This window comes from Microplitis mediator, chromosome 5 (assembly GCF_029852145.1).
Source record: "Microplitis mediator isolate UGA2020A chromosome 5, iyMicMedi2.1, whole genome shotgun sequence".
Lineage (NCBI taxonomy): Eukaryota > Metazoa > Arthropoda > Insecta > Hymenoptera > Braconidae > Microplitis > Microplitis mediator.
Window position 1 is genome coordinate 18,300,356 of NC_079973.1, and position 72,089 is coordinate 18,372,444.

Consider the following 72,089-nt stretch of genomic DNA (forward strand, 5'->3'; position numbering starts at 1 on the left):
TAAAAACAAATTTTGTTTTTAATTCTCTCGACAACGGTTTTTCTTGAACGAATAAACCGATTTTGATGGTTGAGGTGGTATTCGACGCGGCTTATTTAGAGCTGATTAAATTTTGGAATCAATCCATTAAGCACATTACAAGTTATCCAAAAAAAAACATGTTTTAATAAATTTTATTTTTGGAATATCTTCGAACACACTCTATCGATCAATTTCAATTTTTCACAGCTTTTAGATAATGACAAGCCGCGTCGAATGCAACCTTGACGATCGAAATCGGTTCATCCGTTCGAAAGATACAGATATTTACATACGTACGTACATACATACATATACTAGGACATCATCTTGAAATTAGTCAGAATAGCTTCTTAGAACCTCAAAACGTCAAGGTCTCTCTTAGAAATTCGATTTTCGAAATTCGGATCGAAACTAATAACTCACCGATTTTTTTTAAATTTCCAATTTTCTTAGCGGGAAGTTAAAAAATTTATAGGTCCTGATAATTTTGACAATTGTTAAAAGATAATATGTATTATTTTATAACAGAAGGTTATATTTAAACAACATATATTTATTTATCGAACTACTAATGATTTAAGAATAACGAATTATACTGAGGAGCTATAGATGTCAACAAATGTAGATTAATACCATTATGAAATGCGTGTTCTAAGCCCTTCTCTTTTTATTTCTCGATAAATAACAACAAAAATTAAATACGTAACTTAAATTGATCATACTTATTTATGGGATTAATTTTGTTTACTCCTTATGAAATCTTTAGATTGTTATTATTAGCAGTAATATTTCAAAGTTCGTAATTAACGAAAACATTGCGATAAGCTTAAAAAAAATTAATTTAAATGATTTCTAAAAAATTTTCAATTTTTATGTATTCTCACAGTAACTATGTACTTTTATGTCAAATTATAAATTTTTAATACTTTCAATAATTTTCACAGATTCTTCATTAGCTATCTAATAATTGATTATTATAAAAATTTAAATATAAATATAGTTAGAAAAAAAATGATATTAATCTTTCAAGAGCTGAATGAAAAAAGTAGCCTATGTCATAATAGGAACTAAAAATTGTTTTCAACAAAAGGTCATGTAATCTACATGCCTTTACCCCAAATAGACTATAGATTAAACTTTTAATAGATATGTGTAGTCAATATGTTTACTTCATATTAAAGAATTCTTCGGTTGCCCACTAAAAAATAAAGAAAAAACTTACTCCCACCATTTGACGTAGGCGCTGAGATCTCTACGTATATGTTTTAGCATACTGACCAAATTTTACAAGGAAAGGAAAATATCATTGCTCTCAGTTAGGCCGACGAATTCGTCGACACAGCATAAGTACGATTGCTCAGTTTTAACTTATTGTATATTTAACATATATTTTTATAATAACTTATATAATAAATATAAAACATAATAAACTGTATTAGTTGAAGACTGATTTAGAACTATTTAAAAATAAATAAATATAGCTGAAAGGTTGTTGATAATATAAAGTTAAAAATAATTATCATTCAAATTTTTTGATAATACTCTGATTATGTTCTCAATACGAATTAGTTCAACATTATTGATTATAATTATTGCAATAATGTTTAATTTAGTGGTATCATCGCCATTGAATAGGAGTAGTGGAAAAATCAGAGTGTGTTCATCAGCATTAAGTAATACTCTTAAGCTAGTATGTAGTGATGGATATAATGAACCTTCATCAAACGAATCCAGATCTAATTCTCCAACCGGTGGTGGCATTGTTGAAGAATGCTGTCATAAAGCTTGTAGTTTAGAAACTCTTCGACAATACTGTCAATAATTTTGCATAATTATTTTGGAGCATTAATTAGAACAATGGTATGTAATATTTCTTTTATCATAATAATATATTTTTTAGACATCCTTATTTAATTGGCGTAGAAAAATCGGTTTTGGATACTGAATATGAAGTGGGCATTTAAAATTTTCTTTCAACATATTGACAATAAATGTTTAAAAATCTAAATGCCCACCTCAATCGCTCATTTTATTTTTAATCATTACTATTATTTTACAATATTTATTTATTTTTTTTTTTTAGTATGAATTTTTATTCAACTTATGAATTGCCAATTTGATTTTCTTATTTATTTTTCAGTTTAATATTTTTTTATTAACATTTTTTTTAAATACCTCGCGTTTTTGTATCAGATGTCGCTCTTTTTTTTAATTCCAATTATTACGCTAGTGCTGCTGCCAGTAGTTGATGGAGAGATAAAATGAAAAAAATAATAACAACAGTAAAAATAAAAATGGCAGCTAAATTTTTCGTGTATAATCAGTTTCATAATTTTAATTAATTACAATTAAAATAAAAGGTTTTAGATAGTGATTTTCATTCATAAGGGTTCTTGTGATAAAAATTACAAAGATAATAAAAAAAAAGTTAGGCCGATTATTGCGTCTGGCGTGAGTTATCGTGTTTACGAAGTTTCATTCGTAACAATTGACAGCACTGGTTTTTTGAGTTAAAATAATTTATTGTAAACTAATAAAATAATGAATTGACTTGATACTAGGTACAAATTGTTCCTTAATAAATTCTCTATATGCTACTATACCATTTGACCTATTTTGGTGTAATTAAAAGAGTGTAGAAATATTTGTGTGTGAGAAAAATAGTCGGGAAAAAAAAGCCATTCATAAAGAATTTTCAGCGCTTTCGCACTTGAGGTGTGCAATATTAAAGACAAATATTTCTCTAATAAGTTCTTATACAGTGTTAAAATATAATGAAAACATTTGATATGTTTGGGAGACTTTAATACCCACTTTTGAAAGGTATCCAAAACTGCTATAAATAATTAAAACAAAGAATACGTATTTTTTTATGTAACTATCACATTCTTAATAGTTCTACGGTTTCATTAATCAATAATTTATTGCATGTTATGATGTTTTACTATATGTAAAAATTTCTTAAACTTATCAATTTCCTCAATGTCTATCACTGGTGATTCTACCCTATCCTTAAGTTCTTTTTTATTTTAAATTTTAAATTATGAGTTTATTGAGCAATACATTTTTTTTCATAAAAAAAATTTTACTATTTTAAAATCAAGTTGTTGAATAAATCATCACTTATTCGTGTTAATTTTTATACAATAATTTAAAAATTTAACTCAAAAATTATCTAAATTAATTGTTTTTCAGATTTATTTTCAATCATTGCAACTCAGTCATCTTTTTAATAAAATCTACTACGGCGATGTATGGAAATATTATTTTTCATGCGTGATGTCAAAAATATAAATAATCGTCGACATTGTAAATAATACTTAAAATAATATTGCTCATAAAAAAAAGAAATGAGTGTTCAACAATTCTTCATTTTAATTTGTAAATGAGCAATATATATATTATGATTAGGAAATTAAAATAACAATATTAAATTTTTTAAATACAAAAAATAATAACTATTTATGTTTTTAGTAATAATAATATTTATAATATGGAAATATTATAAGAACCTGAGTATTAAAAATATACTAAAATTTGCTAGGGAAAAAATTTTATTTATGTTGACTATTTCTCAGTGATATTTTAGTATTTTCTATAGTATTTATAGTTAAATAAAAACTATTATCTTGCTCTTATAGAGAATTATTAATAAATCAATTAGATAGTTGTATAATAAATGTGTATATAAAAATACATTAAAATAAGTTACAAAGTTACAACAACGAATGTCCGCGTAAAATACAAAACTTTTTTTTTATGTATATTAAAGCCATGTAAAATAGTTTTTTTAATAATTGTAATTTTTTTATGTACAATATATTCAAGTACCCTATGTATTTAAGGTCTTGATATATTTTTATGTTCAAGAAAAATCAGAATAATAATTTCGACATTTCTGTTATCTATAATATTATTTTTAGTTTATTGGAAATATTCTCAGTGTAATCAATTATTTTATTTTATAATTTTTTTCATTGTAGCCAATATTACTAAAAATTTTTAATGAACAATAAAAAACAAAAATCTTTTCTATTATAGAATAGCTTTTTCTTATCCCATTATCTTTACTTTAATTTTTTTTATTAAATTAGAATAATAACTTTTTTGTGATGAAATTAATAGTGTAACATAATTTATTTTTAAATGTGATTATAAAGTAGAATGAATATATTTTTAGTAAACCTGTTTTCGTCCATGAACTTGATGGTAAAGTTCCGCTATCTATAAATTAAATACTATAAAGTTCATGGGTGGAGGCAAAAAACGTGGTTCCTATTGATGATAAAGTTACTTCTTCACTCGGTATATCAAACTAAGGGGAAATAATTATCAGTCATTACTTTTTCTAAAGATCATTCAACTCATATATTTTAAATTTATTTGGATTTTGACTCTATCAAGTTTAACTTCATTTAAGTTTTATTCAACTTCCATTTCACAAGACTTATTTTTTTTTTTTTTTTTTTTTTTGCTAGTTATAAATTTTTCTCACTAAATAAATTTATATTTAAAAATCATTATTATTTACTATGATTTAAACATTTTTTTTCTACGCATTGTCGATTACCGATCTCGAATTTTAAAAAATCTCAACAATTTTTATGGTAAAAAGAAAGCCAGTAAAAATAAGATACGAATCAGGCTTGCCTTCGTTAGGCAAGCCTAGTTCAGGCCAAACTGATTTTTCGGCAAGCCTCACCAAAATTTTTAGTCGGGAAATCTTAATTTGTGTTACAATAGATTTGATTATATAATTTATATTTTTTCTATGTGCAAAAAATAAAATTAGATATACATACGTAAATACTAGCTTGCTCTTAAAAATTATTCATAATTCACCGTTTATAATTTTAAAAATCTGAAAACCGACCAACCCTGCGGGCCAGCCCCAAAACTTCTCGCTGTTTTCGAGCTCAGAGAGTTCGAAAATGTTATTACTTGTAAATTTTTGAGCTCTTCAAGCTCAAAAATCTATTAGGCCGATAAAACACACTTTCACTTAAAAAAAATAATTTTTTTCTGACGATATTTTTGGACCGAATCAACCGATTTTAAAGTTCTTGGTGGCAATCGAAAAGACTCACTAAGACTTAAAACTGAATACACTTTGAGGTGAATCAGGCAAGTGGTTTATAAGTTATACGCAAAAAACCTAAAAAAAAAAAATGTGCAATTTTTATTTTTCGTATAACTTGCAAACTACATGATCGATCGACTCCAAAACCTATTTAATTTTAAGTCTTGGCGAGCCTTTTCGATTGCCACCAAGAACGTTCAAATTGGTTGATTCGTTCCAAAGATATCGTCGGATAGAAAAAGTTTACACACACACACAAATACACACGCGCGCGCGGACGCGGACGTCCATCCGGAAATAGTCAGAATAACTTCCTATGACCTCAAAATGTTGACATCTGATGAAAACTAGATTTTCGAAAATCGGACCGAAACCAGTAATTTCCTTTTTTTGAAAATTTACAATTTTCATAGAGGGAAGTTAAAAAATATATTATATATAGTTTATTTAATAATTTAATAAATTTATGAATAAATCTTGCAGTCACTAAAAAATTGTTATAGAATACTGAAAATTATTTCAGATTTATCAAAATTAAAGAAATTATCTATGTGATGTCTATTACTGCAAACCGTTGGTTAATAAATATCCTCTTTAGAATTTACTTAGTTGCGAGTATTCAAAGCCCAATAACTTCTTACTCATTAGGATTACGATAAAACTATTTCGAAGCTTTTTTGTAGAGAATTAAATTTTCAATAAGAATAAGTTCATCAAAATAGAAAAAAAAATTTTTTTCGTAGTTTTGAGTTAAGAAAACGAAAAAATATTTTTTCAAATGCTATTTTTATGGAAAAACATATGCATATTCGCTCATATATTTTAATTTGTATACGTCATAGAAGTCATTTAAAAAAAAAAAAATTGAAACATTATTTTAACATTAAAAACATTTCTTAATTACTTTATTATCTTGTAACCTATAGATTTTATCAACTTCAAGCATAGGATCTGTCTTGTAGAGAATTTAATGTCCTACAAAATTTCTAATTACTTTTCCTCTATAACTCTAACTGTTTACTCGCTAAATATAAAAAATACTTTTTTTTTCTTTCTTTTTTTTTTTTTAATGACGTCTATGACGTACACACATTAAATTATATGAGTTACACTAAAATTGTGGTAAGCACTTTCAAAGTACATCTAATTACCTACAAATTGCCCTTATGTAGGTGATAATGGCATAAAATGCCGCGAAGTTATAATGGATAAATACAAAAAAACCTAAATTCTCTCTGTATTTTAAATAGAAAAACTTTGAAATAAAAAATAAAGTACTTAATACACTAAAAAAAATCGGGAGTGAATTCACTCGGAGTCTCGGAGTTTTTAAAAAAAATCACTCTGCATACGGAGTAAATAGGGAGTTTGCCTTTTCAGCGGAGTGATTTCAGAATGGTCTGGACTTTATTATTAAAATCCGCATTCACTCCGAAAAAAAAATTGTCGTTCCAAACTAACCACCCAACTATGTATTCATACACATATATATATATATATATATATATATATATATATATATATATATATATATATATATACATTAGACTGGGCCAAAAAAATCGACTATTTTTTTTTTTTTTTTCGATACTGTGAAAATATTATTCCTGATGACAAAAAAAAATTATTGTGCAAGTTTGAGCCCTTAATATTGATATTAAAAGGTGAATCGTTACGACTATTAGTTTTTTGACAGAAATTTCATTTTTTACCCAAAACTCGTTAATCATCCATCTGAAAAATTTGAGCAATGTATATTCTTAAAGGAAATTGAATTCTCTACAAAAAATCTTTCTTAGTAAATTTACGTAAAACGAGCCGTTTCCTTCTAACCGTGCCTTAAACATTGATTTGTTTTTTAAATTCTTTGTTTCTATTTTGGATTTTTGTCACTACTGGAAACTATAACATTTTTTTTCAAATCTAAATACATATTCTTGAAGGAAATTTAATGCTCTACAAAAAAGGTCTCTTAACATTTTTTGCTAAATTCACTCTTCGAAAGTTATTCAGGTTATTAAAGTCGTTTTGACTTAACTTTAACCTTGAAAAAATTTTTTAAAAATTCAAAAAATCATAACTTTGAAACAGTTGCATATTAAGGGCTCAAATTTTCAGAGAATTTTTTTTTTGAATATATAGAACGACTCCACAAAGTTTGAACCAAATCGACGAGGATCGCCCCGTAAAAAAAACTTTATTTGGTGGAATGACCCATACATACATACACACACATATATATATATATATATATATATATATATATATATATATATATATATATATATATATATATATATAGACCTAAGTTGCTCCGACCGATAGTTTATGAGTTACAGTAATTCCCTCGCAGATTTGAATCATGGTGGAAACACGATGGATCCACGGTGTTTCCACCGTGATTCAAATCTACGAGGGTTTTTATAATTGAAAATGTAAATGAATTTAAATATGATAATTTTCCATTTTTTTTTTACATTTTTTACATTTTCAATTATAAAAATTACTGTAACTCATAAACTATCGGTCAGAGCAACTTAGGTCTAAGGACCTTTTTTAAAGAGGATGAAATTTTCTTCAAATATATGTTTCCTTTATTTCTCTATACTTAGCGGTTCGTCCTAAGAAATGAAAAAATCACGATTTTCGTCAAAAAATTCAGTTCGATAGCTCTTACTGGTGAACCAGCGTGAGCTACATTAAAAAGTCCAAGAGAAATTTTAAAGAGCATGGAGTCTCTTACAATATTCAGCAATTCGTTTCTCAATATCATGAAAAGCAGCTCAGCATTAGAAATTTGAAAAAAAAAAAATTTTTTTTACATGCATTTTAAATGGGAAAAACTCAAATTGAAATAGTAAATACTTAGCATTGGCATTAAGAGCTCATATTTGATGAGAATTTTTTTTTTTTCGATGTAGATTGAGATTTTGCTTGAGCCCTTAGAAAAATAAAACTTTTGCGGAAATGAATCACCCTAATATATATATTTATATAGACTCTTAAACTAATGGTATTTTTAGAAAATACTCAACGAAATCCAACATATTGTCTAATCATATTAAAAAAAAAAACCGTTCATAAAGCACCCTCAGCGCTTTCGCGCTTGAGGTGTGCAATAGATTTTTATATATAAAATTTACCCAAGAAGTCGATTGTTTATAAATAAATTATTTATTGGTCAAGACAGTTACACAATTATTAGTCTGCAGGAAAGCTAACAATTTATGCAGTAATAAAATTCAATAAATGAAAAATTTTCTGTACAGAAAACTTGATTAATTTGGATCTAAAAACGCTTGTAAAAAAAATATTCATTTACTTTAAATAAATTTAAAAAAAAAATAAAATTTAAAGCAACGTAAAAGTCCGGCAAAGATTGTACGGCGTTAAACAATGTTAATCTTATGTAATAAATATTTAATGATAAAAGAAAATAAATATATACGCGCAATAATAATTCCGAGTAGCCCTCATAAAAATAAAAAAACATATTTCTATATTTGGGAATAAACTGTTAACTTGATATACGAGGAAAATGATTAAAGTTTGTATAAATACTGTATTTATATAAACTTAAGTAATAATATTTACGTTACCTGATTAGAGATTTTGCTTGATTGCTCCATTTTTGGACTTTTAATACTTTTTTTAATTAATGAAAAAGTATAAAATAAAATTTCCATTGTATGAATATGATTTAAATTTTCTTTGTACGCATTTGAAAAATTCATTATGTCATGCGTCTATTACGAATTACTTTGTGTAAATTTTTGACGTGTCCAAAACATGCCCTAAAGTGGCAAAAAAGGATACCACTATCCAATCTATTGTTTTTCGATTGAAGTGAATTTGAATTCTTAACCACCATTATTTTGTGGTATTTAAAAATTAAGCTCCATAACAGTCTCATATCTTTAACTTATAAATAGTAATCATCTTTATAATAATAAGAGAGTCAAAGAAAACTTTGTCCAAGTTATGTCTATACGATAAAATTAAGTAACGTAATTAAATTTAGTGTCATTGCAATGATCCATGGAAAGGTCATGACTTAAATTTTATGCTTTTTCATAGTTTCCATTGTTTTCAAGCCACACGGACAGAATTTTATGGTAAAAAGTATCATCGAGTTATAATACAATTTCTAAACTGATGAATTCGATAGTAGTAAATATCATTTAAATTATTAAATAAACAATCTGAATTGTAGTATCTTCCAACTACATGGTAAAATCTACAATTATTTATGATAATCAGAAATTATAACTTTTATCTTAACTATAGTTATGACTATTATCAACTTTGTAATTCATAATAACGTGATGGGGTCGGGATAGTTTTGCCAAAAAACTACCCTGATAGCCACACCTTACTCAGTAAGCTCTGCAGTGAAACATTTTCGGCTAACTTAACAAGAAAGTTTCTGGCAAGCTTGGCCTGGATAATACTTTCCTTTAAGTTGGCTTCAGAATACGGCAGCAGCTTGAATGTAACTTGACAAAAAAACTTGCCGTCAATTTGAAGTGAAACTTTCAATCAACTCAACGTCATTGTCTGACAGGTCTGACAGTAATACTTGTAGTCAAATTGAATAAAAAGTTACAGACAAGTTACTGTCAACTTAAAAGTAACTGCTTGCTCTCCAACACCCCTAATAGCCACTTTAGCTTGAAATTGACGGTAATTTGATGTTGAAATTACCTGAAATTTGCTGCCCGAATTTACCGTCAATTTGACAGTAAAAGTTGAAAAGAAAAATTTGCCGTTCAATTTTTGCTCAATTTAAAGGTAACTTTTTACGAAAAAAAAACTCGGTAATGTTCGTTCTTACCATTTCAGAAGGTAAGCATACTTATACATAAAATTGTCTACAATTATACAGTAAAAAAATACTATACAATTTTTCAAGTGAAATTAACAATAAATTGATATAAAAATTTGCCTGAAAATTGACGAAAAATTTTTTCTAGTTAACTTTTGAAGTGAATTTGCATTCTAATTCGGGTGGTAAATTTACGTCTAATTGTTTAGCAAGTTATATGCAAATTTTCGTCAAAAACAGAAAAGTCCGAAGTTGACGGATATTTGAAGAAAAATTCAAGGAAATTTTTGTAAGTAAACTTTTGCTAAAGCAAACTGTGCTATTAGGGACTTTCCTTTAAGTTACCTTTAGAATACGGCAGTAGCTTGTAGTTAACTTACGGTTAGGGTGGCTATCAGGATAGTAACTTAGTGCTGGGTAATCTCGGTTATCTCGTTACATACCCTGTTAGCCACTATAACCGCAAGTTAACTTTAAGGCTGGGCCGCACCTAAAGAAGTCCAGAATTTAAGAATTCTAATTACTCTTTGAATATTTATGGGACTCGGATGATGAAAATCTTCCGAGGAAGTTCGTCTTCGGCTTTTAGTCGGAAGCTAAGAAAATTGCTGTTATGATATTTATTTAATAAATAAATAGAATTCTTAAATTCAGGATTTCGTTAGGTGCGGCCCAGCCTTAAGTTACGGCCGTATTCTGAGGTCAACTTAAAAGCACATGTTAGAGAGCAAACAGTTGCGGTTAAGTTAAAGTTAAGTTGATTGAAAGTTTCACTTCAAATTGACGGCAAGTTTTTCTGTCAAATTACATTCAGATGACGACAATCATTGCATCAACTTGCACGCAACTATTATCCACCCAAGGTTTGCCAGCAACTTGTCGTTAATTAACTTAAGTTAGCCGACAATGTTTCACTGCAGAACTTGCTGAGCAAGGTGTGGCTATCAGGGTATCAGCCCTGACAGCAAGACTTTCTGATCAGAAAGCTGGTGTCAATTAGTTGCCATCAAATTGATGACAACTTGTCGACTACTTCAACCGTTGTAACTGTTGACTACAAGTTGTTAGCAACTTTCCCGGAAACTTGGCGACTATCTACTGCCACAACCTGTCGCCGATTTTCTGGAAAAAATAAAGGCAACTGTCCGTCAACTAATGGAATGTCATTTTTTGCGACCAACTTTCTTAGCAAGTTGGCGATTAGTTGCCTTCAACGTATAGAAATCACAATTTTTCAGCCAACTTGGTGACAAGTTGCTGCAGTAGGCTGTCGCTAGCTTGGCTATCAGGGTGCATAGTCAAAACTCTGAAATATTTTTGAATATTTTTATCACTACATCAAACATTCCTTCGAAATTTTTTCACAACAACTGATGAATTAATAATTTAATCAAGAACAATAAATGAATTAGCAACTAAATTTTTAACACTTTATTGACTTAAACTCAAATTTCAATGTTCACTAGAAAGTTATTTTAGCGTCACTAGTAAATAAAATTGTAATTTTATTTTAGTACCGAATAATTTTTTACCATCATCAGGTAAAAATTTTTTTATTTAATTCAAAATTTCCTTTTATTTAAACTTTTAATAATTTTCTTAATTTATAAATATCATTTTATTTTACCTAATTTAGAAATAAATATATCGTTTATCAAAAAAATCTTTATAAATTTTTTAAAAAATATAAATTTTACTAATAAATGAATTTAAACAATTAGTAACAAGAAAAAAGTGATTAAAAGTTCTAGTGTGATTAATAATAATGGATAAAGTATGTTAAAAATTATTTGTTCAACATGTTTTATATAATAAATTGTTAAATAATAATTATATGTGATAAATATCATTAAATTAAAACGCATGCGCAACTATTAAGTGTAAAAATCCACGCAAACGTCAAGGAAGTAAAGAGTGTCTCCCTGTTCTCAGTAGAGAACGAGAATAATTCTCAACATACATAAATATATCATATAGTATATTCGTGTTCTTGTTTCTTTCCTGTAAATTGTAATAATTTTATTACCTACCTATTGGTTTGTTATTTATTAACAAGTTTTTATATCACTGATTAAAATAACTCATAAATAACAACAAATAAATATACGTGTTGTATTTACTTAAAAATATAATAAAAGTTTTTTTAAGTATATTAAGATGCTTGAATAATAATATTTAAGTATAAGTAAAGTATCCATTCATTCAACTTTTATACGTAAAAAGTATAAGAACTAAAAAAATAAATTAAATAAATTCAAAATATATAATAATTAAAACATAATTGATATTTATTATTAAAGTGCTTCATATAAATTTAATAATAACAATTTATATAAATTATTATATATTTTTTTAACACAATCAATAACGTTGCATTTAAAGAGTTTTCATCTGTTCTTATACAGAAACATTATCCTGACTATTATTTTTTTTACTATACTTATTATTATTAATAATAATAAATAAATACAAAGAATAATTCATTTTAAAAATAAAATTAGATTACTAAATTATTTGAATAAAATAAAAAATATTTTTCAAATCTTTATGGTGAGTTTATATAATTTATTTTAAGGTTATTTACGTGGTTTATTTTTAATTAACACATTTAAAATAATATATTTTTAGTAACAAATGAATTTTACATAATTATAAATAAAATATAATGGAGAATCCAATAAATCAAGAAGATACGGTTACAAATATTAAAGAACCAGTAAAAGCTGAAGAACCAGCAGCATCTAATTCTGGTGAAAGAAGTGACGGAACGAATTCACCACCACCGAATTGCAGTATATGCCTTGGAAAATTAATAAATACATCATTTACTGATAGTTGCTTGCATCAATTTTGTTTTACATGTTTATTGCAATGGTCAAGAATAAAAACAGAATGCCCATTATGTAAACAAACATTTAAATCGATAATACACAATGTTAGATCTGAGGAGGATTATGATCAGTATCATGTACCAAGAGAAGCAACTTTGTCATCAACACAAGCCACTGCTTCTATTGGAGTTACTTTGGCTTTAACGAATGCTGCTTCTATGAATGCTGCTTTTCAACGTTTTGCGTACAGGTAACCCACACCATTAACAAAATTTTTTTTTTATTAGTTAACATGAATGTGAATGTAACAGACATCAGACAAATTTAAAATTTCCAAAAATAGAGTAAATAATTAAAAAAATAACATTTATAAAAAAGGAACTTATTAATTTTTTCATTTATTAAATGCGCATTTTTAAAAAATTTTATTTTATTAATTACTTAGTCTATTTATTAATAATTATAAATTTGTCTGATGTCTGCTACATTCACACTCATTATTTAATATTTAAGGCCATTCTCAGACAGTGCAGTGTCCTCCCCTTCCTTTTTTAAAAATATTGGTGACTTAAAAAAATATTGAATAAAATACAATATATATCCAGTCCTTAGATTCTTTAAAAATTCTATTATTAATTATAGTTTTAGATAAAAATAATTAGTCATTATTCTAAAGAAAAAAGTAAATGACTTGAATACATTCGTATTTTTAAATACTAAAACTTAAAAAAATATTAAAATCAACATTTGGAAAAATAATGAAAATTTTTATTATTTTCTCTGGGAGATTTTTGAGTTTTTTTTATTTCCATTGATGTCCCGTAACACAATTAGTTTATTAATAAAAATATAAATGAAATAACTGGCAATTTGATACCTTGCACTTGAATAATTTTATTTAAGACCATTCTCAGACAGTGCCTCCCACTTTTTTAAAATATAAATGACTATCTATTGCAACGATCGTTTAACTGCGTTCGCCTTTCTTGAAATTAATGCTTTATTTTTTTTTTAATTAATTAATAAAACTTTAATACTGTCATGACAGTTCGTCATTGAATATTTTCAAAAAGTGGAGGGCACTGTCTAAGAATGCCCTTAAAGTTTCATGGGGTCCAGAGGATCCCAAGCAATTTTAAATTCGAAATTTCTATATCTAATTCTTGGAATTTTAATTTCAATAAAGAACGACAATGACACCAAATCGACGTTTTGGACGCCATGATCCTAGACTTCATCTCAATACATTTAATCAAATGCGTCAATCATCAGTAGCATCATCTCAATTGCCAACTGTAACACCACAAGAACGACGACAACGTCGTAATATCTATAGAACTGGAGAATGGTCTGATCCAGTACCAGATGTTTATTCACGTTTCCGTCAATGTAGTGCTGAATATTACAGGTAATATTTTTATTATTAATTATAAATATTATTGTAATTATTATATTTCAACTAATTAATTTTTTTTCATATTTATTAGGAGATATCCTCAAGAAATAAATCGTTTAATACCATGGATAAATCGTGATTTACAAACAATATTTAATTCTGATGAACCTCACATTGCTTATGTATTGAGAGTTATTACAGATTTATTAACACGATACGATATGCGGAGTCCTGAATTTCGTAATTCGATACGAACTTTTTTTGGTTTAGAGACAGAACATTTTATTCATGAACTTATGAATTACGCTAGTACTGATTTGAGTATGGCTGCCTATGATGACACTATTACTTATTACAATAGTTTCCCTCCTCATGGTTTGTTATTAATTAATACTATAAAAAAAAAAATTATGGTAACTATGCATTTTTCGAGGGCCGATGAAAAAAATTTTTTTTTTCTAATTAAATTGCTTATTTTATTGAAATTGATAAAAAATACAACACTGCAAAATCTAAATTTTTATTTATTGAAGGCTGAGTATTTAAAAATTTTCACAACTCACTAAAAAAATTTGGATTTTTTTAGTATTTTTAAAGAATTTATTAAATTGAATTTAGAAAACTACGACACAATTTTTATAGACTAAAAAAATTAGAGCCTCACTTGTATTTTTATCAAAATTATTTATCTACATACATTTTTATTTGATAGTATTATATTAAAAATCATTATTAATACAGGTCTAGCGAGCACGACGTACTGGCATCATGTACAATCACAAACGTCAAGTAGTACCAGTAGTACAATATCTGATGATTCTGATATACGAGTTGTCGATCATGTTGAACCTAGTGGTTTAGAAGTTCCATCAGTGGGACCTCATCTTATAAGTATGCCAGGTAATTCAACAATCATCTATTATATTTATACGACTCCATGACTAATATCTATATGTCTTATTTATTTATTAAAATAAGTTTGAGACAAAACAAAATTAATTTCGTCTTTTATAACATCTTGAAAATGTCTCTGCGCCACTTGAATGATTTAAAAAAAAAAAAAAAAAAGAAATGGTCTAGAATATTTAAATTATAAAATAGAATACGAATGAACTAGTATTTTGCGCTTTATTCAATTAATTTAAGTGCGGGTAAAATAATTCAATTAAACATAGAAATAGTATGACCCTTTATTCCAAACAGTTTTCTTTCCACAATAAAATTTTTAATTTCGAATGATATGACTCGAGTTAATTATGCTAATTACGGCAGACGATCTATATCCAGTATTCTCCATGTTCACAATCGGTTTCCACCCACGATTCGTACGGACTCGCTCATGCATGTGAATAGTAGTAAACATAGATTTCTAGCCATTGGTTTTCGTTAGATATCTCATGAAAGATGCAGATTAGAGGATAAAACCATAGGAACAATTTTGTAGGAAATTAAATTCTTGACAAAAAAGGTCATATTCATTTTTTTAATAAAATGTGTATTTATGAAGATATTTTAAAAAAACTTTTTTAGATCTTATCAATTAAGCATTTTAAGGATTACGAATGTTAAAAATAACGTTTCTTCTTAAATATAGACAACTTCGTAACTCGTGACATATTAATCATTAATGCTTGTTGTAGTTTCTATATACTTAAAAACATGTTGTTTTCAAAATTTGTAATCTTTAAAACGCTCAATTCATCAGATCTAAAAAAAGTTTTTTAAAAATATCTTCATAAATACACATTTTATAAAAAAAATGAACATGACCTTTTTTGTTAAGAATTTAATTTCCTACAAAATTGTTCATATGATTTTTTCCTTTAATCTGCAAATTTCATGGGATACTTAAAAAAAAACCGCGGTTGTATCGAAAAATGAACTTTGATCGTCCTGCGGCACGTGTTCTTTTTACTTAAAAAGAAAAAACCAAATTCCCCACGTATTTTCTCACTAAAAAGAAACTTTTTATGGGGCGCCTGAGGAAATTTAATTTTTAACGACCACCCTAATAAACACATTTAGATGCGTGAGTAATTTTGATCACGGTTAACAAATTGTAACGTAAAAGTATTAGTTTATATGGTACAATTTTACATGCTGACCGTAATTATCTAAATAAAGTAAATAACATAACTGGAGAACAAGTGATATAGCATCTTGTGTCTGTGATAACAATGGCTCGGGAGGAAGACCTAGTGATAAACCATCTGGTACCATTATTGAACCATCATCTAAGTTCGTTGCTATTACATCCATCTTTAAATAATAAAATATAATTTTTTAAATAATTTCTCTACCCTCTATAGGCATCTAAAGCCGTAGGGGCTTCTAGTGATGTGTGATTCAGAGTCGATTGTTAACTGCTTATAATTTTATTCTTTCTATCTCTTTCTACGATTGCCTGTGTCCATTGCTGTTGGCGTTACTGCATTTAAATAAGAGTGGTACAAACATGAACTAAGTTAACGTAATAAAAAAACAAAAAAAAACTACAAATCGTTTCATGTTAGCAAAAAAAAAGAAATAATGAAATAAAGAAAAAAGTGTTTTATGCACTTTTTATAACTGTTTGCTTTTTATTTTTATGGGCAGAGCTAAAGTCAAGATGTCGAAAGAAATGACGAATTTAACAGCTTGCTTATTTGGTTTTACCGACATTTAAATTTATTATTATCTTAGCTTATATTAATTAATTAATTTATTTATTATTATTAATTAGGTCCTAGTACTGTTAGTCAAGCATTCCAACTTCAAACACCCGGAGGTCATCCATTTATTCTTACGATAACATCGAGTTCATCCGAATCTGAGTGTGAAATCGTAGGATATGTAAAACCACGTTCCGAAAGAACACCAGAAATAATAGAACTCGTGTCTTCGGGTGAAGAAGAAGTAGTAGCGGCTTCTAGTAATGCAATACCTGAAATAGAATCGTAAGTATTTATTTTATAATGAACATTATTAAAATTGTTGGAAATTTAGGTATGGTAACCATGAATGAAAAACAGATCAATTTATTAAGGTCATTCTCAGACGTGTTCAATACACGCTCTAGGATATGTCTTCACTCTTAAGAGATCGTTCTGGTTTAGGCGGTCAAAAAAAGGCTATTTTTATTAATTTGTTTAGAAAAGAATTGTTTTAAATAGTTATAAAAAGTTCGTTTTTGTTGACTAATACACTCTTAAAGTACATAGAAAAATTGTATTTTTTAATTTTTTCACTCTTCTAATACCTTGAAATGGCGGATTAAGGTAACTCCGTAAAAAAAAAGTAGTACGCTGGCGGCGGTGATATTTCGATAATGGCTTATCTAAAATGAAAGAATAAAAATTATTTACATTCAGTAGATGTATAGCTCTCGTCTGAAGTACGGATATTGATATTTATTGATAAATAAAAAATGGCGGACATTTAAAACAAAATTTCAAAAAATGCTGTTTTTTTTTTCACTGTTTTTGGGTCAATAAAAATAGTTAAAATCAAAATTTAAATTCAACCGTGCACGTCTACTGAATGTAAGTAATTTTTATTTTTTCATTTTATATGATCCATTATCTTAATATCATTGCCGCCAGCGAACTACTCTTTTTTTTTACGGAGTTACCTTCATCCGTCATTTCAAGTCAACCTAAATAAACTTTTTATAAATATTTATAACAATTCCTTTCTAAACAAAGTAATGAAAATAGCTTCTTTTTACCGTCTAAACCAAAATGATCCCTTAAGAGATTTAGCTTAGACTAACTTATTTTTTTAATATTATTTAACACTGAGGTCTAACAACCTCTCCTCTTTTTCTATAACAAAGATGTCTAAGTTCACAATGTATCGACACTGCCATTCTAATAGGACGTATCCCACAAAATTTGACATTTTCACTTTTTTTGAAAAATGGAATCATTGTAACAATGTGCAGCTTATGTAAAAATTTTAGAGGTCAAATTGTTTATTTAGTATTTTTAAATAAATATTCTAATATGTCGTATCCCACATTCGTATAGGTTCAGTCACGCTTAACAATTTCAATTTTAAGTTAATTTTAAGCAAGCAATTAACGACATTAATAAGAAAGTAATTATGCCTAATTTTTGACTCTTTTTACGGCATACAATTCAAAATTATTTATTCACTACAAATGCCTGTATTTTATGAAAAACATGAAAATAAATTTATAGGTTATACCAATGTAAACATATTACTAATAATTTTGTTTTGCCGACCATGAAACGTTTTTATCGTCTCCTGAAAAATTTCTCAAATGTGGGATAAGGCATATTAGAATGGCAGTATCGATATGTATATATGAGTGCAATATGAAAAAAATCATATTGCCTTGCATTTAATTGGAACATGGGCCTCAATCTCTCGTCAAGACAAGTATTCAAGGTCATCAAATTTGAGCCATACTAGTTATCTTTTTCTCGAGTAAACATACACCTATTTTGAACTCAACATAAATAATATATACTACGACTTAAATGTTACGTTATTCGAAATAATATTTCCAACAGAATATTTATAAAAAGAAATATTTAAAAAATCGAGTGACAATAGAGCACCCTCAGCGCTTTCGCGCTTGAGGTGTGCAATAAAAAATCTATTAGAATGAAAATTAAATTTTGTATAGAGAATTCAACAAAAATAATAATTTATATTTTTTAGACCAAGTTCTTCATCTTTATCGCCAGTAAATAATCAACCGAGTACATCTGAATCAAGTAGAAGATTAACTAAAACTAAAAAATCAAAAACAACAAATACACGACAACTTGATCGATTAACATTATCATCAAGTAACAGTGATAGCGAAATTGATGATAGCCAAATTAAAAAACGAAGTAGCCGACGTAATACGAAGCATTCAACTAAAATAATTAAACGAAGTACTCGTAAATCAACCTCGATTAAAGATGACAGTGCAAGTAAAAAACGTAATAAACATAATTACAGTTCATCAGATAGCCACAGTCACCGAGAAGCTAAATGTCGTCGTACATCATTAAGTAATTCACGAAAAATTACAAGAGCTAAAATATATTCAAGTAATTCCGACGATAATGATAATGATGATGGTGATAAATCTAGTTCCCGTAGTGACGATGAATTCAAATCAATTGATAAAAATGATGATAATAAAATAACGTGTCGTGTTAGAGTACGTAAAGATTTGATAAATGACATTAAGAAAAAACATAAAAGAAGAACAAAACGAAGTAGCAGTACCAGTAGTACTACCACCAGTAGTAGTTCTAGTGAAAGTGATAGCAGTGAAAGTAGTTCAAGTACTACATCAACAAGTTTAACTAGTTCTAATAGTTATAAATATAAAATAAATAAATTACGTAAAAAAAAACGATCAAAAGATAATAAACATTTGTCAAAACATAAAATAAATAAAACCGTGGCGGATGATTTGAATGTTAGACATAAAAAATCACGATCAAGAAGCAAAAGTAAAAGTAGAAGTCGAAGTAGAAGCAGAAGTCGAAGCGAAAGCAGAAGCAGAAGTAGAAGTAGAAGTAAAAGTAGAAATAGATCACGTGAAACACCAAGTGATAATAATACTAAAGAACGTTATTCAATAAACGAAAAGTATAGAGAACGTAAAGCTGCTAAAATAGCCAACAAAAGATTAAAAAATAAACAATTATATGCGATGACTGATTCACAGAATGACGAAGAATCTTACAGATCTAATAGCCAATGCAGTACTCTATCAGATAGACATAAAACAACTAAATCAAATGATAAAAAACATTTAAAATCTGATTCAAATTCAAAAAATAAATTGCATAAGACAAAATCACATAAAAAAGGCAGCAAAGGAGTAAGAAAACAAAAAAGATTAAAGACCCGGGATGAAGGTGAAAAACGTGTAAGAAGAAGAATCACTTCATCCTCATCATCCTCATCGTTGTCCTCATCTTCATAAAATACTTATTGTAATTGTGCATATATATAAGTGTTTTTTTTTTCCTTTCATTACTTTGTTCGTAACAAATTTTTTACAATTAAATTTTTTAATTATTATTGCATAATGGTACAAACGAAATTTATAATATAACATTGAGTTGTTATATTACTGCAATTGTATAATTATGTTTTGTAATATAATAATTGAAAATGACTTCTCATTCATTATTAATATAAAGAAAATATTTCAGGTAACGAATAATTAATAATTTGTGATTATTATTTATAATTTATATTATATATGAGATTGTTTTAATAATTTTTAAGTACTACACACACTGACCTATTCCAATTTATAACATTTTTATTTAAATATTTTACATATCGATAAGACTTTGAGTTTCAGTGGTCGCCGATTGACTTTCTGGTGATCGCAATTTTTTTTTAATCACATGAATTTTTTTATTTGATAGACAAATAATATAGCAGTGATTTGGATATGTTATTGATATTTTATTAAAAGAATCATTTGTTGTTTGTGTTTTCGGATCTATTTTGTCTGTTAAAGTTACAAGTCCAGTTATAATATTAGCAGCTCTTTCATCGTTTTCTAATTCACCGCCAGACTGTAAAAACAATAATGATGTAAATTTATTTAATTTTTTTTTATCATTATTTATATATTGTAAAAAACATTTCTTATTTATTTATAATTACCGCAAGTACTGCTCCGTCTTGAGTAAGAACTAAATATCCTATTTGATCTGGTATACGTTCCATTAGCAACATTTTTTTTTTTTTTTAGTTTTTAGCTAATTTTACTTATTTTATATTTTTTCTCTGCAATGTAGTAAACAATAACTATTATTTAAATATTTGTTAGCAGCAAAAATAAATGTAAAGTATTTTTAAATATTTTGTAAATAAATTACTAACAAGTAATGGAAAAATAATAATTAAAATCTGTCAGTTATTTATTTCGGTATATTTATTTATTCTTTTTTTTTCTTTATAAAATATTTTTCCTTTTAGCTGTCACTTGATAAAGTGAGGCGGACATTCTAATAAATAATTTTCATGATTCATGAAAAATATTCTTATTCGTTTCATAGAAACTGACCATGAGCTTCAATGTGTGGCGGGTAAATTTAAATTTCCAATGTGAAATGTGTTAATTCCCAAGTATTAGCACACACTTGACATCTACAAGATATCAGTTTTGATGCTGTTTTTTGACCTATCGATAAAGCAACAAATTTTTTCAAAGCGATCAGAAGTTCATGTCACCGAAAAAAATATCTGCGTAAAAGACTGGTCCCAAGTGACGACAAAAAGTAAATTACAAATAGTGGTAAAATAAGTCATGTAAACGATTTTTTAATTAAAATGTCTTTTTTTGGGCGGAAAAAAGAACGTAAATTTCCTATGACTCCTAGAATCAACATCTATATGTCTTATTTATATTAAAAAAGCTTGGGTTTGAGACAAAAAAAAATTTATCTTGTCCTTTTAAAAGAAACCCTCATAACATCTTAAAGTTGTCTCTGTGCTACTTGAGTTGTTGTGAGAAATGAAACTTTCCAAAGAGCACAGAGACAACTTTAAGGTGTCATAAAAAATGAGAGTGAATGTAGCAGACATGAGACAATTTATGAATTTTACATAAATAAATTAATTAAATTTAAAAAAATGCGCGTGCTAATTTGTCATTGATCTGAGTATGCACATTTTTTAATTATTATTCTACTCACATTTTATTTAAAAATTTAAAAAATTCTCACTTATCAGTCACATTCACACTCTTTCATAAAGATGTCTTTCAAAAAGTCAAGACAATTTTTTTTTTTGTCTCAAAGCAACGTTTGTTTATATAAATAAGACATTCAGATGTTGGTCCTAGGAGTCATAGGAAATTTGTGTTTTTTTTTTCACTCTTAAAAAAGTTATCTCAATTAAAAAATCTTTTAAATGACTTATTTTACCATTATTTGTAATTTACTTTTTTATCGTCACTTGTGTCAAGTCTTTCAAGCAGATACTTTTCGGTGACATTAATTTTTTATCGCTTTGTCAACATTTTGTTGCCTTATCGATAAGTTAAAAAAATAAAACAGCCTCAAAACTTCTATCTTATAGATGTCACAAAGCCAAGTGTGTTATTTGGTTTGAAAATTGTTTTTTTTTTTTTTTTTTTTTTTCTGGGTAAATAATGACAAACAAATTTATTTATTACAAGATCGTTTTAAAAAAAATTTATTTCTTATTAAATATAAAATGTAATTAAAGAAGAAATAAAAATTCGTGAGCGATATAAAGTATTTATTTCAAAATTAATTAATAACGGAAATCATAATTACAAAAAATTCATACGTGAGATCTCCTATAATCATTACTAATAATAATAATAATAATAATTATTATTATTATTATTATTACTATATATTTATATATATATATATATAAGTATAAAATCAAAATAATGACTAAGTGAACAAATATTAACGATAATAAATTTATAAATAAACAAATACGATTAAAGTGAAATATTATACATTAAAATTTTTTAGTTTAAATCTACTACGTCAACAAAGTGCAAATGCAATCTTTTTATAAATTTTTTTTTATTCATTTAATTTGATAATTAGTGAATTCATTTTATTTATCGTCTATACCCATACGCCATGTGGATTTTTACTAGTTGGCACTGCATTCTCCAGTTGCCTTGGTGGTCCTATAAGTTTACGTGTACAAATAGGTTTTTGAGTTCCTAAAACAAACAATAATTATTTTTAGTTACATTTCTATTTACATAAAAAAAAACTTGGTATCTATATTAGGGTGGTCCGTTTGGAACGACTATTTTTTTTTTTTTTTTCATTCCCACTTAAAAATATTGTTGTAAACATTGAAAAAAAATTCCCTGAAAGTTTCAACTCTTAATTTTAATTTTAAGTTCATTACATTTGATTTTTAATTTTTCCCATTTGAAATATATCGGAAAGTTAAATTTTTTTTTTTGAATTTTCCATAGCTCAGCCACATTTCAAGTTATTAGGTCGCCGTATAGGCATTTTGTAAGTAATTTAATACTCTTCAAAAGTCTCCTAAGTAATTTTACTGAGATTCTAATTGTTTTTTCTGTATTGGTTCTGAAAATCATTTTTTTAATAATAATTTGGGTTTTTAGTTGATATTGACTAAGTAACGAAATTTACAGTAAAAAATGCAGATGATTTTTTAGGAAATTTGATTTTCTACAAAAAAGGTCCTCCTATTTTAAGTGGCTTAAGTTTTTCGTTCAATCGATATAGAGATTTTATTAATTTTGTAAATAAAATATTTGTCAAAAATTTTTTTGAAGATTATCAAATTTAATTCTTCGTATTTTCATTAATGGGTTGAGTTAATCATAAAAGAAATTTTTTTTCAATGTCTACAACAATATTTTGAAGTGGTAGTGAATAAAAAAAAATAGCCGTTCTAAACGGACCACCCTAGCATTGTACATATCGCTTTCAGATAAATTTCTTCAGCAAGTCAAGATGTCAAAATGATTTTACATCTGAATTTATGTGTTTTATTCATATTTTTGTCTAGATTTTCTGTAATTGTTATTCGGTTCCAAAGTTTTGAATTGTCAACATGCACAAGATGACATAGATCATTGATTCAAAATGAATTGATTCTTGTCAAACATCAAGACTTGAGTCATATGTGTAAAGTGGTATAATAGGTGATAATTTTGTTCCGAGTACGCCAACAGAATTATCAGTAAGACTGCTTTGGTGTACTCTGCCTTAGACTATCATTCTATTAATACAAGCAGAGTCACTACGATGTAGTGAACTTTGCTACATTCACTCGATAACAATCCAAGACGCATAGTAACTTGTCCCTATGCATCTACTTATATGCTTTGAAATTGTAATAATATTCAGTGAGTGATCAACTGACTGATGATTAATCAATATCAATTATTTAAAGTTAGTATTACACTTAGACCTTTAAGACACCATTGTCCATCTTACAGTAATAAATAAATTATATTATTATTTAAAAAATAGAATAAATAATTTATATAAATTTGAAAACACGACAAGTTATTGACACTATTTTTCAATCAGTACTCAAATAGCACAAAGACAACTGCAAGATGTCTTTTAAAAGGACAAGCAAAATTTTATTTTGTCTCAAAGCCAAGTTTTTCTATACAAACAACACGTACAGATATTGGTCCTAGGAGTCATAAAAAATTTGTGTTTTTTCCCGTCTTAAAAAAGTCAGTTCAATTTAGAAATCGTTTAGAACTTATTTGGCAATTTTTTGTAGTTTATTTTTTGTCATCACTTGTGTCAAGTTTTTTAAGCAGATATTTTTCCGGTGACATAAATTTCAGATTGATTTGTCAAAATTTTGGTGTTTTATCGATATGTCAAAAAATGGCCCCAATTGCTATCATATAAATGTCACAAAGTCAAGTGTGTTACTTGGATAGATATAAGATTTAAGTCAACGTTATAATTTTTATACTATTGCTCTGATTTTTCCTCAATCCACCGTAAAACCGAACGACTGTGTAAATTAACATAGATGTTATAGTTGTTGAAATTCCAAAACTTTGAAATTGTGCAGAGCCTAAATTTCTATATTCACCAAAAATTTCTAAAAATAATAATAATATTAAAAAATAAAACCTTCTAATAAATTTTTGATTTGTTCCTCTTGACATGCGACAGTCAAACTCTGTAAATTAGCTTCTTTCATTTCAGACACTAATCTTTCAACTTGCAATTTTTTATCTACAATTGCTGATTCAATATTCGTAACTTCTTGTTTCAGTAAATCAGCCGAATGATTTGTATGGTCTGTTAAACGTTTAGCTTGTTCAAGTTCACTTTGCAATCTTTCAACATCATTAACTATTTTTCTTTCTATAACTGTACGTTCTTCAGTTTCACGATTTATGTTATGTTGTTCTAATGTTAGTTCTTCCATTAACAATCTATTAATAAAATATCATTATTAATTAAGCAGTAAATATAATAAAATATAAAATAAATTCAAAGTAACTTCATACCTTATTTTATTTTTACACTGTAGTAACTCGGTTTCACAATTTGCAAGCTTCGATCGAAGTAACGTTATCTCTGACTTTAATGTTTTTTCTTGTTGTCTTACGATTTCACTTTCTTCTTCAGTGTGCATTAATTCATTTAACTAAAAATAATTAATTTATTCAATTAATTATAAATAAAAATTTAGGATTAATTATAAAAAATTTATTTACCTGTTCTTCCAAAATACGCCCAGCTGATTCAATACGATTTATTTCTTGTGATATAAAATCCATTTGATTGTAATGCTCTCTATTTTTACTCTCCCAATACAAAATTTCAGCATTTAACTATTTAAATAAAATATTTATAATTATTAAAAAATACAAATCTATAATTTTATTTTAAAACCCGTGTAAGAAAAATTGTATTTAAAAAAAATTTCTAAAACCTTCAACGTTGAAAATTTATGAGTTTAAGACAGAGTTTAATTTTTAGTAAAACTTTAAAAAATTATTGAATGAAAATGTTTTATTTAGAACTTAATGTGAATTTACTGTGATTTTTGTATGAAAAATTTTTAACTTTTAAGTGAAATTTTTTATCAAAAAATTTTCGCAACAATTTTTACTCGTTTATAAAAATGACAAAAAATTTAATATAAAAATCGAAATCAATAATTGTTGAAATTTTTCAGAATTAGCAAAAATTAAAAAAAAAAAAGTAATTTATGTATAAATAGAATACCCTTAAATCAACTTCTAAACCGGTTTTTGAATTTTTTTTACACGAGTAATATAATTTATATTAATAAAATATATGTTATATATTTAAATACTTTGGTGAGATCAACTTGTTGTGAATTAAGAGTATCGCGTTGGTTATTGACTAGTTTTATGAGTTCAGCATAACGATGAGTATAAGCCACAGCTACCATATTTTGCGGTTGACTTAGTTTCGGCCTACCGGATTGCATTAATCCCTTAGTATCTTGCATCTCCTTAAAAATAAAAAATATCACAATAATTATTAAATACAAAATAAATATATATTTTATAAATAAGTATTTATTTTACCTGGCTACGTTTTGATTTAATCGAACTAGTAGCCGAAGATTGTTCTTCTTTGGAAAGACTGAAATTTTCACTAGTCGAACTTTCTTGAGACTGTGATTTTACGCTATTAGTCACTATTGGTGGTGGTGGATCACGATAAGGGGGTAATGTCCTCAATGGCGATGAATCAGGACCTGGAGGATCACGATATGGGGGTACTTCTCGAGTTTTTTTATGCGTTAAACTTATAAATCCTAAATAAAAAATAAGTAAACAACAAAAAAAAAATAATAAATAAAATAAAATAAATTAATCAAAATTAATAATTATTATTGGTAAACCTTCACTACTCGAAGCTCTAGTAGGTGACTCATTACTTTTATACGCAGCTTTTCTCGACTGTACTTTTGTTTGCATTGTTGGTTGTACAACAGCAATATTTTCCAGTTGTACCTGCTACAAAATACAATTATAATTACATACAATTTTTTAAATCATATGACAAATTAAAAAATAGTTAATTAACCTCAGAATTATCAGATGCTGTTCCATGTAATCCACTAAACGTAAGGGATTTTCGTATATCCCGATTCCTCTTGAGCACTTCCGGTGATTCATGAGACTCAGACGTTGAGTGTCCATTATTGTTATTATTACTATTATTACTATTATTATTATTATTTTTACTATTATTACTATTGCTATTATTGTTATTAATATTATTATTATTACTACTATCGTGACTTCTATTATTAACGAATTGATCAACTGCTGAATTTAATACTCCATTAGCGCGTGTATTATGGGCAGTTCGATTCAATCCACTTTGTTGAGTTTTATTGCTTTCGGAATTTGATCGACGAAGAATTAATTGAACATCTGGTGCATATTCCCCCCATTTCATCAATATCTAAATAAATTTGATAAATAATCATTATTTAACTATTATTTTATTAATGTACCTGAAGATCGGAGCGTTTTTTGCGGAACGAAAATAAAAAAACGAAATGAAAAGTAACAAATCTAGTGGGTCTAGATTCCTGAAATGTTTCACATGGGTGCTAGTATGTTAGCCGAAAATTGCAGCCACCCCCAATTGCCCCTAAGTAAACTTAAAGCAGTAGAATTTCATAAATTTTTTCATTTTCCTTGCACGAAAAACGTTTCGATCTTCAGGTACATTTTTATTTAATAATCTTACAAAAATAAAAGACCCAATTATTGATAGAATATTAATTAATAATTAAATATATAACCTTAAGAAATGAATTTTTAATTTATAGTACAAAAAAAAGTTATATATATTAATATTAATAAGCATAATTAAATTATAATATCTAACATACTTTTTACATTGTTAATAATTGGAACTGTTATTTCAAAGAGTAATTATTTTCACAAATTAATTTACACTTAAAGTACTATAAATAAATGAAATTGTTATTAAACATTAAAAATAATAATAACCGTAAGAGGATTTTCGAATGGTGCCAAAAAACGTTCATTATTACGCCAACGTTCAACCAGAGTAAATCTTCCAGACTGCGCTGTGGCATGAGCAAGTGCATAAACTACATCCTGTAAAATAAATAAACACCATTTAATAAAAATCATTTAATTGAAACAGTGAAACATTATTAGTTAGTGTAAACGTCATAAAGTAACAGATAAATTACCCGATAAAGATCGATGATAATAGTCGTTAAATTTTGATATTATTATCCAACAAATGATAGATTTTTAAAATAACTATTAAAAAGTATATATATTCTTAACTAAATTATTATTATTAATATTTATTTATTTGGCTATCAAGTCTAAGCTTCTTGCAGCCATCCATATAAAATAGAAATATAATTTTATAGCATAATACAAGATAGTATAAAATTATCATTCATTACAATATCATAAAATTAGCCAGTAATATTTAAAAAATGTTCAAAGCACGAGACACGGAACTCTTTAAATATCAATTTGTTTGTACAATTAGCTGGAAGGTAGTTCAATACCCTTATTGCACATACAATAAACGATTTATCATATTTAGCACTACGACAATTTGGTAATGCAAATAAATCTTGTCGTATATCACCATTAACTAAATAATTATTCTAATCAATTATATATTTTACTTAAAAAGCAAAATATCAGTAGTTACTCTCATTGATTTGTTATTAAGACAATAATTCAACGGATTCAAAATTGGTGTAAATAAATACTTAATAAAAATAAAATAAAAAACAAAACAAACCTGGCACGTAGTTGTCTCAGTGACACCACAAACAATCCGCTGAATTCCTTCAACCCAAACTTTCAACTCCATATTATTATTTCATCTATACCTTACAGACTGCATTATATTATATATTTATTATTTTATTATCCAATAAATATATTTAATAAAATAAATCACAATCACTGTTCATCGACAAGTTTATCATAAAAACTCATCATCATATTTTATTTATATTTATATTATTAATAATTTATCCAGTTATATCCCATACCAATCCCTATAATATTAATCACAATGAGTAATGATTTAAAAAAATATATATAGTAATAATACTTATGATGACAACAATTAAATCCACACCCTATTTTTGAGGTAAACAGAAAAAAAAATCAATCAACTACACACTCGTTTATTAATTACTAGTGTTGTGTAGTAAAATGTAGTAAAATTCGTAGTATTTGTAGTAAAAGGACTGGCAATATTAAAAAACAAATTGTAAACATTTATATCTATACTGTTGAATTAAAATATATATATTCTTAATATTTATATCTCACTTTTCAGTCATAAATTAAGTAGAAATTTATATATAGAGTAAGAGAGATAAAAAATTGTTTTTTAATGAGACCTGAGACCATCAAACTATAGAATGTAATTTATTTGTTCATCAGCGCTATTGTGGCAATCTCATAAACTATCATAAATACATATGTATATACTTATATATATTTAGTAAATTTAATGACAATTTGTATGAGTGTGAGTGTAGCAGACATTAGACAAATTAAAAATTATTAATAAATAGAGTAAATAATTAATAAAATAAAATTTAAAAAATTTTGAAATCGATAAATGCATTTTTTATAAATATTTTTTTAAAATTATTTACTAAATTTATTTATAATTTTAAATTTGTCTGATGACTGCTACATTCACATGAGTGTGGGGTGCCATACTTTCATCCTAAAAACATTTCTGGCCATGTACTGGATCTATTATACGACAACTTTAACAAAATGCTTGATCCTAATGACGGAGATTTAAGAAAGTTGACTTAAACAATGGATCTACCAAAATTAACAAAATTAGAATCAATAATTGTAAACGTATCAAAATCAATAGCAGTGAAAATACAAAACGGCTGTAATAGAAATATTACCGAAATGTCTTCCGGCGAAACTTACAACAGTACACTTGTTGTCATTAATGCCTGGTCCCCCAGACTATAGAATCTTAGCCATGCAGGGGGCCAGGCATTAATGACAACGATTGTACAGTTTTATTAACAACGGCGATTCTGAACATGTTACCAAATTAGTCAACAAACCGGACAATTGTTGAATCGGTCTATTGATTAATTTGGTAACATGTTCAGAATCGCCGTTGTTAAAACTGTACGGTTGTAAGTTTCGCCGGAAGATATTTCGGTAATATTTCTATTACAGCCGTTTTGTATTTTCACTGCTATTGATTTTGATACGTTTACAATTATTGATTCTAATTTTGTTAATTTTGGTAGATCCATTGTTTAAGTCAACTTTCTTAAATCTCCGCCATTAGGATCAAGCATTGTGTTAAAGTTGTCGTTTAATAGATCCAGTACATGTCCAGAAATGTTTTCAGGATGAAAGTATGGCACCCTGAGTGTGAAAGTAGCAGACATTAGACAATTTATAAATTTTAAACAAATAAAGAATGAAATTTTAAAAAATGCGGGTACGAGTTTTGCATTTATCTATATATGCATTTTTTAATTTTTACTCTTCTTACATTTTATTTTAAAATTAAAAAAATTGACAACTGTCTGCTACATTCACACTCATCAATTTGAATTTGTAGCTAACTTCATACATGTAACATTACCAACCTATAGGGCGTTGTTACTCCTTTCTGAGACTATCTGTCAATTATTGTTGTTATTATTATTATTATTATTATTATTATTATTATTATTATTTCAATTGTGATTATTGTTATCTGCACTTAGTATATATATGTGTGCATATTGTATATGATCATACATGTTATAACAAACGACAAACAGTGAACAGTGAATTTATTATCTTTTGGCATTGACATATGCCGATGATCACAGTATATGTGTTGGAATATTCATAAATAATTAACAAGTACATAAGTACGTGCTTTATCTATTTTTCTTTATTTTTATTTAAATTCAATAGTTATAGTCCTTGGATTATGTCTATTAAATATACAACCCGGGTAGCAGTCATTAGTTCATTACGACCGCGTAAAAAATAAAGATTATTAGGTAAGTTTTCATATAATTATTATTTATATTTATTTTTTTAATCAAACAATTACAAGTTTTATAATTATTTTTATTAAGTTGATTTATAATAATTAAAGGTATTGTTTAAAATATATATGCACATGTTTATATATATATATATATATATATATATATATATATATATGTAGAATAATATCCTTAAATTCATCATAAATTAACTATTCAATAGTTAATTTAGGATGACATATTGTTATATTTAATAGATAAAACTAATATTAATATTTAAGCTGATTATTTATCAATTCATTTCTATGTAATTAATCTTATAAATTTTTATTTAATATGATATACAGGATGACGTGAGTAGAATGATAGCGTGTTTATGTGAATATGTTGGATAAGCGGCGGCTTCATGGCCACGTGTCGCCGCCAGGTTACTTACTCTTCGTGGTTGCCTTGCTTTTAATGGGATTTTTATCATTTTGGATGTTGATAATTGGAAGTCCTGAGTCAACGTTGTTAACTGGTGAAGTGACAGTTCCTGGATACGTTTTACTGGTTCCTGATAATGTTTCAACAATATCTGTACCATATACATTAAACGATCTGCCGTCCAGCGATGAATCGACGCTGATTGATATTAAAAATTTTAAATTTATCTTAAATCATGATCCGTGTAATAAAACACAGCCGTTGCTGTTGATGCTGATACATTCAGCACCTGGTAATTTTGCTAAACGCAATGTTGTGCGTAATACTTGGGGTAAACAAACACCTGAAGTCGTAGTGTTGTTTCTTGTTGGATCAACACTTGATCATCAGGGAGATCTTTATAAGGAAAATAACAAGTATCAAGATATTATACAAGGAAATTTTATTGATGCATACAGAAATATGACTTACAAACATGTCATGGCTTTAAAATGGGCTACTTATTATTGTCCAAGTAATTATTATTTTAATTATTTATTATTATTATTTTTTTCTTTTTTTTTTTTTTTTTTTTTTATTACATATAATGACAGATTCAATTATTATATAAGTTGTTATTTCTATAGTTTTTTTTAGTCTTTTGTTTAAGATTCAATTGTTTAATCATTTCCGTAATTATTATTGATAAAAAATATTGTTTTAAAATCATACGTTCAAAATTAAAATTATATTTTTTTAAGGCCAATCTCAGACAGTGCTCCCCACTTTTTAAAAATTTTCAATGACTTTCAATTATCATAAGTGTATAAAAATTTTATCAATTGATTAAAAAAAAATTAAAACCTTCATGGAAAAAAGGACAACGTAGTAGTAATTTCGCTGAGGTATAGAGTTTTAAAAAAATTAATTACAATTGACATCAACTGGGAGTTAAACGAAATTTGTTAAGTAAATTTTATTAAAGTTTTCATGTCAGTTTTATAATAAGAATTTTCAAATTTAGTAGGCCAAAATTAATTCAATAAATTTTGTTTAACTACTAATTGATAACAGTTGTAAGTAATTTTTTTTTAATTCTATATCTCTGCGAAATTGTCTTTTTTTCAATTAAGGTTTTAACTTTTTTTTTTTTTTTAATTAATAAAATTTTAATACGGTTTTGACAGTTGAAAGTCATTGAAAATTTTTAAAAAGTGGGGGACACTGCCTGAGAATACCCTTAACGTTAAATAATTATATTGTTCATTAATATTATAATATTAATAAATTAATATTTGTTTTTTTTTACAGGTGCTAAATATATATTGAAATTAGACGATGATGTTTTTGTACATACACCCGCGATGATAGACTTTTTAAAACACGGTCTTTCACCATGGGGTGCAAGACGTTTGATACTGTGTGATCCATTGTCGACGGGTACTGTAAAAAGGTCATGGCGTTCTAAATGGCGCGTATCACCACAAGAATATCCTGGTAGACGGTATCCAGCTTATTGTGCAGGTTGGGCTATTTTATATTCACCTGATAGTGTATTTCTATTGTATAAAGAAGCTCAAAAAGAACCATATTTTTGGATTGATGATGTCCATATTACGGGAACAGTTGCTAGAAAAGTTAATTTAACTCATAGTTCATTACATTCATTAGTATTAAAGAATGGAGATATGGAAGAGTTATTGAGTAATCCAAATATACATCGTGAATTTTTATTTGGACCGCCCAATTTAGCTGAAAACCATATTAAGGCATTACACCATTTGAGTCATTCAAATAAAATTTTGCAATTATAATAATTGATAATTTATTATTATTATTATTATTATCATAAAAATTAATTTAATAGACAAAAAAACACAAATACAATATTTACAGGAAACCTCGAGTATACGACAGGAAAATTTTTTTTTCCTCCTTTTAAGTATACCAAAGTTGGAAATATTTTTTTAAGTAAAACTTTAAAACTTAAAATTTTTTTATTGGCTATTTAATTATTTTTAATAAAAAAACAAAAAATACACAAAATTATTGGTGCCATTAAACTCAATATCCGGAGACATGATTATGAAATCCTTGAGTAAATATTTTTAAATAAAATATCCTGATTAAAAATTTTTTATACCTAAAATTATTAAATATTTTGGAGCCATAATTATAAAGACTTTGTATTAATTTTATAAATTATTTTTTTAATCATAAAGATAAGCATTCCATATATTGTATAATGATAATTTTATTAATTATTTTTTTTTTCAACAATATGTTTGCGGGCATATTTTTAACAAGGATTCTATAGTCATGTTACTATATTTTCTGCCCAGTGAGTATAATAACTGGGTACTAAATATGAAATAAATGAACTAAAACATTTTTTAATTTAATTGCAACAATTGTTTTTTTGAATTTTGGTTTAAATATTTTAAATCTTAGATAAGTTTAAAGAGAAATAAATATAAATAAATAATAATGAAATAAAATGATTAGTAAAACTTGAAAATTGTCAAATAAACATATCAGCGAAATATTGATTCATTATTAATAAATAATAACTTAAAAAATATTTCAAAGTGAAAGTTATAATTGACAATGATCAAGTTTAACTATTTCATATTTAGATAAAACAATTTAGTAAATAGAATTATATTAAATGATACAAATTTAAGTATCATTAATTGCCAAAATAACAGACATTAGAACCAAAAATGTGTAAAGAAAAATATAAGAAAAAAACAAGAAAACACAAAAATTGTAAATATTTTATGAAGATGAGAAGGATAATATTTAAAAAATGGTCGAGCATTTGAATTTAAAAAATTAAAATTAACTAAAATAATAAAATTAATGAAATTTTATGGATATTAATTATTATGAATTATAATTGTGATGTTATGTAATTATTCAACAATTACATATATTTACAATGACAATTCTAGTCTAATTATATCCTATTTATTGCTCAATTTAATCAATATCTAAAAGGCACTATTATTTTAACTTTAGTCAAATAATTTTTTTTCTAAACTGATTTTTTAAATTTTATTTAAACGTGTAATTATTATTTTAGTGTTTAATTAGTCAATACTGTTAATTAATTATAATATACAATATTAATTTGTATTCCCAGTGAGTTTTCATTGAAATTTAAATATTTTCTTTTTTTTTTTTTTACTTTTTAATTTGAAAATAATAAATATTCATTAATGTGATAAAATGTGTGTACTTAATATGGTTGAAATAATTGCAATTAATCTTAAAATAGTAAAAATTAATACATGGAACAAAAGATAAGAAATTGCTATAATTATAAAATTTAGTTTTTGCTAAAAAAAAAAAAAAAAAAAATTAATGTCATCGTTAATTAACTTAAAGATTAAATATATTTTTATTTCAAATAATTTTATCAATTCAATTAGTTGAAAATTGTTAAAATCGTTGATAAATTTGAAATTTATGTTTATTAAATTCTATTATACCCGTGTAAAAAACATAAAGTTTCTAAAATTCTCTCTGAGAAACTTTACAATTAACAACAATTTGCAGCTTGGATTAAAATTTTTATGGATTAATTAAAAGTTCAAAACTGGAAACTAAATAAAATTTAATTTCTATTTTTTTTTAAACATAATTAAAATTTGTTTTAGTATAATTCAATTTAATATAAGCCTAATAATCAAACTATTATTGGGCCATACATTGTGATTAGAACATTCATACACTAAGAATTGAATCATTACACTGTTGGTTTTAAAATCAATTTTTTGTAAAAAGTTTGAAAAAAAGTTGGATGAAAATGTGCAAAAACGAACTTATTGTTAATAAAGTCCCGAAAAATTTCTAAACTGTTCAAAAAAAATAAATTAAGAAATAGTTCAAATGTTTTGTTTACGAAAAAGTAAAAAATTATAAATATAAGTTTCAAATAAGAAAAAGTCGTCTAGCGTTTCCAGTTTTTAAATTTTTACAATTTCTAAATTATTTCAAATTCGAAAGTTCTTTACATAAAACATTTTTGTAATTTTTGTTTACACGGATTTATTAATAATTTTTTTAAATAGATATATCATACATGAATTTAAAATTTCATCGAAAACTCTTTAGAATTAACTTAAGCACAAATGGAAAATTTTATTTGCACAATAACAAATCTGTTTAATTAATTAAGATAAATACATATATATTTTAAAATATTCATTACGATGCATTTATATTATGGTTCTGACGTTAGTAGACAATTAAAAATTTTTGATTTTTTTTTTTCAACAAATCAATGAAAAAAACTAAAAAATGCGGTAATGGTCTAGAAGTGGGGCTCCACCTATTTTTCAAAGTTCCAAGTGCTTACACCTTAAATATCTATAATTAAACTTTTTCCACGTGTTCAGCTACACGGCGGATTAAATTTTCTGTATGTGTTTTTGTCTCTAACACAAGATATCTATCCGAACCTTGTAACTAAGGTGTGCAAAATTGATAAAAAAATGACACAAATTATGCTAATTCCAAAATAAATTTAATAAATTTCTAATAAATACAAATAATTAATTTTATTAATACCGTAAGATGGACGGTGGCGATAGAAAGGTCTAACTAAGAGTTACAAATATTTTTTGAGCTCTTGTATAGTGAAAATTGGCATATTTCTGTTATTTCAATACACTAACGATGTACAACAGCTCACAGAGCACTTTGTTGCAAGCAGTTTGGACGGTATCCGCCTTCCTTTGCTAGTATAATGTCTGGCTGAAGCCCGCAACACAGTTTTACGCCGGCTCGTACTGGTAAGAGATGTAGTCTAAGGCAAGAGTGTGTTAACATAGCCTTACTGACGAGTCCGTTAACGTACTTAGGACGAAACTACAGAAATTATGGCAAATAGGCATATATCTTAAGTTTTGGTGGTTGACTTAAGAGTCAATACATAGAATAATAAGAAAAATATGTCAAATGGTGCAGTGTAGCACGGAACAGAAAAATTTCAAACTAAATCTGTAAATCAAGCTAATTTTATACCTTTGGTATACACGTACAATTTATTAATGCTTAAATAACACCTAAATAAGCAAGTACATCTTCAATCCGCCGACAAACGCTAGAGATTGAAATTGGTTTCAAAGCGATTTGTCTATATTTGGTCTTTTGCTTGATATAAACAGGTGGAGCCCCGATTATAGACCATTACCAAAAATGCATATGTAGAAGATGAAAAAAACTATAGGTGCAATTTTGTGAAATATCTTTTTTCATAACTTATTATGTTCAAAAAAATCCAAAAATTATTAGACGTCGGCTAACTCCAGAATCAAATTAATATTTATTAGTTAAAAAATTAATGAGTGTGACTGTAGCAGATATGAGACAATCTATAAATTTTAAATAAATAAATAAAAATAATGAAATTGAAAAAAATGCGCTTTCTGATTTTTCAATTATTTAAGTACACAATCCTTAATTTTCTTTCTATTTACATTTTATTTATTTATTCAAAAATTTGAACAATTGCCAACTGTCAGCTACATTCGCACTCATAAAAATTACTGTTTTATGTAATTAAATGTTAATTCACTACCTCACTCTTTAGTTGAGTCGATTTAAACGTTTGCATTTTATTTTTTTACTCATATGAGTACATATAAAATTTCCGCAAGAACAATTAAAATAAAATAATTTATTGTGTAATAAAGATGAATAAATTTCAATTTTATTGAGGTACTTATGTAATTATTGTAATTATTTAATTTAAATTATTAATAAAAATAATATTATTTTATATACATAATTTGGCTTGTCACACTAAGAATAAAAATAACGTTTTGTAACACCGTATTTTTATCTCATTACCGGAAGTTATGCACTTAAAAATTTTCAATTTCATATATTTTTAATTTAAGAATTAAATATTTTAGTAAAAATTATTTTCTTAACTGAAAAGTATTGAATTGAATTCAATATGTGTTTTTTTTTTTTTTTCGAAAGTGCATTAATAAATTTTAAGTTTTTTTTTTTTTATTAAGAATATTATTCTTCACATTATATATTTAATAATAAAATAATTTTCATTAATAAGGTAAGAGGCCCAGTAGCCGATCAGGGAACCAGTACCCGATCACTCATTTATTTGTATATCTATGTTTAGTAAAATTTAGTAAATATAGATATACAAATACACGGAGTGATCGGGTACTAGGTTTTTTACCTTATACACGAAAAAATATTGCCTATAAAAAACGTTATTTTTTTTTCTCAGTGCAGGTGTTAAAAATTTCAAGCTATTAATTCATTTGTTTAGCAATTATTTAATTAAATAATTATTGATTAAAATGTGCATAATACACTGTAAAAAATCCGGAGTGAATTCGGATTGAAATTAATTCCGAATTCACTCCGGATTCACTCCGCCACTCGGAGTTCCGGAGTTTTAAAAAAAATCACTCCGCATGCGAATTGGGAGTTTTATTTTAGCGGAGTGATCTCGGAGTGACGCGGATTTTATTTCACTCCCAATTCACTCCGGTCCGGAGTTTTAATACTTAAATAAATTTATATATTAAACTGCTAAACAATGTGTGTGTATGTGTTTGCCAGTGTGTGTTTGCGTGCATGTGTGTGTTTGGATGTGTGCAGGTGTTTGTGTGCGTGTGTGCAAATTTGTGCGTGTGTACAAATTTGTGCGTGTGTGCAAATGTGTTCGTGTGTACAAATGTGTACGTGTGTGCAAATATGTGCGTGTGTGCAAATATGTGCGTGTGTGCAAATATGTGCGTGTGTGCAAATGTGTGATCGAATGTGTGCGTGTGTGCAAATGTGTGCGTATCTGCAAATGTGTGCGTGTGTCCAAATTTGTGCGTGTGTGCAAATGTGTTCGTGTGTACAAATGTGTACGTGTGTGCAAATGTGTGCGTGTGTGTGTGATCGAATGTGTGCGTGTGTGCAAATGTGTGCGTACGTGTGTGTGCGAGTGCGCGAGTGTGCCTAAATATGTATGTGCGTATGTGTGTGCATATCAGCTGATCAATAATGTAATACGCGAATTTTTACTTCGATTTTATTATGTGGAGTTATATTTTATTAAGAATATTTTCAAAACTCCGCTCCGGAGTGAATTTCACTCCGAGGGGAGTGAATAATTGAAAATTCATTCACTCCGCATTCACTCCGGATTTAATCCGCATTCACTCCGCGAATTTTTTACAGTGTATAATATGAAGATTTCATAAATTTGCTTGAATTGCAGTGTGGTACTAATTATACTAATATTGATGTACTGATTTGTAAACACGCATCACTGGTTAATCGATTGGTTGATTGATTAATTTATTGTTTTATTAATTAGATAATAGATTGGATAATTGCACATGCATGATTGTTTTTTTTTTTTTTTTTTTTTTTAATAATTAAAAATAATAATTCAATAAAATAATTATATTAGAAGTGATATCTGAATTATAAATTTTTTTATAATATTGAAAATAAATTAATTTATTTTACAAAAAAAAATGATAATTTATTTATGAGAATTCAATAAGTTTTAAATTTATAGAAAACTTGCCAATTAATGTATCATAAACACGTGTAATGATAATATTTACATTAACATGTGCCAATGTGTGTCTTAAATTTAATTTAAAGAAAATAATAATGAAAAATAAAAATTAAAGAATTGTAAATCTCTTAAATTTGTGCATTGGAAAATATATGAAAGCAGCCAAAATTATAAATAAATATTATTAAATTTATTTATTAAGAAAAAAATTTGTCAGTTTAAAATTCGCAATTTCAATTGTTATATCAAATAATTTTAATTTATTAAATATCGTTTTTAATTTTAAAAATTGTATAATATTAATTATTTTTCATTCATTATGAATAAAATCATTAAATCAGCATGTATTAAAAATTTTCTGTTATAAATGCAAACGAAATAAAAAAAAAAGTGTGTGTGTCAGCTCCGACGCACGATTGGAGTTTACTCCTTCAGATCGACTGTCTAAATAGGCAGAGAATTAAAGGCTTACTAGTCTAAGAAAAAGATTAATACCATATCAAATGGTAAATAAACGAATCAATGAAAATACCTAAATAATGTATTTTTATTCTATATTTTAGTCTAGTCGAGAAGTTGAGTTCCTGCGAAAAATAGTTACAGGTCTCCTAAAAATATAGTTGATGGCTTAAACGATCTGGAATGGCGTCTAGAAGAAGACGTTTTTTGGATTTTTTTTAGAAAAATAAAATTACAATTGTTATGAACAAAAAACCGTGAAAAAAACTAGCCATCCAGCTTTTTGGCAAAATCTCAAAAAGTATAAGCGTTAGCTCAAATATTAGAAAAGTTTCTGAAAGAGCAGAAAATTTTAGTAAAAAAGTTCTCGACTCCCCTAATTGTAGTTCCAATATTTATAATTTTAATTTAACGTTGAAAATTAGCTTTTGCGTGGCAGTTTTGGCATGCGCGCGCCGCCACTCTAGTGAGCGCAGTTTTTAAATAATTTTTTTTTGCAATTAAATATCAATTGAAAAATTTGAAAACATTCTGGAGTCATCTAGACACTTCAAAGAATATGATTTCGCGGTAATAAAAAATGCATCACCATTTTTCAAAAAGTTATTCAATTGTTAATCAACATTTTTTTTACGGGTTTGTGTTGTCATAAAAGGCGGCATAAAAGTTTAAATAATTAATCTATAAATTTTTTGTTTCTTGGAGCCCTTTTTATAAACATACTCAACAAGATGGCAGTATGAAAGTTTATACAATATTTTGATTTCATTAATTATTAATTTTTGAACTACCAAAAAAATTAAAAATTAAAAAAATGTATGTTAAATAATTTTTTTTTTAATTTTAAGCTATTACTGATTTCATATTCTTGTTAGGCATTATATGATTACTTTTCAAATTTTTTCTTGCCATTTGTTTATAAATTTTTTATAAACAAATGGATTAATTAAATATTTTTGAAAAATTTTTTTTCACCATATTGTTAGCGTAAGGAAATAATGATTTAAAAAAAAAAAAAATTTCTTAAAAACAATATCTTATTGTTTATAATCGTTTTTTTCATCAAGGAATCGTTTTTTTTTTTAAATCATAATTTTCATTTCTAAATATAATGGCAAAAAAAAAATCTTTTTTGTCAACAATTTATTCATTTGTTTGTTTAACAATTTTTTGCACGCCTCGAAAGCGAAGCGGTGAGGTTGTGCTTTATAACGGACCTGTCAAGGTCACTTGACTTTTCCTCATTAAACTATATATATCATTTTTATGTCACACTCACACGTTTTTTTTATTTTAATTTTTTTCTAGAACATAAAAAAATTACAAAAACAGCAACTTGCAACAATATGGCAAACAAAAATTTTTCAATTTTTTAAAAAACATCTGGACTTTGAAGTACGTCAAAGTCCAAGCACTGACTCAATTTGTCAACAAACAAATTGCTGTAACTCTGCAACTATTGCAGATACAGTTTTCCACCTTCGAGTCGTTTTTATACAGTATGAGTTAAGCTTTCTCATAAATTTTAAACCTAACGTTTATCTGTTATAGTTCTCTTACAATACGCATTTATTTATACAAATTATAAATGCATTTTTAAGAAAAATTGTTTTTTTTTTTAATTATTATTTTGTAACGGGGTAAAAATTTAAATTTACAACTTTAAATCAACCTGATTTCCCGCGGTTGATTAATTACCCATAGTACCCCGTATGCGTTACTATTTCATCGACTTGTCGCCGGGCGCGCTAATTTAAGGGGCTCGTCCCCAAGACCCAATAAGGAAATAAGTTGGAGTGGTGGATTTTCCGATAAGGGCCGAAGGATCGCGAACTTAGATTTGATAAGGGAGTGCACGAAGGGAAGACAGACACAGTCGGACGGGTCGGACGGACCGGCAGAACAGTCGGACGGGTGACCGCACGGGAACTATTGCGAAGGATTACGAGGTGGACAGTAACGAGCGACGGGAAAACGGAATCGGCGGGAAGGCTGAAAGGAATAAAGGACGCCACGATTATTTTGGAAAGAAAATTATGCAGAGGTAAACAAATTGTCGGCAAGTGGTCACAATTTATTAATTAATTAATTAAGAAATAATAATTAAGTTAATTCGTGGGTAGTCGCCATTTCCGGTTGATTATATTAAAATATAAATTCTCGGCAAGAAGGCCAGAATTCAAAATAAATTTACACGCGGTCTGTCTGATAAATTATCGGCAAGAAGGCCAGAATTTCTTAAACATTAATTATAAATTAAAAAGTTTCATTTCTCGGCAGGAGGGCCAGAAATTATAAATAATAATTCTTGTCATTAAGAAAGTGTATATAGTAAATTAATCAATTTATTTAATAAGAAAAATATAAAAATACAAAATTTAAAATATTGAAAATTGAAAGAAAAGTAAAAGTGCTGTGAAAATAGTGATAACGATGAAACTATAATAAATTAAAATTAATATAAATGGAAGTCAGTTCTTGGTATGAAATTTGGGTATTAACGTGAAGACTAGTTGTAATTGAATTAGAGAGAGATAGCGTCAGTCGTTGGCGTCAGTTTTTCAGCGTCACAAAATTCTTTACTCAAAAACTGATGTTTGAAAAACTGAAAGTATATAAAATTGTCGTGTTAATAAAAGTGTCGTTATTAAAATGTAAAAGGATAAAATTGTAGAGTCAGTAAATTCATAAATTGAAATTTCGTATCTAAATTTAGTCCAGTGGACAATTAAATAAATTTGAGATTAATTAAAAGTGTGTGTGAACTCGTCGGTAAAATAATGATTTGTAAACGCGTGTGTGTGAGTGTGAATAAAGTCCTGGGGACTCGAGTATTAAAACGTGTGTGTGTGTGTGTGTGTGTGTGTGTGTGTGTGTGTGTGTGTGCGTAAAATTTAATTATTCCAGGGGAATAATCTTTTAAAATAATAGATCCAAGGGATCTGGCAAGTTGCCAATTGGTTTTATTCGATCCAGGGGATCAGGCCGGTGGCCAAATTAATCGTAAAAGTCCAGGGGACTTAATCTTATTTTATATGATCCAGGGGATCAGGCCGGTGGCCAATTCCCCATAAAATTCCAGGGGACTCGTCGTCGTTTAATTAAAAGATCCAGGGGATCTGGCCGGTGGCCAATTTAATATAAAAGTCCAGGGGACTCTTTCGTGTAATTAATAAAGTACGGTGGACAAAATTTTATTAGTTGTTAAGAATAAAAGTCCGGTGGACAGTTTTGTATGAATAATTATAAGGAATAAAAGCCCGGTGGGCAAAGTGTTAATCGGTAAATAAAAAGTGAAATTATATTGATTTAAATTGTGTGTAGAAATTAATTTAATTCCTCAATCTCCTCACTCTTATATGTTTCAACGACCCTGATTTATAAAATTTAACATCTCCGGTTCTGGAAGGCCGAGTCTTATCTTCCAGTGGCAATAAAGGGGCCAAACTTGGCACGGTTGAGATATATCCTGTTATAATTTCCTTACGCTAACAATATGGTGAACAAAAATTTTCCAAAAATATTTAATGAATCCATTTGTTTATAAAAAGATTATAAAGTTTATAATAAAATGGCATGAAAAATTTGAAAAGTAATCATGTAATGTCTAACAAGAATATAAAATCAGTAATAGCTTAAAATTAAAAAAAATACTTGAGAATACAAAATAATGATGCTCACTGTACGTATTATTAGAGTACGACTGATATACTATATATATATTTATCATTTAAAGACACCGTAGAGTATATATTATATACCTATATATATTATATATATAGGTATATTGTATACATACAATGCGTTCGTACGGTGCCCCGTAGGATACCCTATACTATGGAGACTATATACGTATACAGTCGACTCTGTCTAAAGGTTCCACGTCGGGACAGGACCATTGCCTAAAAATTCCCTTCCTACCATCAGCACTTCCCCTACAATATATTCCCTTCGAGCGCCGAGGCGCACGCTAAAACGAACACATTACGCAGTAAACATAACCTGTGAGGTGAGATTTGTTTCTCAAGCCCCTGCAATTCCATTGTATTATTCTCAAATTAGAGTTCGTTTGAGTCATTGTACTATTGTTTCAGTAGGATGGGAGAGGTAATCTCCCACCTCTGAATTTGGAATTTCATTGATCTTTTGGGTTTAAGAAATTTCAGTTGACAAGACGCTTAGTGCTTCTTGTTTGTCTTGGTTCATGAGTTGATTGTTGGCGCTGTCAAATGCTGTGATTTGAGATTGTGTGAATTGGTTGATTTCCACAGCTACGAAGTTTGTTTCTTCTACTCCGTTTGTTGTTAATACCAAGATTGGTGTTTGTTGAATGTTTGTGAAATATTGTGTTTGTTTTTCTGATGCTTCCTCCTCTTGATTGTTGATTTCCTCTGTCCAGGATTCTGAAGAGGAGAAATTGAGAGGTTCGTTGTTATCTGTTGTTTTTTCGATCTTTCTAATTTTCCTTATCGTCTCAAAGTTCCTCTTCGAGTTGTTCTGAGGCTTGGATCTTTGTTGGATTTTCCCATTGCTGCCTTGGAAATTTGAGTTGCTCCATGTTGGTGGGAGCCAGGCTGATATTGTGTGGTTGTTTGGAAAAATCCAATTGTCTTCTCCTTTTGGTTGTCTTTTTAGCCATTTGCTTGTCTCTTCTAGGGTGATCAGCCCTTCTTTCTTTATTATTTTTTGCGCTTCTTTTCTGTCGATGTTGAGATGAGCGCTAATTTTGTTTGTTATTCTGGTGTAGATTTTTGATCTGAAGTTTTGGTCGGTTGCTTTATGTTGTTCTTTGCAGTTGGCACAGTGGATCTTGGCTTTGTTGCAGTCTTCTTCACCGTGTTCTTCTGCGCAAATTGGGCATCTTTTTTTTGCCACGGCATTGTTTTTCTAGGTGGCCTAGTCATTGGCATTTGCGACACTGTTTGATTCTTGGTTCGAATGGGACGATTTTTATTATCGTTTTTAATATCTTCAGTTGGGTGGGGAGTCTTTCTCCCTTAAAGACAAATTTGATCGTTTCGGTAGGAGTTCTTTTAGAGTTATTTAGTGGGCAGTTTCTTGGTGGAGGTGAATCTTTCCATTTCAATAATCTCTATGGGATGATGGTCCCAGCTTAAACCTTCTCTAATTAGCTCTTCTGTGAGAGTGGTTTTTATACCTTTTCCTACTCCGATTCTTGTTGTTCTGTAATCAGGAATGTACGCTGTCCAGTTTTCTGGTAGCCATGTCTCTTGATATTCAACAAGATTATTTGCTTCTAAGGGGTTGTCATACGTTACTTGAATTAGGTTGGCCCCTTTCCTGTCAATTCGTTTAATAGCGGAGTCTTTGTTTTTTACAGCTCTGCCAACGTCCATTGGATGTAAGTTTCCAATGTTTTTTTTCTTTGTTTCATTTTGGTCTTCCTTACCATTAGAGTAGGTAAGTAGTACAGTGAAGGGAGCTTTGCTCGCGTTCGTGTATCTGTTGTCAGATTTTTTTATTTTAATTTCTGTGGCGTCTAGATGGCTCTGTAAGCTCGTTCCTTTTCTGCTCTTAGAATCCTGGCCGCATGGTGTTGCTGCTGTCATTGGATTGTTTTCTAGGTTATAGTCTTGCATTTTGCGCGACTTAACGTTTCAATAAATTATTTCTGTTGAAATAACTCGTTTTGCCTGAAGAATTAGATGTTATGATAGGCGCTCTTTATATCTCGTAGATATGTGTTTTAATGAATTATCTATTTGCTTTTAATTGCACTTGAATGTAGCACGCATGTGTCACGTCCGACGTCTTCCAATCGACTCCAAACTCTCAGTTAGAGCAAAATATACTGTCAAACGTAGAGGGCGGTAGACTCCATCGCTTGACGCGCTTGGCTGTATCCAAACGCACAGAGTACTTGAGCCAAACGAATCTGGTTTGACGTCAGGAATATTTTTTTACAGTGTACCGCCTCCAGTTTCTCGATCCATTCCTGTACCTGCAACTCTCCTCGTTCTGTCGTCATCCGGTACTATTCCTCTCTCTTCCAGTCTCTTTCTTGTTTTTGGCTCCAAAATTTCTATTTTTTCCTTGCGACTTGCAATCTCGAGGTATAGGTCGCCTTTGTCGCACCATTTTCTTGCGTTGCTTCAGTCTTTGCCTGTGATTTGCTTTATTAACTCCGGAATTTCTCTCACCGGTTCTCTCACCCTGTGGAAAAGGTCTTATAAAATCTCATAAAACAAATTGGCTATGAGAAAACGATGTATTAGTCCACAAAAAATCTCAAAAATTCTGATACAATTATTTTCTCATAGATAGTGCATCAAAAAAATTTTTTTCTTAAAATTCTCATATAAATTATCAGAATCTATAAGAAACAGAAGCTGTAATATTGTGATTATAAGTATTTATAAGTTTTCGAAAAATGTAAAGTTTACAATTGAGTAGATTTTGGAAATAAATAAGATTGTATGAGACGATTTCTGAAGTAATCATACAAGATTTGATACTGATTAATCAATGTGAGTACAGTAATTATCCATATAGTAATGAAAAAATTTATGAGATTGATTAAGTTATAGTTTCTTTAGTATTGATTAAGGTTTATATGCTAAATTATTGAATTTTTTAGCATGAATTCAAAAAGTTTTTATTATGTATACTCAAGAATGTTTGTATGAGTATTTACGCGGAAAATCCTTAGCAATCTATTCACGAAAAATCTATGAAATTGAGTCAGTTCATTTATTCATAAAAAATTACTCAAGTAAACATTAATATTAAATATTAAAGTCATGATGTATTATGGGATATACCATAGTACAACCCAAACAGGTACTTATTGATCTGTCAAATGATAAAGGAGTACTCGAATAAAATCGTATTGAAATTTGGAATATAACACTTCTGAAATAAATGTCTTACCAGGAACACTACAAATCGTAGGCGCGATCTCGTGGCGAGTACCGAACTACTCCCGCTGCTGCTGCCTAGCACCGGTGACTTTCCCCTTCTCCATATCGATCTTTTGTCCCGAGAAATTTTTTCTCTTGGCTTAAGCAACTTTTGGTATTTTGGTCGGAGAATACAAAAATACTTGCGTGAAAAGAATAGTACTTGTTCCGAGAAATTTTATTCTATTTAACCAAAAAAATGCAATATTGTTACAAAAAAATAATGTATCTTGCACCAAAAAAAAAAATGGGGCAAGATACATTACTGGGTTTGTAAAAAATCACATAAAAACTTATATTTTCACTCATCTCCGAACAGTTAAAATATTCAAAGTACAAGAAAAAGTGATAATATTAGTATTTTTGGTGTAAATTCTCATTAAAAAAAATGAAGTTAAGCAATTATTTTTGAATGAAACTGATAAAATTAATATTTTATGTGAATTGAAATTATTTATAAAATCTTATAAGTACTCCATAATATTTTATAAGTAATAGCCTTCTAACTAAAACTTACAAAAACTCATAAATCACATAGCTTTTAAATTAAAATTAAATCTTTTAAGTTTTTACAAGTTAATTCGATTATAGATTTTCTTACTAATTCTCATAAAATTTTTATGAGAAAAAGGTCTGCATTTGTCCATGTGATGCCTGATTCAGTCTCATAAAATTTCGAAGAAATACATGTTAAATATTTTCTTATAAAATATGACAAATATTTTATGATATTCAATAAGATATTATCTCCTAGGATAACTCTTACTAAAACTTATAAATTCTGAAAATTTCGTATCAAAAAATAATCTTATTGAGATTTTGTAAGTATTATAACATCGGAATTCGCCTGATCAATTCTTATTGAAAATACATTAGAATAAACTGTAACAATCTTATAGAAGTGAAAGTACTTATTCAATATCTCATAATCGTTGGCGGAATCCGAGTCACAAAATCTCATAAATTAAAAAATCTTACTGATTCTTTTAAAAATCTAGTACGGAAATCATGATAGGAAAACATCAAAAGCTTTGACTCAAAGATTCTCATAAAATTTCATATGAGAATTTTTTTAAATCTCATAGATATTTTCGAAGCTCATAGATTCTCATAAAAAATATTCAATATCTTATCAGAATTTATGAGAGCTTTTCCACAGGGTAGGATATATGAGAATGAACGAGTTTTTGTCGAAACAAAAAATTTTGTGTGTTTAAAATTTCTAGTTTCTTCCACTAAATTTAAACCGAATATAAAAAAGGCATTGGTAAACCTTACCATTGTCTGAAAAAAAGGGTCTACAAGAATATTCTTGAAGTAACTATTCTTTTCCGATGTCTGGTTAACACATGGTTGATGTAGAGCTAAGCTAATTTTTTTTTATATTTTTACTTTCTCCGAGTACTTTGTACTTTTTTTTCTTACACTAAAAGGTCAATTTATGCGTTCAAGAATTGGAAGGGTAGTTTTTCTAGTTTTCGTTACTCTGAGAACTATTCATACCATTTTCTTAGGACGATATGATACGATCGTAAGCATCTAAGAAAATTTAAGCATTTCACTACTGTAATGGAGATTCAAGTACATCAATTACGAAAATACGCTCTAATTTCAGTAAAATTAGAAGAAGCGAGAAACTCAATAAAATATTCCATTCCGCTTGTGGAACAGTTAGTGTACCGACTAATTTGAACCCAATTCTAGACTGCCCAACAAGATGGAACTCCACGCATGATATGATTGGGGTAGCTTTAAAATTAAAGCAAGGTATCGTCACATTATGCAATAGTGTGCCTGAATTGAACGATTTCGAAGTTTGGAAAGAAGAATGGACAATATTAAAAAAAATTTATAAATTTTTAATTGATTTCAAAAATTTGGTGTCTCGACTTGGTGGTGATAAGTATGCAACGCTTCCTTTTGTTATAGTTTCATTCAGTCTGTTGCTGGATCGGATAGAATTCTTGACAAATCAATTAGATTCTATCCATAAACGCACTGCAATAGATGAGCAGCTCATCCTAGATTTTTAAGCTGCTAGAGATAAAATGCTGAAGCATTATAAAAAAACTAATTGGTTTTATTGGACAACGCTAATTTTAGATCCTAAACATAAAGTAGAAACATTCGATTAACACCATAGGGATCGGAGATTAAATATGAAAGCCAAAAACGGTTTGAGAAGTTATTTGAAGAATATCGACTTCAAGAGCTATTAGGAGGATTATCAATGGATATAAGTGAAGAGTGTCAGGAAGATGAAGACACTATAGATTTCAATAAATTATATTCAGCTCCATCTTCTTCGTCAGCTTCTTAACTCTCGAGAAAAGAGTTAGAACAGTACTTGAGTCAGCTTACAGCATTAAGCAACGAAGATATACTACTTTGGTGGAAACGTCATGAGCTTCAAAATCCTATTTTGGCAAAAATGGCTCGATATTTTTTGTCAACTTCGGCTACATCTGTCCCAGCTGAAAGTTTGTTTTCGAAAGCATCTCTTGTGATACGAAAACATCGCAATAGATTGAATAACGAGTCGGTTCAATGGCTATTGTGCATCAATTCTTGGTCACCAAATAAAAAATAATAAATATATGCGTATAAGTAGCGTATATTATATTATAATAATATATAAGTATTAAAATTAATAGAATACGGTACAATTTTTTGATTATTGTAAAATAAAGCTTAATTAATTATAGATATTGATTGTTGATCATTTATAATTTATATTTACAAAAAGCCTTGAAAAATTTCCAAAAGAAGGAAGTAATAAATAGCAGACTATTTGAGCAAGACCAAGACCAAGACTGAATACGCAAGACCGAGGCCAAGGCTAAGACTACAAGGATTTGAGCAAGACCAAGACCAAGACCGGACAAGCAAGACCAAGACCGTTACCAAGACTGTCTTAGTCTTGGTCTTGGTCGTGCTTTGCTCATCACTAAGTTTTACACATGTATGGGCCCTTATTTTACTACGACCACATTTTGTAATAAAATAAGTGGGACTTATTACAATAATAATAATGAGTAACAATTGTTAACATTATTTCAGTGTTGTCTCATATTGAGCATGAAATTATGTATTTTTTTTTCTTCTTTTTCAATTTAAAGCACTTCAAGTAAGAAAACGAATTTCATTAAATTAAAATTTGATAAGTTTAATAATTATTGTACAATTATAAATCATTAAAAAAATTATTTGTACCTGAAATTTTCGTTTTCCTTTTTTTTATCTTATAAGTAAATTTTTTTTTCTTTTTGTTTACGACATGCATTTCTCCGTACGATCGTAAAAAATAAATGGCATTCCTGGCGGACGCTTTGGACCGCTTGACGTCCACTAATTAACTGGTCGTTCACATAGACCTTTACAATAATAAAAAAAAAAAATTACAAATATTTAAGTCTCACGCTCAATCATTTTCTAGTTATTTCTTTCTTTTATCTTACGTTAGAAAACATAATTATACATAAACCCCAATACAATCATACTGCCAAGTATAGTTATTTAGTGGGATTTTTTTTTAATTTAAAAAATTTTGTTTTTGGTAAGAGATACTATTCAGCTTCTCCTCTTCTCATTAAATTTTAACATTAAATAAAACACTTTGTTTTATAGTCACAAAAGAATTTCGTGATGCCACACTAATTTCTCATGGTAAAAAAGGTTGAATTATGTAATTACACGCCTGAAAGTTTGTTTGCTTTTTTGTTTAATTTTTTATTTTCTGACTAACTGTTATATTTTTAAACCAATTAAATTGAATAATAATACTATATTCAACAGTTAATTGAAAAAAAATTTCAATAAACAAATAGTCTAATAAATCAACCCGTAAATCTATTTTAGTGCTTCAGGCTACTTCATCAAAGTTGTGTTTTCAAGCTCTGCGAACTACAAAATATTTTTTTTTATGGCAAGTACTACAAGTCAATAAATATAAAGAAGGTAAAAAGTAATTATTATGTATGAGAACGGAATGATTTATTTTAATGATTCTCGTTAGAATCAAGACTTCATTATATCTACAATCTAATAAAAATTTGAAACAAATTAACTTAGTAGTTTACGAGTTAATTAAATAAATAATATAAAAATTTTTTATTTTGAACATAATTTTTAAATTACTTGCTATATTAGAAAAATCATATTTGTCTTTTATAAAAAAAAAAAAAAAAATCTTTTTTTAAATTTTCCAAATGTAAGATCGTGTAGAAATAAATATAAAATTAACTATTTAAACTACTCATTAATTTCAGAAGGTTAAAAAAAAATAAAAAAAAGTTTGGTAAATCCAAAAGTGCACAACTCTTAATGTTCAATTGCAAAAAAAAAAAAAATGTACGATAAAAGTTTCAAGGACAATTTTTTTTTCCTTTCTATTACACTAGAAATTTAAATTTCGCTCCGAAAAATAGTCAGATATATTTTTTCGCGCAGGCGCGATTGGTGTGACGAAAGTATATGTAAAAAACATATATACACGGAAAGAAAAACATGGGAATTTTTCCAATTTTACTTAGGAGAAATTCCCTTGTTGACATGGGAAATTTTACTTTATCAACATGGGAAATTTTACTAGGGAAAAATGGGAATATAACCATATTTTATAGGAATTTTACCAATATATTATAGGAATATCTTCCATGTTGCCATTGGAAAAATTTCCATGTAGACATGGAAAAATTCCTCTGCTAACATTGCTAAAATTCCTTAATTGACATGGGTATTTTTACCATGTCAACATAGGAATTTTTCCCATGTTTCCGGAGTAATTTCTTCTATATTGACATGGGAATTTTTCCCATGTTGACAAGGAAAAAATTCCTTTGTTAACATAGTAAATATTCCCATGGAAACATAGTATAAATATCCATGTTGGCATGGGAAAAATTTCCATGTCAACATAGGAAAAATTGCTATGTTGCATGGAAAATATCTACAAGAAGCTAAAATAAATAAAATACCAAATATTTTGGTCATTTGTATCATTTAGGCTTTAAAGCGATAAAATAGGGATGTGTGAAGGTTTTAAGATTTACGAAAATAGAATTTCAAAGTTTCCGAAAAAATTTTGTGTAATTTAAATAAAATTTTTTTGTAGCACCTACGAATGAACAAATGTTTTTATAAATTCGATTAATATAAACGAGTACGTAAAAATCAATTAGGGGAGCCTGGGGCACGAAGGCCTCCTTAAGCCGGTTTTTTCTTTTTGTGGCTTTTAACCATCAAATTCATGTATTTTTCGTCTATTTCGGAAGAATCAATCAAAATTTTGTAAAAAATCGAAAAGAATTTTTTTTTTTCTGGGGCACGAAGGTCCCCTCCCCAAAAAATTATAAAAAATAATTTTTTTTCAATTTTCCGTCAAGTTATGACCTCTATAATGATTTCATCATATTTTAGGCCAATATGTGATATGTGGGGTAAAGTAGACCACTAAAAAAAAAAATTGTAACGAAAAAATTAACTTGACGGAAAAAAAAAAAAAAAATTTATACCTAATTTTTGAGGGGGGCCTTCGTACCCCAGGGGTACCTTTGTGCCCAGGCTCCCCTACATCGTGTTTCCGACAGTATATAATCATCAATTCAATTGAATTATTTTGATTTACTTCATAAATTACGTAAAAAAAACATCAGTTTACAAATATTCCTCTTTTATATACATGGGAATTTCTACTTTGTTAACATGGGAATTTTTCCCATGTTAACATGGGAAATTTTCCCATGTTGACATTGGAGAATTTCCCATGGCATTAGAGGAATTCCAACACTGTTAATATAGGCATTTTTTCAATGTTGATATGGGAATTTTTGCCATGTAAACATGGTAAAAATTCCCATGTTCCATTGGAATTGTTCCTATATTACATAGTTATTTTTCCAATGTTGACATAGGAAAATTTACCTTGTCAATATAGGAATAATTCCAATGTAACAAAGCAAAATTTACCATGTGACATTGTTACAATTCACATGTTGACATGGTAAAATTTACAATGCCAACAAAGGCATTTTCCCCAAGTAAAATTGGAAAAATTCCCATTTTTTTCTTTCCGTGTAGATATACAAAGTAGTTAAGTTCTTTTTATTAATTATAATTAAACGGGGTTGAATTTGATGACCATTTATGACACACTTCTTCTTCAGCCCTAAAATAATCTTTTAAAAAAAAAAAGTGATCCAAATAATGGCTTTTTTCTCGAGTTTTTGTGTTTACGGGTTACGGACACTTTTTCTACTGCCTGAGGGGAAAATTTTTTTTTACATTTTGATGTTTTTTTAGTTTCCTTAATACACCAAATTCGTCTTCATACGTAATAAAATTAATCCTTATTAAATTTTCTATCCGATGATGTGTAACTTGGTTAAGCTCCGTGGACTAACAAGAGTAAAACTGTAAAAACAGTAGCGAAAAAGAGGCAAACTGAATTTTTCGATCGTAAAGCACACTCTAATGCTTCGCATTAAGAGTCGTGCAATTATCAACTTAAAGTTAGGGTAGTCGGGGCCGGACAAAACGGGGTACTTGAGGAAATATTAAGTTTCCGGGGACTCGATATGTTAAATCTTTTTTTTTTTTTTTTTTTAATGATATTCTAAATAAATAGAAAAAAATTTCATCTGCCCCTAATAAAAAAATACTTTCATTTTTAGCGGGCAAAATGTGGTACCTGCCAAAAACGGTGAAAAAAATTTCTGGTTATTAAATAAATTTGATTAAATTTAATTTTCTTGTCAGTAATTTACATAAAGACCAATTTTGCCCAAGCTGCTCCAGTATACCGTATCACTCGGGCTATGAACCAATTTTGTGAGCTGAACCGTAATTTCGATATTTTTAACCCCCCTTCTAGTATATAAGCCACCAATTTTGCTAGTGCAGTTGGTGGTTCAAGACCAGCAACATAATACATATGTGTTGAGTACAGGTGCTGATAAGGCTGTGTATTATTATTGTATCCTTCATTTCATTACATTACATTACTTTGTAATATATTACATGATATTATTTTACATTATATATATTATATAATTTACGTTATATTTGATCTGTTATATATATTACATATATTTATTACTCTATTGTTTATATCAGACATAGAATGCGATATTTCTGTTATAATGTTGGCCGAAGCCTTATAGTAATTTTTGTTTTGTTTGGAAATTTGTTTTACGAAATTGTAAAATTATTTTTTGTTTTTTGTATTGAAATTTTTACGTCTGTTACCAGATTGTAATTATAATAGATTTGTATTTTTATACTATCATCATTTAAAAAGTAAACATGCAGATAAATTACAATCAAATAGTCAAACTAAAGATCTTGACTCCAGTGATTCTGATTCTAGAAGTGGCAACGATTCAAATTCAGAATCTTCTCCGATTCCAAAAAAATGAGTCCGAATGTCTAAAAGTCATATTACAGCAAGAGAGTACGCAATTGTTAAATTTTTTTTTTATAAATATTAAAAATAGTATCGATTCTACTCAGAATCCTCTGTGAAAAGTGACTATAAAGTTTATAATCGGAGAAGAATCTGAATTTGAATCGTTGTCACTTCTTGAAATAAATGTCAAAATAATTAACAAAATATTTTAATAATATTAAATTATAAATCAAAAAGTATTATCCAGACTGATTTAAAGAATTTTAGTATGTTCAATTAAAACAATATCAAATCAACTATACCTAGAAACAGAATGACTGGAGTTAAGGTCTTCAGTTTGACTATTTGATTGTAATTTATCTGCATGCTTACTTTTCAAATGATATCGTTATGCTGAAGTTATTTTTCTTTTATTATTAAGAAAATTTAAATATTTGAATATAAATTTTAGAACAATTAATTTGTTAAATCTATATAATTATTTTCATTATGATGACATATTATAAATAGAAAACTTTAATTTAATAATTTAAGTAATTTTAATCACCTGATAAATATTGCACTCTTCAACATACGTTAATGATATGTGATTTAATCATAATTCCTAGCTTATAAATACCAAAATATCAATTTCACGGTTTAACCGATTAACCAGTTAACTAAGTTAACCGATTAATTCAAATTAGCTAGCTGGCTGATGAACTAATTAACCTGGTTAAACTTTATGGCCGGCTTAGTCGGCCAAATTGTACAGCACTACTTAAAATATTAGATTAAAAAATTATTAAAAGTTAATTTAATTTGAAAAATTGTAAATATTTTAAAGTTGATTTTTGAAATACATCTGAAAGTAATTTGGCACTGGGAGTTCTTTTATTGTAAATTGATAAGAAAAAAAATCAAATGATTTCATCCTATTTTTTTCCAAAAACAAAAGTTTTTGAAAACAGTGAAAAAAAAAATTCAAAACAAAGCCTAATTATATTTACAAACGTGATTTTGGAATGTTTTAAAAACATTTTTTTAAAAAAAGTTTTTTTATAAAATTTTGAGGGTACCCCATTTACCCCCCCCCCCCCTTCTCCCCTTTAAGGTGTCTTACATTCGTAAGTGGAACATACGTATTTGTTACATCATTGCTTTGTGACCGACTTATAAAAATTTCCTTGATATATAAAATAAAATAACTAATTACAAAAAAAAAATGTACAGACATCGTAAACAAACAGCTATTCATATAAGTGTGGCGATATTTCATTAAAATAAGATTTGAGTATTTATTAGCTGAGGGCGTTAAGCCCAGGGGCATTTAAAAACGGTTGTTATTCCCATGGTTAATATCGTGTAACACATGCTATAGTACATATGATTGCATTTGTACATTGTTGTTTTGATGACGTTATTTCATTTCCGAGATGAGTAGAGTTAAGAATGGGTTAACCCAATCATCATCGATTGATCCTCGTTAATGTTCAACTTTCGATCTCTGCATTATATGCATTCCAGAGTTGAACAGATGTTCATCTTCATCTGTGATTAATTTAACAGATGGGTATATGTACATATATATCGGCCACACGTCACACCACGGCTTATTATTTATCACGAGAGACCTAATATCAATACTAAATGCAAAAAGTATATAACAACGAGTCAAGGCGTAGACGAGATCAACGTTCTTTGATCGTGTTTACATCTTAATTGATTAAATTTTATCGCAAGTGATTTAGTAATAATAACTAATATATCAGTATGTTGAATAATAATTGAGGATATCGATTGATAACAATGAAATCAATGCAGGTGTTTCAGAATATATTTGCAGTCAGAAAAAATTTATCAGAGTATTATCTTGCTGGTTAATACAAGTTGTGATTCAAGAAGAAATTTCAATCATGGGAATACTTATCTTTTTTACGCAGTTACTGATACTTGGTATTTTTTAAAGGGATTACATAGTCATAGTGTAAATATTTGATTTAAAATTTTAAATATACATAAATATTTTATGAATACTGATAAGCTATATATTAAAAGAAAATTGTTAAAAAACTTATTGATAGAGGAACGAATTGGGCAAAATAGGGACGCCAAAGAAAGAAGACATTTTTCATATCTTAATACGCATTATATTGGAATTTTCACTTATATTTGAAGAAAATGAAACAGATTTTAAGTTATCATTAAAATATTAATTTTTTTTTCCATTTCTACAACGAATTTTTTTTAGTAAAGTAATAGGATTGGAGTAATAGTGACAAAAGAAGAAAAAAAATCAAACGACGTCGCATGAAAAAAAATATATCCCGGCAAAGTAGTATATATCCGGCTTATATCTTTAGTATTGTCGTATGTATGCTATTTTTTCGGCATATATTCCCGGATATATATTTTTTCGTATGGGACTCGAATTGTCAAAAAAAAAATTCGTGTATTCATTCTGCCCGAGATTTTCTGCATTAAAAATAATCATTTTTTATACACATTAAAAATAAATGAATTTTTATAATTATTTTGATTGGTGCAATTGCAATAATGAAGGAAATACAATATTATACAATTACAATAATATCACAGAACACTTATGATTATTAGCGATTACAAAGTTACAAAGAATAAGATAATTGAGCTGACCTCGCCACGTGCGTCATGTCTTTTTGGTACACGAAAACACGCATACATAATAGCTTATTACTATTAGTTATTATTATATTATGCTATACAAATCAGATCATATGAACCACGTGATCATCTTGATAATAACGTTCATCATGCATCATGATCTCATAAAACGCGGTAAACAAATTCCAATCTTATTAAATTGATTGACGTCTAATTGATACAAGTAAAGTCTGCGGTTAAATAAAATATATGATACATCGTATAAATAATTACAATTAAAATAATAGCATATATATATTATATGAAGTAACAATATTGTAACATTAAATTTAAATATTATCAAAGGAAATAAGTTAAATCTGGGTGAATTTATGTAAATTATAAAATTTCCAAGTTCAACTATCGATAAGTGTTGTGAATTATTTAAAACGGATGTTTTTAAGCGATTTGTGCGTCTAGACATTACGTCGCATATACGTCGCGACGATGTTGGCACCTTCGTTTTCTTCTCTTTTCTTCGTATGTTCTCTCATCTCGACAAAAGTTGATTCACTGTAACCGATTTAGCTTAAACCCACACGAAATGGACACACTTGTCGCAAGACATCGTGCGCCAATAAATTTTTCCGTCAGACGAAACAACCCCGCGAAGAGCTCGGAGGCAACACTGTTGTGTTCTTCTATAAGTTGTAAATATTTGTTATTTTGCTTTGATTCTATTTCATTATACTTTTCATCCATCATTTATTGGATTCAATTTTTACATAATTTTTACACTATCATATGAAACAAAATATACTTGCCAATGTTTATAAATAAATTACATAAATTTTGAGTAATGCAGATTTAAAATATGAAGGGAAAATGTAAAACCAGTTTTAAGATAAAAAATTATTTTTTTATGTTAACAAATGCTAAATAATTGTAAAAAATAATAACTAACATTATTTAATTAACTACTTGTTGAATTATTAATTTAATTGTTGAAATTGATTTTTACTGTCATTAACTCAGTATAAAAAAGTTCAAGAAAAAAAATTAAAATAAAAAACAACAAATTCGCCCGGGCTGATGTAGTTGCTTCACTTTTTCCTACAAACAGTATTTAAGTAATTTTAATTAAACAAAAAAAAAAAAATGTTTCACTTAAAAATTGTGTTTGATTATGCTCTGGATTTAACTAAATACAAATAAAAAATATTTATCTTTTCAAATAATTTATATTTAAAGTTTACAAGAATAACTATGAGTTTTCGGTGGTTTAAATTTTTAAATTGTTTCTATTTATTTAAATTGATAATATAGTACCGAAAAAAAGGTTGTTGATATAAGAGAAATTGAACGACTAAACTCTTGAATGGTACGTATGGTCACATAATTCTCAGCATGTGAAGATTAAGTTAAGATAAAGTGGAGTATTCAGTTCCGCTGAAAATATTTGTATGCACAAGATTTTAAAAACTATTCGACCTGAAACTTGTAGGATAATATATGTATATATATATATATATATATATATATATTTTTTTTTTATGAGGTATATATAAGAAATAAATTGAAATAATAATAATTGTGTTATGATTAAAAGAGTCTCATTAATATTAGTTAACAGGGGTTCGCACTTATCTCTCTGATACACTCAAGTCCACGAACGGTACTATCTTTGTTGCACTTGTGCAGTAAAGGGAAACTTTGGCCGAGTTTTTCTCTTAAACAAACGAGTATTATCAAATAATTGAAGTGCACTTCGCTAGATTAGACAGCAGTGCATCGATGTACAGTCTGTATTTTGTATTTAAAGATTTTGTTTGCAAAAAAAACTTAGCCAAAAATATTTATAACCCCTGTTAAGAGACGGCTTTGCCGAAATACTTGAATCTAATCGTACACTGAAAAAAATAATCGCTAGCTGCTAGCGATTTTTTTCTTTAGCAGCTAGCGATTTTTAATCGTTAGCTGCAAGCGATTATTTCGCTAGCTGCTAGCGATTTTTTCTTTAGCAGCTAGCGATTAAAAATCGTTAGCTGCAAGCGATTATTTTGCTAGCTGGAAGCGATTTTTTCTTTAGCAGCTAGCGATTAATAATCGCTTGCTGGAAGCGATTATTTCGCTAGCTGCTAGCGATTTTTTCTTTAGCAGGTAGCGACTAAAAATCGCTTGCTGGAAGCGATTTTTTCGCTAGCTGGAAGCGATTTTTTCGCTAACACTGACTTATCGGATCCTTGTATAAAAAAAAGTTAAGCATCGGTATAACTCGAAAATAAAACAAATATATATATGTATATATATATATATATATATATATATATATATATATATATATATATATTAGGGTGATTCATTTTAGACCAACATTTTTTTTTTTCAAGTCCCACTCAAAAATCTTGTAGCATATAAAAAATAAAAAATTCTCACAAAATTTGAGCTCTTAATTTCAATTTTTAGAGGTCTCTCAACGAATTTTTAGTTTTTCCATTTAAATAACACGGGAAACCTTTTTTTTTTAATTTTTTGCTTCCGCATCTCATCAAGAAATTTTTTTTTTGAAATATCATGCTGACGTTCTTATAGTCGACTAAATGCTCTGCAAAAAAGTTCATTGAGTCGAGTCTGTAAGTGCAATATCTCCATCATAATTCATGTTACAAATTGTGATTTTTGTGGGAATTCGATTTTAATGCACTTAGAAACGAAACTAATGGTGATAGACAAAAAGTTTAAATGGCAATTTTGTAGGTTATTCAGTACTCTAAAATAATGCCCCCATGAATATCACTGTACCACCAATAGTTTAGCCTCCAGACGCTCTCAAAGTCCAATTTTTTTCTAAAATATGCTTTTAATGCACTTAGAAACAAAACTAATGGTGATAGACAAAAAGTTTAAATGACAATTTTGTCGGTTATTCAATACTCTAAAATAATGCCATGATGAATATCTATGTACCACCAATAGTTTAGCCTCCAGACGCTTCAAAGTCTAATTTTTTTCAAAAATATGCTTTTAACGCACTTAGAAACGAAACTAATGGTGCTAGACAAAAATTTTAAACGGCAATTTTGTCGTTTATTCAATACTCTAAAATAATGCTGTTATGACTATTTCTGTTCCACCAATAGTTTAGCTTCCAGACGCTCTTAAACTTAAAATTCTCTTTGAATATATTGCGCAAAACAAAATTTTTTCGCAATTATAATAATTACTCAAATTTTTTCAAAATATACTGTAATAATCATCAAAAGTATTTTATTTTGGTAAATGTGTACAGAAAATATCAAACTTCTGTTTGGCGTCACTTATTATTTTAACTTATGAGCAATTATATCATTGCTCGGGCTATCTATATTTTTCTGAATTTATCTATAAATTTTCTTATTAAGAAGGTTATTTGCATGTTTGCATGTTTAGGTTTCCACTATATTTAAATGGTAATTATATAATTGCTCATAAGTTAAAATAATAAGTGACTCCAAACAGAAGTTTGATATTTTCTGTACACATTCACCAAAATAAAATACTTTTGGTGATTATTACAGTATATTTTCAAAAAATTTAAGTAATTATTATACTTGCGAAAAAATTTTGTTTTGCGCAATATATTCAAAGAGAATTTTAAGTTTAAGAGCGTCTGGAAGCTAAACTATTGGTGGAAGAGAAATAGTCATAACGGCATTATTTTAGAGTATTGAATAACCGACAAAATTGTCATTTAAACTTTTTGTCTATCACCATTAGTTTTGTTTCTAAGTGCATTAAAAGCATATTTTAGAAAAAAATTGGACTTTGAGAGCGTCTGGAGGCTAAACTATTGGTGGTACAGTGATATTCATGGGGGCATTATTTTAGAGTACTGAATAACCTACAAAATTGCCATTTAAACTTTTTGTCTATCACCATTAGTTTCGTTTCTAAGTGCATTAAAATCGAATTCCCACAAAAATCACAATTTGTAACGTGAATTATGATGGAGATATTGCACTTACAGACTCGACTCAATGAACTTTTTTGCAGAGCATTTAGTCGACTATAAGAACGTCAGCATGATATTTCAAAAAAAAAATTTCTTGATGAGGTGCGGAAGCAAAAAATTAAAAAAAAAAGTTTTCCCGTGTTATTTAAATGGAAAAACTAAAAATTCGTTGAGAGACCTCTAAAAATTGAAATTAAGAGCTCAAATTTTGTGAGAATTTTTTATTTTTTATATGCTACAAGATTTTTGAGTGGGACTTGAAAAAAAAAAATGTTGGTCTAAAATGAATCACCCTAATATATATATATATTAGGGTGGCGCAAAAAAACCGACTACTTTTTTTTTTCCATCTCACATAAAAATTTGTTTGTTTACGATGTTTTAAGAAGCCTCTCCACAAATCAGCTCGATAAAAAATTTTTAAGAGGTCGCTCACGAATTTTGAAAATATCAAAAATGATCGAAATTCGGATTTTTATTAAAAAATTTTTATTTTTCTCGTGGCAGCAATAGTTTATATTTGTAAAATCATGACTATGCTGAAAATTTCAGCCCAAAATATAAATATTTAAACGGCGCTCAAGAATTTCGAATATTAACTGATAATATGTGACTAATACTTTGAAATAGTTTTTGTATTTTTTTATAACTTAATTATTGTCATTTCACTTAAATATAACTTTTGCATAACCAAAAATATACAGGACAGTCTTAAACAATAAAATTTGGTAAGTTTTGAATAAGCGAAAAAACTTACAAATTGGATTAAAAAATAAAAAAGTATGTAAATAACTTATTATTTCTATTTCTCGGGTTATATTTTCATTCATTGTCATGCAAATTGATGGTGAAAAAATCGAGAAGCTTTATTATTAATATTTAAGGGTCGCTCAAAAACGTCCAAGAGACTGCGCTCGGAAACATTTAAAATTCTTGAGCGCCGTTGAAATATTTAAATTTTGGGCTGAAATTTTCAGCATAGTCATGATTTTACAAATATAAACTATTGCTGCCACGAGAAAAAAAAAAATTTTTAAATAAAAATCCGAATTTCGATCATTTTTGATATTTTCAAAATTCGTGAGCGACCTCTTAAAAATTTTTTATCGAGCTGATTTGTGGAGAGGCTTCTTAAAACATCGTAAACCAACAAATTTTTATGTGAGATGGAAAAAAAAAAATAGTCGGTTTTTTTGCGCCACCCTAATATATATATATATATATATATATATATATATATATATATATATATATATATATGAAGAAAGAAAAAATCGCTAGCAGCTAGCGAAATAATCGCTTCCGGCAAGCGATTTTTAATCGCTACCCGCTAAAGAAAAAATCGCTTCCAGCTAGCGAAAAAATCGCTTCCAGCAAGCGATTTTTAATCGCTACCTGCTAAAGAAAAAATCGCTAGCAGCTAGCGAAAAAATCGCTTCCAGCTAGCGAAAAAATCGCTTCCAGCAAGCGATTTTTAATCGCTACCTGCTAAAGAAAAAATCGCTAGCAGCTAGCGAAATAATCGCTTCCAGCAAGCGATTTTTAATCGCTAGCTGCTAAAGAAAAAATCGCTAGCCGCTAGCGAAATAATCGCTTGCAGCTAACGATTAAAAATCGCTAGCTGCTAAAGAAAAAAATCGCTAGCAGCTAGCGATTATTTTTTTCAGTGTACGTTAATTAACCAGCCAATTATCATATTTAACAAGTTTTACCAGTTAAAATTGGTTTCAAGCTGAAATTATATACTAGTTTATACTTAAAACTTATTATTATTATAACTAAATATCGTATTGTCTATATGCGCATGTACGATCGGCTCAAATTGTACTTATTTACACGTGCTTTCTATATTGCCAAAGACATGACTGATGGTTGTGAACGACCTAATAGCCTGTTGACCGTGAAAAGAGATGAATTAGATCGAGCTAATTGAAATCAATCAACAACTCCTCGGCAATATAGCTAATTTAATGTTAGATTGTTGTAGTAGTATCTTAGTACTACTATCAGACAAGTTTAAAATTATAATAGATAATACTTAAAACTCAGTATATTAGTATATTTTTCTGTTTTACACTCTATAGAGGGTAGGAAATACCATTTGTGTCCACTGCTCCATTTTTGGACATTTAATACTTTATTTTAATTAATGAAAAAGTAAAAAATAAAATTTCTATTGTAATAGTATGATAAAACACTGTAAAAATTTAACGGAGTGAACGCGGAGTATACGTATGTATTATTATCATAGGGAAGGGTGGGCAGGGTGGCCCCCCTAAGCTGATTATTACTTTTTGTGACTTTTCAACCATCAGATCACTTTACTTTTGTCCTATTTCGAACAAATTTATGGACATTTTGCCGAAACGCTGAAAAAAAATTTTTTTTTTTGGGCAAAGAATAAGCCCCCCTCCAAAAAATTTCTTTCTCTTGACAAGTATTTTTAGTTTTATATTACTCAAAAAAAATTTTCTAATGTGTAATAAATCGGTCCCCCACGATTAGATTAATTACTGATTGTTATTTAATAAAAGAAAAAAAGATTCTATATTTCTTATTTGTCATTATTTTTAACCCAAAAAACGTGTTTTTTTTATTTCTTAGATTACAGATAATTTCGCTTTATTTACAAAATTTTAGCAATTAAAAAACAAATTATTTTCTAATATTTTTAGTGGCCAAATTTGCCCCAGCTGTAGAGAATCAGCCGAAAAATAAATAAGTATATTAAATTTTTTATAATTTGACGATAAAATCATGAAAAAATCATTTTTTCAGAATTTTCGCCTGATCCATTTTGCCTCAGGTGTCATGCGGAGGGCTAAAAATGCTTAAAAATAGTATTTTTTAATGATTTCAGGCGCCCTGTAGTGTTTTTACCAATTTTTTTTTTTTTTTTCAAAAAAATGTTTTTATTGACAATTTTACTTTTAAATTGCAAATATAACTTTTATTTAATTCTGCATATAAACATTCATGCTTGTTAATTATTTTTTATCTTAATTTTTTTAAAGGAACCCCATTTTGCCCGAAAATAAAAAAAATCTAAATGATAAATCTAAGATTTAACGTATGATCAGGATAAAAAAGTATATTTTTTTTAGCTTTGCTCTTGGCCGAGTCTTACTCTAATATTATTATACATATATTATTTTTATTTATTCCTTAACTATATAACACTATATTTTTTACAAATTATATATATATATATAGGGGAGGAGGGGGGCAAAAGGGGGTACCTAAGGAAATACTAAGTTTTCGAGGACTAAAATACGCTAAATCTTTTTGTTTTTAGTGATATTCGAGGTAAATAGACAAAATTTTTAGCTGCCGTTAAAAAATAAAATTTTTATTTTTGGCGGGCAAAATGGGGTACCCTTAAAAAAAGTTGAAAAAAAAAAAATTTGTGAAAATTGATCATATTTCATTACTTGAATCTTTTTTATGTAATATACATGAAGAAAAATTACATTTCACATCATTGGTGGACACGAAGGCAAAAAAAAAAATTTTTGTGGGGCAGAGAGGCTTCCCTCCAAAAAATGATATTTTTTTTTTTTTTTTTTTTTTTAAATTGTTTTCATCATTAAGAATGTATTTCTTTCTCTTGACAACTATTTTTGGTTTTATAATACTCAAGAAAAATTTTTTTAAGTGTAATAAATCGTTTCCCCTCGATTAGCTTAATTACTAATTGCTATTTAATAAAAAAAAACAATTCTGTATTTCTTATTTGTCATTATTTTGAACCCTAAAAACGTGTTTTTTGATTTTTTAGATCGCAGATTATTTTGCATTATTTAAAATATTTTATCAATAAAAAAATAAAATATTATTTTCGAATATTATTTAGTGGCCAAATTTGCCCCAGCTATAACAAATCAGCCGAAAAATGGATTAGTGTATTATATTTTTTTCAATTTGACGATAAAAGTATAAAAGAATCATTTTTCAAAAATTTTCGGCTGGTCCATTTTGCCCTAGGTGTTATGGGAAGGGCTAAAAATGCGGAAATATATCAAATTTCTTTTAATTTAACGATAAAAAATTGAAAGAATCACTTTTTCAGGATTTTCGGCTGGTCCATTCTGCCCCAGGTGTCATGTGTAGGGCTAAAAGTGCGCAAATATATCGGATTTATACTAATTAGACGAAAAAAAAAAACTTTTTTTTTCATAAAATTTTCGGGGTACCCCGTTTTGCCCACCCTACCCCCTTTTGCCCCCCCCCCCTTCCCCTATTAGGGTGTGTCATTTTAAGGCTGTATTTTTTTTTACTGCTATACTAGAAAATCCGGTAGTATATAGAAAATAACAAATTATGCCGCTGGGCTAAAGGGTTTAAGTCCAATTTCCCATTTAAATAACACGGGAAATTTTTTTTTTAACTTTGAGTGTTTTCAACTCGTGAGCAAATCAATAGATCGAATTGACTAATACATATTGTTGTAGGAAATTGAACGCTCAACAAAAAAGGTCTCTTATCATTTTTTGATAAATCCATCTGTTTGAAAGTTATTAGAGCTCGAAGTAAAGTTGGAAATCTTTTTAGTTTTCCGGCGAAACCATCAGACTTATCATAAAATGTTGTTGGGTATTTTTTGTTGACAATTTTATTTTATACAAATTACTATCACTCAAGTTTTTTCAAATTCCGCATTGTTTTCTAGTTATTTTCATTTCAATGTCGAGCTCTTGAAATCGATCAGGAAATTTTGCCCTCTATACAAAATGGCTGATGACACTTATATATATTGCTACACTGAGAGAAAAACGTGTATATTTCCAAGTAAAATTTCTTGATTTAAGTATTATTTTACTTAAATAGTGCCAAGTAAAAATTTTCTTAATTTTAGTAAATATTTTCTTAATTTTAGTAAAAATGCATTGTCTGTAGAAATTTATGAGTAGATTCAAACAATTGTTATAAAGATAAGAAATATTATACTTCGATGTAATAAATTTTTTCTTGTTTTCAGTATTATGAGTTAAGTAAACATGGTTACTTGAATTTAATTTTTTTTTCTCTCAGTGTAAAGTGCACTGTTCATGGGATACATGCATTTTAACATTTTACAATAAAAAAAAAATCGGTCTATCGGTTAACCCTGTGGGCCAGCCCCAAAACTTCTCGCTGTTTTCGAGCTCGTTGAGCTCGGAAACATTATTGTAAATACATTTTCGAGCTCAACGAGCTCGAAAATACTTTTGTATGCCAATGTTTTCTAAAAAAACATTTTTTAGCATTTTTTTTCTCCCACGATATCTCGCGAACGAATTAACCGATTTTGATGATTAAGGCGGCAATCGACGCGTTTTATTAACTTCTAGAGCTGATTAGATTTTGAAATCGAATGATTCAATTTTTTTGTAGATATCTGAAAAAAAACGTTTTTCACTATTTTTTTAATCAACGATATCTCGTAAACGAATGGACCGATTCAGACGATTGAGGCAGCAATCGACGTGTTTTATCAAGTTCCAAAGCTGATCGAATTTTGAAATTGATTTATTCAGCCGTTTTTGAGAATTTTCAAAAAATCAAAAAAAAAATTTTCTTTTAATTCTTTCGTCAACGGTTTCTCTTGAACGAATAAACCGATTTTGATGGTTGAGGTGGCATTCGACGCGGCTTATAAAGTTTTAGAGCTGATTAGATTTTGGAATCAATCCATGGAGAAAATTAAAAGTTATCCAAATAAAACATTTTTGAAAAAATTTTATTTTTGAAATATCTCCGAACGCACCCTACCGATTACGATCAAAATCGGTTCACCCATTCAAGAGTTATGAATATTTACATACATACATTCACTCGGACATCATCGTGAAATTAGTCAGGATAGCTTCCTAGAACCTCAAAACGTCAAAATCTGATAGAAATTCGGTTTTTGCAAATTGGACCGAAACCAATAACTTCCCGAATTTTTGAAAATTTTCAATTTTCTGAGCGGGAAGTTAAAATTGTAAGCTTTCTATAGTACTAATCTTTTTTACTATCGGAGCTGATACAATCGACATGGATCGAGTTAGACCAAAACCGTTTTATACGCTTTTAAAAAGCAACAAATACTCTACAAATAAAAACTGGTTCCAAAACGATAGCTTAAAATCGGGCTAAGTTATGGTAATTTAAAAAAAAAGCTATTCGATTTACATGCTTTTTCAATGAGCAAACTTTGATGCTCGAGAGAAAGTACTTAAAATTAAAATTAAGAGCTGAAATTTTCAGGAAATTTTTCTCTCAACATAAACAACAAAATTTTCTTGTGTCCGCTAAAAAAAAATGTTCGTTTTAAATGAAGCACCCTAATATATATATATATATATATATATATATATATATATTTTGTATAATAGTTAAATGATGAATGAAATAAAAATTTATTGATAATGATAATGACTATATAATGATATTATAATTGATGATATATAAACTGTAAAAACTATAAAAGAGGAGAGTAAAGCAATAACATACATCATGATACAAAGTCTGATGAGCACCTGTGCGTCAGTCGTCTGGACGCAAATAAAACGGCGTCGCGCTGTCTGGATGAGCTCGACAAGACCTAATCATATTCGACGAGTACATGTGCCAAGACTAAGAGCAATTAATCTTTTTAATCGCGCAACGTACAAACGTACTTATAAATTTATAGTTGCTTACATATAGTTTTAATTTTTTTTTTTTTTTAACTATAGCAACATAATACTTAAATATTGTTTTATTAATGACATAATGACAACATTCATTAATAATACATTTAATATATTGAATTTTCTTAACATTGTAACAATAATTTATTTATTGAGTGCTTAAGATAATGAGAATTTAATCTATGAAGGATATGAGAATAATTTGTAAGTTTAAAAATTATATAAAAATAATATATTATTATCCATACATTAACGATTATGTGGATGATAAAAAATTAATTCATGGCTGAATACAATTTAGTTAAATGTATGATGTGTATGCATTAACCTCGATGAATGATGAGGATGTGAAAGTCGCGTGCATTATATATTATTATATTTAATAAACGAGAGAGAGAAAGAATGAATGATTCAATGAAAGAACTGGTTTGCGTTAGACTCACTTAAGTGTATCTGAGTGTATATACTTATATTTAAGGGAGACCAAGGCTAAGTGGAACATTTCAAAAATTTGTCAGATTTCGAAGCAAAATGGTACTAATTTTTTTTTTTAGTACTCTTCCATTTTACACCAGAAACTCATAAATTCGATGATTTACTGTTTTATGGCTTCCCCTATAGGGAAAAAAAGTATCGCGCTTATTACCATACTTTTATATACTATTGCGTTGAGTACTATACACGGAAAAAAGCGCAGCTCAAAATTAGCTAATAATTATAGTTGTCAAATAAAAATTACTTTCCTCAAAGAAATTTACAATCCAAACCAAAAATTACTATTATCAATGGGAAATTTGATTTCTTTGTTGATTCTTACAATCAGTATTGTAAATTTTACGATTTGTAAAATTTATAATGCAGATTAGCAAAAATTGAATAAAGAATGGTAATAATCCATAATTATTTTACAACGATCATTCTGTAAATAACAATATTCAAAAATCTCTTTGATAATATTACAATTCTGAGTTAATAACATTTGTAAGAGTATAACCCTAGTAGAAATAAAATCGAGGCGCTGGCTAGTTTTACTAGATTCTAGCCAGGCGCTAGCTAGTATAATATCGAGGCGCTGGCCAGCACCTGGCTAGTTTGCCTAGAAGTGAAATAAACAATGGCGATACTACATCCTATGATTCTCAATTAGAGGTTATATTATATTGACTAAATACAAATAAACTATTATAAATTATTATTTTAAAAAATTGAAATAAAAATTATTTGTAATAATTAAATTACCGGGTGTGGTGCATCCTTCCAGAGAATTTCTCTACATTATAAAATCTCTCAAAGTTTTTCCCTACACGAGTGAACTCTACAGATAAATTTTTACATCGCAACAACTCTACAAACGATTATTTTTACATCGATCCATCTCTACATGAGAACATCTCTCATATTAAAAATCTCTACAGAGTTCAACTCTACAGCGATTATTTTTACATGCCGCTAAGTTCAAACAGTAGAATTTTTGTTATGACATTTCATTAATAAAGTAGGTTAATTATATAAAAGAAAGAATGAATGAAATTAAAATAAAATTATTAATATGCAGAGTGATTGCAACTTCGAGAACTTTTTTAAGATTTGCATAAATGACTAATTAGTAATTTTCAAATCAAGCTGTTTTTTGTGTTTTCATTACTTATGAATTTAATTTGTTGAGTTTTCTTAATAAATAAATGATGTCATTTTATTACTAATTAATTATTAAAAAAATTTAAAAAAAGGGTCGGAAATATATATTTCTATAAATTGGTAATTATTATAATTAATATTATTATTTTTAATATAAATATATTTATGGTATTTATCCTATAATATTATGGTAATTGTTGCTATAACTTATGGGAATAATTCCTATAATACACAGGGTTCATTCCGATATATTATAAGAATGATTCCCATAGTATTAATGTTAAGGGTAGCATTCCTATAATTATAGAAACTGCTCCTATAAATTATGGACGTAGTTCCTATAACGTTATAAGAAAAAATTTTATAAAATTATGGGAACCGTACCCGTAATTTTTTTTCCTTACACAGTAAATTATGAGTGGTGAGCAATTATTATTTTATTAAAAATAAAAATATGAAGACAATAACAAATATACTGATTAAATAATAAATTGATATGTAAAGTTGACATCAGACCACCAGTTTAACAGCAGCCACCCCTAAATTTTCTAAGTTTCTTATGGGAATGAGTCATCACTTTTGTAATATTTGAATAATTTTAATTTAATTTCATTCATTCTTTCTTTAATATAATTAACCTATACTTTATTAATGAAATGTCATAACAAAAATTCTACTGTTTGAACTTAGCGGCATGTAAAAATAATCGCTGTAGAGTTGAACTCTGTAGAGATTTTTAATATGAGAGATGTTCTCATGTAGAGATGGATCGATGTAAAAATAATCGTTTGTAGAGTTGTTGCGATGTAAAAATTTATCTGTAGAGTCGACTCGTGTAGGGAAAAACTTTGAGAGATTTTATAATGTAAAGAAATTCTCTGGAGGGATGCACCACACCCTATATCGTAATGCATAAATATATTTGACAATTATTACACTTTTATATTTTGAAATTGTTATTTGTACACAGAAAAAACAGTTAACTTGAATCAAGGAAAATATTCTTGATTCAAGAAATTTTTTTTGATCAATTCAGAAAATAAAAATTTACTTGCCCCAAGTAAAAAATTATCTTCAAATTTTTATCTTGAATCAAAATTTTTTTTCTCACGTCAACATATTTTTACGCTTAAATCAAAAAATTTTCACTTGTTTCAAGAGTTTATATTTCTTAAAGTAAGAAATATTTTTTTCGGAGCAAGATACGTTATTTTTTTGTAGCAATATTGCATTTTTTTGGTTAAAGAAAATAAAATTTCTCGGAACAAGTACTATTCTTTTTACGCAAGTATTTTTGTATTCTCCGACCAAGAAAACAAAAGTTGCTTAAGCCAAGAGAAAAAATTTCTTGGGAGAAAAGATCGATATGGAGAAGGGGAAAGTCACCAGTGCTAGCCAGCAGCAGCGGGAGTAGTTCGGTGCTCGCCACGAGATCGCGCCTACGACATGTAGTGTCTCTGGTAAGACATTCATTTCAGAAGTGTTATATTCCAAATTTCATTACGATATTGTTCGTATACACTTCTGTTATTTGACAGAACTACAAGTACCCTTTTGAATTGTACTATAGTATATCCTATAATACATCATGACTTTAATATTTAATATTAAAGTTTACTTGAAATTCAAGTCTTGAAGAATTTTGCACGGAAAAAAAACACAAAAAATTACGTTTCAGATTAAAAAAAAAAAAAAGAATTAACACATCAACCCGTCGGAGAGAGAATACATTTTTGACTAAGAAAAATTTAAGCCTTTATTGAAGAAGCAAACTTTTGGAGCAAGAAATTTTTTTTTCTTGGCCCAAGCAACTTTTATTTTCACTTAAGCAATTTATTTTTCGGAGCAAGAGAATTTTTTTCTTTAGCCAAGAATTTTTTTTCTTAAACCAAGAAATTTTCAATTTCGCTTCAAAAATAAATTTTTTTTGGAGCAAGAGAATTTATTGTCTTGAACCAAAAAAAAGTTTTTGAATCAAGTGTTTTACTTTTATTAAATCAATAAAGAAAATTCGGAAGACAATATTTTTCTTGAACCAAGTTAACTGTTTTTTCTGTGTATCATTTGTCGATTAACAAAATTGATAGAATTTTTTTAAACTGTTTAAGAAATTTAAGCGTTTTATAATATACATGTTTTTTAGATTAAACGTTTTTTCTGAAAAAGTATTTAATTCCGGAATATCTGTTTTAATTTAAAACACTCGATGTTTTTTTAAACGTTTAATGTAACAGTAAGCGCTTTATAATAAAACAGGTAGAAGTGTTTTTTTCTTTAAACGGATAAAACGTATTCGGATTAAACACTTAAGTGTATTACGCGAACCTTTAAAAAACTTGTGATGATTTATGCGATTGTTTAAACGTTTATACCGTTTTACTTCTAAGCGCTTAAGTTGCAGAAAACACTAAGGTATTTTATTTTAACACACTGAGTTAAACACTTGGATTTGCTTATAAGCAAAAAAAATTTTTTCCACGCCCGAAGACCAAAAAAAAAAAATTTTTTTTAATTTGAAAATTTTTTTGTCGCTGGTTTTTCTAAGATTACTCTAAAACCGCTGACGCTAAAAAATTTTAAAGTTCTAATCCAAAAAGTAGACACTTGGAGCTACAATTTCCTTTTTTTTATTTCTTGTACGACCATTTCTTTCAAATTTAGGGCCTGTTGAAAATCGCCCAAAAATTTGGGATTTTTTTTTGATTCTTTAATTTTTTTCCATTAGTGTAGTAAATTTTATAATACGTGTCGTCTATTTTCTAAGTATCAGTTACGATTTTTAAAGTTCAAATAGTAATTTTTCTCACATAGACAATAAATTTTCACACTTATCCTGTAATTATTTACGTTTTAATCATAAATAAAAAAATCACTATTTAGAATGATGGTATTTACTGATCACCTTATCATTATATTACTTGTCATTCTCAATTTATATAGTTCATTTTTTCCGTGTAGGGTACTGGGTTCGATTCCTCCGGAAACCTATGTTACGATTATTCAATTTTTCACTAAAATCTGAGTGTGTCAGAATTATTTGTAAAGTGTACCTTAGCAGATCCGAATTATGGTAAATTACGGTAATTACCGTAATTTGCGGTATCCGGAAGAATTACCGTAAATTACGGGTTTGACCGTAATTTGCCGTAAATTACGGTAAAATTCTACAAATTACGGTAAAATACCGTATATTAGGGTGGTCTTTATTTAGGCTATGTTTGAATTTTGTTTCAGGATAGTCCTGAATAGGTTCCAAATATATAAAAAAAAATTCGTGCCAAATTACAACTCTTAATTTTAAAATTAACCCGGCCCCCACGACAGCCAAAGTTTTAAATGGAAGTAACATGGGAAAATTCCTGTTATTACTTTGGAATTTTTTAAGTCATGAACTAATGAGCAGATTATATCGAGACATGAATATCCTTATAGCAAATTTAACGCTCTACAAGAAAGGTATCTTGTGATTTTTTGTTAACTTTACTGGTTCAAAAGTTATTCAAGGTCAAAATCGAAGTTCTAGTCAATTTCATGGTTTTTTTATTTTTATCGTGGTTTAATGATTCAAAAATGTAAAAAGTGTTTTAATTTATGTTCTAGATGGCTCTATTTTTCAGAAAAATTCCAAGATAACCGTGACCCTTAAAAGTTAGTTACACCAAATTTTTTGCTATACTTGAATTGTAAGTTTCAAGTATTTTTGAAATTTCGGTATACGTAAGATATTTTGGTTGTATTGTTGAAAGATTTTGATATTCATTGGTAAAAATTTTGAT

The 72,089-nt window shown here is 27.9% G+C and overlaps 4 protein-coding genes across 8 annotated transcripts; 2 read left to right on the forward strand and 2 right to left on the reverse strand.

Annotated features, from left to right (window-relative positions):
• Positions 1–12,317: 12,317 nt before the first annotated feature.
• On the forward strand, positions 12,318–20,283 carry LOC130667907 (E3 ubiquitin-protein ligase Topors-like). The gene is made up of 7 exons (XM_057469833.1): positions 12,318–12,476; positions 12,555–13,007; positions 13,944–14,165; positions 14,245–14,528; positions 14,895–15,053; positions 16,876–17,089; positions 18,822–20,283. The coding sequence occupies exons 2-7, from the start codon at positions 12,592–12,594 to the stop codon at positions 20,089–20,091; spliced, it is 2,565 nt and encodes an 854-aa protein (XP_057325816.1). The 5' UTR covers positions 12,318–12,476; positions 12,555–12,591; the 3' UTR covers positions 20,092–20,283.
• Positions 20,284–20,418: 135 nt separating this feature from the next.
• Positions 20,419–21,509, reverse strand: LOC130667908 (ragulator complex protein LAMTOR4 homolog). Of its 2 annotated transcripts, none has more exons than XM_057469835.1 (3): positions 21,009–21,509; positions 20,790–20,933; positions 20,419–20,698 (listed from the first exon to the last, which is right to left on the reverse strand). In XM_057469835.1, the coding sequence occupies exons 2-3, from the start codon at positions 20,859–20,861 to the stop codon at positions 20,450–20,452; spliced, it is 321 nt and encodes a 106-aa protein (XP_057325818.1). In that variant the 5' UTR covers positions 20,862–20,933; positions 21,009–21,509; the 3' UTR covers positions 20,419–20,449. The 2 variants fall into 2 exon arrangements, with proteins under 2 accessions (XP_057325818.1, XP_057325817.1); XM_057469834.1 differs by having other exon boundaries at positions 20,790–20,912; positions 21,009–21,456.
• A 933-nt stretch (positions 21,510–22,442) lies between these two features.
• On the reverse strand, positions 22,443–28,989 carry LOC130668227 (uncharacterized protein DDB_G0287625). 4 transcript variants are annotated; one of them, XM_057470402.1, is made up of 11 exons: positions 28,778–28,989; positions 28,433–28,694; positions 27,649–27,759; positions 26,708–27,091; positions 26,523–26,634; positions 26,203–26,375; positions 25,965–26,126; positions 25,360–25,476; positions 25,150–25,289; positions 24,767–25,074; positions 22,443–22,839 (listed from the first exon to the last, which is right to left on the reverse strand). In XM_057470402.1, exons 2-11 carry the CDS (start codon positions 28,502–28,504, stop codon positions 22,739–22,741), a joined length of 1,680 nt encoding a protein of 559 aa, XP_057326385.1. In that variant the 5' UTR covers positions 28,505–28,694; positions 28,778–28,989; the 3' UTR covers positions 22,443–22,738. The 4 variants fall into 4 exon arrangements, with proteins under 4 accessions (XP_057326385.1, XP_057326384.1, XP_057326382.1 ...); XM_057470401.1 differs by having other exon boundaries at positions 22,445–22,839; positions 26,523–26,637; positions 28,778–28,988; XM_057470399.1 differs by having other exon boundaries at positions 22,448–22,839; positions 26,203–26,435; positions 28,778–28,988.
• A 1,401-nt stretch (positions 28,990–30,390) lies between these two features.
• On the forward strand, positions 30,391–34,030 carry LOC130668113 (beta-1,3-galactosyltransferase 5-like). Its single transcript, XM_057470204.1, has 3 exons — positions 30,391–30,689; positions 31,025–31,617; positions 32,394–34,030. Exons 2-3 carry the CDS (start codon positions 31,062–31,064, stop codon positions 32,894–32,896), a joined length of 1,059 nt encoding a protein of 352 aa, XP_057326187.1. The 5' UTR covers positions 30,391–30,689; positions 31,025–31,061; the 3' UTR covers positions 32,897–34,030.
• Positions 34,031–72,089: the final 38,059 nt, after the last annotated feature.

What these genes read in the sequence shown, in the direction of transcription:
- LOC130668113 (XM_057470204.1), top strand. Translation starts at nt 31,062, where the DNA reads ATGTTGGATAAGCGGCGGCTTCATGGCCACGTGTCGCCGCCAGGTTAC. An exon ending in GGCTACTTATTATTGTCCAA is followed by an intron (nt 31,618 to 32,393) that starts GTAATTATTATT and finishes TTTTTTTTACAG; the next exon opens with GTGCTAAATATATATTGAAA.
- LOC130668227 (XM_057470398.1), bottom strand. Translation starts at nt 28,504, where the DNA reads ATGGAGTTGAAAGTTTGGGTTGAAGGAATTCAGCGGATTGTTTGTGGT. An exon ending in GGCGTATTTTGGAAGAACAG is followed by an intron (nt 25,290 to 25,359) that starts GTAAATAAATTT and finishes AATTATTTTTAG; the next exon opens with TTAAATGAATTAATGCACAC. An exon ending in AATCAAAAATTTATTAGAAG is followed by an intron (nt 22,840 to 24,766) that starts GTTTTATTTTTT and finishes TGTTTGTTTTAG; the next exon opens with GAACTCAAAAACCTATTTGT.
- LOC130667908 (XM_057469835.1), bottom strand. Translation starts at nt 20,861, where the DNA reads ATGTTGCTAATGGAACGTATACCAGATCAAATAGGATATTTAGTTCTT. An exon ending in AAGACGGAGCAGTACTTGCG is followed by an intron (nt 20,699 to 20,789) that starts GTAATTATAAAT and finishes TTGTTTTTACAG; the next exon opens with TCTGGCGGTGAATTAGAAAA.
- LOC130667907 (XM_057469833.1), top strand. Translation starts at nt 12,592, where the DNA reads ATGGAGAATCCAATAAATCAAGAAGATACGGTTACAAATATTAAAGAA. An exon ending in TGTAGTGCTGAATATTACAG is followed by an intron (nt 14,166 to 14,244) that starts GTAATATTTTTA and finishes CATATTTATTAG; the next exon opens with GAGATATCCTCAAGAAATAA. An exon ending in CAATAGTTTCCCTCCTCATG is followed by an intron (nt 14,529 to 14,894) that starts GTTTGTTATTAA and finishes TTATTAATACAG; the next exon opens with GTCTAGCGAGCACGACGTAC.